We start from the raw sequence: 72,089 nt of genomic DNA on the forward strand, positions 1-72,089 counted from the left end.
AGAGTCCCGTGGACTGCAAGGAGATCAAACCCATCAATCCTAAAGGAAATCAATGCTAAATATCCATTGGAAGGACTGATGCTGAACCTGAAGCTCCAATACTTTGGCCACGTAATGGAAAGAGCCAACTCATTGGAAAAGACCCTGGTGCTGGGAAAGACTAAAGGCAAAAGGAAAAGGGTGGTGGGACAGAGGATGAGATGGTTAGATAGCATCACTGATTGGACATGAATTTGAGCAAACTCCAGGAGGTGGTGAAGGACAGGCAAGCCTGGTGTGCTGCAATCCATGGGGTTGCAAAGAGTCGGACACAACTTAGTGACTGCACAACAACAGATAATGGTAAAAAGACAAGAATAAGTAAATGTGTGCAATTTTACACAGAAGGGCAAGAAGACTTGCTGAGAAATTGGCATTTTAATAAAGGCTTGAAAGAGGCATGGGAGAAAACAACATGTCTTTGTGGAGCAAAAAGCAATCTGTATTCCTGGAGGAAAATTGGATTTTTCAGAATGCACTACCCATTTTTATTCTTTGTTAGATTTAATTAAAACTAGAACACTTTCTAACACCATACACAAAAATAAACTCAAAATGGATTAAAGATCTCAACGTAAGACCAGAAACTATAAAGCTCCTAGAGGAGAACATAGGCAAAACACTCTCTGACATACATCACAGCAGGATCCTCTATGACCCACCTCCCACAATATTGGAAATAAAAGCAAAAATAAACAAATTGTACCTAATTAACCTTAAAAGCTTCTGCACATCAAAGGAAACTATTAGCAAGGTGAAAAGACAGCCTTCAGAATGGGAGAGAATAATAGCAAATGAAGCAACTGACAAACAACTAATCTCGAGAATATACAAGCAACTCCTACAACTCAACTCCAGAAAAATAAATGACCCAATCAAAAAATGGGCCAAAGAACTAAATAGACATTTCTCCAAAGAAGACATACAGATGGCTAACAAACACATGAAAAGATGCTCAACATCACTCATTATCAGAGAAATGCAAATCAAAACCACTATGAGGTACCATTTCACACCAGTCAGAATGGCTGCGATCCAAAAGTCTACAAGTAATAAATGCTGGAGAGGGTGTGGAGAAAAGGGAACCCTCTTCCACTGTTGGTGGGAATGCAAACTAGTACAGCCACTATGGAGAACAGTGTGGAGATTCCTTAAAAAACTGGAAACAGAACTGCCTTATGATCCAGCAATCCCACTGCTGGGCATACACACTGAGGAAACCAGAAGGGAAAGAGACATGTGTACCCCAATGTTCATCGCAGCACTGTTTATAATAGCCAGGACATGGAAGCAACCTAGATGTCCATCAGCAGATGAATGGATAAGAAAGCTGTGGTACATATACACAATGGAGTATTACTCAGCCATTAAAAAGAATACATTTGAATCCGTTCTAATGAGGTGGATGAAACTGGAGCCTATTATACAGAGTGAAGTAAGCCAGAAAGAAAAACACCAATACAGTATACTAACGCATATATATGGAATTTAGAAAGATGGTAACAATAACCCTGTGTACGATACAGCAAAAGAGACACTGATGTATAGAACAGTCTTATGGACTCTGTGGGAGAGGGAGAGGGTGGGAAGATTTGGGAGAATGGCATTGAAACATGTAAAATATCATGTGTGAAACGAGTTGCCAGTCCAGGTTCGATGCACGATACTGGATGCTTGGGGCTGGTGTATTGGGACGACCCAGAGGGATGGAATGGGGAGGGAGGAGGGAGGAGGGTTCAGGATGGGGAACACATGTATACCTGTGGCAGATTCATTTTGATATTTGGCAAAACTAATACAATTATGTAAAGTTTAAAAATAAAATAAAATTTAAAAAAAAAGTGTTAGTAATTTTGCCTTGTGATTTTCCATTCTTCTAAACTTGTATGCGTCAGGTATCCAGGTTGTTTTGGCCTTATGAAATGAGATAGAGGATATCCTTTTCTATATTTTCTAAAATCATACCTTTATTCTACTTTATTTTCTTTTTTGTTGTGTGCAGTCCTTCTCAAGTTGCAGTGAGCAGGGGCTAGTTTTGTCGCAGTGCATGGGCTGTTCATTGCCGTAGCTTCTCTCATTGCGGAGCGCAAGCTCGAGGTGCACAGGCTTTGGTAGTTGCAGCACGTAGGCTCAGGAGTTGTGGCTCATGGGCTCAGTTCTCTGTGACATGTGCAATCTTTCCGGACCAGGGATCGAATTCTATGTTCTCTGCATTGGCAAGGGGGATTCTTATCCAATGGACCACCAGGAAAGTCCTTACCTTTATTCTTAATATTACCTCTTCCTTGATTGCTTAGAAGAACTTGCCTCAATTCTGTTTACTTAAGGTTGTATTTCATTAGTTACGCTATTGCACAATTTAATTTGCACAGTGCTTCCTCATAATCAGTTTCCATTTTTATTCTCATAATTGATATCTAGTTTCATACGTGGTTGGAAAAGATGCTTGGTATAGTTTCTACCTTCTTAAATTTGTTGAGACATCTTTTGTGACCTGGCTGGTGATATATACTGGAGAATGTTCTATGTGCCCTTGAAACGAATGTGCATTATATCACTATGTATAAAATAGACAAAGAATATAGACCCACTATATAGCACAAGGAACTCCACTCAATATTCTATAATAACATGTATGGGAAAAGATCTGATAAAGAATGGATATATATGTATATGTATAAATAAATCAGTTTACAATATGCCTGAAACTAACACATTGTAAAACAACTATATCCCAATATAAAATTAAAAAAAAATTTTTAAGAATGTGTATTCTCTTGTTTTGGGATAGAATATCTTATAGATACATATAGATTACCACTAGTCTAATATGTTATTTAAGGCCATTATTTCCTAATTGATTTTTCTGTGTGGATAATCTGTCCACTGATGTATGTGAAGTGTTAAAGTCATCTACTATTATTGTTTTATTGTGAAATTCTGCCTTTATCTGTTATTGTTTGCTTTATATATTTAGATTCTTAAGTATTAGGTGCATATATGTTAGTGAGTATTAAATCCTCTTTATTGATTTTTTGTATTTATAATGTCCTTATTTGTCTTTTATTATAGACTTACTTTAATCTACTTTGTCTGATATGAATATTGCTATACTAGCTTTCTTTTTAATTCTATTTTTATGGATATCTTTTCCATTCCCTCACGTTCAGTCTGTGTTCTTTAGCTCTGAAGTGAGTCTCTTGTAAGCAACATATAGGTGGATCTTGTTATTTTATCCAATAAGCAACCCTATGTCTTTTATTGGTGTATTTAGTTCATTGGCATTTAAAGCTATTGATAGGTATGTTGCTGTTGTTTAGTAGCTAAGTCATGTCTGAGTCTTTTATAACCCCAAGGACAGTAGCCTGCCAGGCTCCTCCATTCAAGGGATTTCCCAGGCAAGAAAACTGGAGTGGGTTGCCATTCCTTCTCCAGGAGATGTTCCTAAGCTACTTGGGAACCTCTTTGATAGGTATGTACTTATTGCCATTTTGTTACTTGCTTTCTGGTTGTTTTTGTAGTTCTCTGTTCTTTTCATATTCTCTAAGTTTCTTCCCTTTTGGTGTGATGTTTTCATTTATGCTTGTGTTCCTGTCTCTCTATTTTTTTGGCATCAATAATCCAGCCACCAAGCCATCACATAGCTTGGTTCAGTTCTGTCTGGGAGGCTTCTTTTGAAACTTGCTGTTGCTCTAAGCTCACAGTCATGGTTTCAAACACTGTCCATAATTCTTATGTTCATTCTCATTTCTCAATAACAAATCTCCACTTCTGCTTTAGCTTTTAAAATTTTATATCTCATTTGTTTTTCTGTTATTTTATGTGTTTGAAGGAAGTGAGGTTAAAGTAGTAAGGGATGAAGTTACAACAATATCTTGTTTCCTGTTGGTTTTACTATATCCAGAAAATTGTAGGTTAACACATCTCATACAGTAGCAGTGAACAATAGAGGAAATAAATTGATGTGTGCATGTTAAGTTGCTTCACTCGTGTCTGATTCTTTTTGACCCTATGGACTGTAGTTTGCAGGTTCCTCTGGCCATGGGATTCCCCAAGCACGAATACTGGAGTGGGTTGCCATGCCCTCCTCCAGGGGATCTTTATGACCCAGGGATTGAACCCGTGTCTCTTATGTCTCCTGCATTGGCAGGCAGGTTCACAAGCACATGAAAATATTAAATTCTTTAAAGACAAAAGATAGTTTAATTAATATGAATATGGGATACCAACCCCACTTATTAGATAATGGGTAAAATCTAACTAAATGAACTGAGAGTATGCTTGCACACTAGTGTTTTGCCTTGATCCTGTAACCTTTTACAATTCTATGAAAAACTTAGAAATGGACACGAGCAGAAAAGTAGACAGTGTACACTTGGGCTCACAGAGTCAGGAAAGCAGCCATCCTGAATTTTCCCATGTAGAATCTTCTTAAGTATTTGCACTCTCCTGGGATCACAGCAACATTAAATTGCTTGGTTAACAAGGAGCTTTGGAAATTGAATCTCTAGGGTTCAAGACTGCAATCTATCTGCTACCACTTCTATCCACAGTCCTTTCCTTGGATATAAGCAGCACATAGAGTCCTACCATAGATGACCCTTCCTGCCCAGAAGCTGGTGACTCACTCAGACCCTTTTCTTCCTAAGGACAGATCTTTGGTTTGGTATATCACAGATGTCAGACATCATTTCACTGCGATGCCAGCCAGGTAACCTAATGATCCTTAGTGAATGTTTGGAAATGAGGACAGGTATTTGGGTACAACTTTATCCTGAAAAAGCTATAAAAAGAGTACATACCCCAGATTTCCCTGGTGGCACTGACAGTAAAGCGTCTGTCTACAATGCCGGAGACCCGGGTTCGATTCCTGGGTTGGTAAGATCCCCTGGAGAAGGAAATGGAAGCCTACTCCAGTACTATTGCCTGGAAAATCCCATGGACAGAGGAGCCTGGTAGGCTACAGTCCATGGGGTCGCAGAGAGTCGAACACGACTGAGCAACTCCACTTTCCACTTTCCACCCCAGATGATTAGACCAAGTCACTTTTCATAACTTATGTCATCTTCATACTTCTTTTTTATTTTGCATCAATAATTAAGCATCTCTGATTTATGAATACCAATAAATATTTTTAAAAACCAACCAAGGGGTAGGTAACCTTTTCTAGAACTGTTTATGCTCTGCTGGGTATTTTTATTGTTACTCAGTCACTTAGTCATGTCTGACTCTGCAACCCCATGGAATGCATCATGACAGTTTCCTCTGTCCTCCACTATCTCCTGAAGCTTGCTCAAATTCATGTCCACTGAGTCAGTGATGCTACCTAACCATCTCATCCTCTGCCACCCCCTTCTCCTTTAGCCTTCAATCTTTCCAGCATCAAGTTCTTTTCCAATGGGTCAGCTCTTTGCATCACACGGCCAAAGCATTGGAGCTTCAGCATCAGTCCTTCCAATGAATATTCAGGATTGATTTCCTTTAGGATTTTTTTTTAACATAACACATAAGTATGCATGCAGAAGGCTTTCCTTCCCCTCCCCACTCCTTTAGTCTCTTTCCATTCCCAAGATGGTTTATGCTTCTTGTAACACTACTGCTGTTTCCCTAGTGACTACACATTTTATTATCTTGTTACCACATCTTATTCACCAGATTCATCAACATCATGGAACCCAAAAACCAAACAGCTGTTTCTGAATTTCTTCTCATGAGACTGACAGAGAATGAAAAACTGAAGACCATCTTATTCAACCTGTTCCTGTCCATGTACCTGGTCACTGTCCTGGGAAACCTGCTCATCATCCTGGCTGTCATCTCTGACTCCCACCTCCACACCCCCATGTACTTCTTTCTCTCCCATCTGTCCTTTACAGACATTGGTTTAAGCACAACCCTGATCCCAAAGATCCTGGTGAACATGCAAGCACAGAGTCAAAGCATCACTTACACAGGTTGCCTCACTCAGATCTGTTTTGTCCTGACTTTGGTTTGTTGGGAAAGTTTTCTCCTTGGAGCAATGGCCTATGACCGCTATGTGGCTATTTGTCACCCACTGAGGTACACAGTCATCATGAACCCCCACCTCTGCGTTATGCTGACCCTACTCTCCTTGTTCATTAGCGTTGGGAATGCCCTGCTCCACACTCTGATGGTGCTGCCACTATCCTTCTGCAAGGAACTGGAAATCTCCCTCTTCTTCTGTGAAGTTGTTCAGGTCATCAAGCTTGTCTGCTCTGATACTCTCATTAATAATACTCTTCTTTATTTTGCAATTAGCCTACTAGGTGGCATTCCTGTTTTCGAAATCATTTTCTCTTATACTAAAATAATCTCCTCTATTTTGAGACAGTCATCAGCGGGTGGAAAGTATAAAACTTTTTCTACCTGTGGGTCTCACCTCTCAGCTGTGTCCTTATTCTATGGGACAGGTTTTGGAGTGTACATTTGTTCTGCAATTCCTGACTCTCCCAGGAAGACTGCAGTGGCTTCATTGATGTACACCGTGGTCACTCCCACGATGAACCCCTTCATCTACAGCCTGAGGAACAGAGACATGAAGGGAGCTTTGAGGAAACTCTTCAGTAGAGTACCTACTACTCTATGATTGTGTCATTTTCTAGCTCTCTGATGTTTGACATAAACTTTCCATTCTCTAATACAAGGTTTTGGTTAGAGCCAATAGAAGCTGAATCTGAGGCAGAGGTTCATGGTATAGTAATTTTGTGGGGAATGTTCCCAGCACGAGGGAAGTGGGAAAAGGTGGGTATGTCTAGGACAGAATTTAAACAAGTCTGTGGTCATGCAGAAATAGATTCTGCCTGATTCCTTGGATGACACCATGTAAATTGTACCCCAGAGTAAAGCATATTTACAAGACATTGTGGTTGATCTTTCACACCTCAGTTCAGGAATCTTTAAGACCAGTCACTGGTAAATTGGACATATGTTAGGCAACATTAGCATCCATAACACTCGACTTCATTATCCATAAAATTTTGTGATTAGATTATCTCAGTAGTTTGAAATGATTGTGGAATATTTGAAGTTGATCAGTGAGGAAATTTTTCTTTCTAATAAAACAAAGAAATCCTGACTCTTAATATGCTCAAACAATAAAGATAATTATCTTTCATCACAAGGATTTCAGAGTCAGGAAATGTGCAGGAGCAGGAAATTAGAGATTCATTCATTCCTCCATGAAGAGGCTTCATATTAGGCTGATTCCCCTCATGGACTCAGATTGCTGAAATAGATGCAGGCATATCTAGACATGATTACTGGAGACAAACAAAACTGACTGTCCTTCAATGAGTCTGTTGTTAATTGAAGTTCTATTTATAATAGATATTTCCATTGCATCACCCATAAGGTATTACCTTCAATCTTATCACTGAGAAATGGATCATATGCCACCTACTTAATCCAATTCCTGATATTTGAAATTGATTATTCTTGAGCCTTATGCTTGCCATTTGTAGTTTAATTACTGCTGGAAAGTTAATCTCTATAAGAACAATAAACACTAGTGTTATTGTGTTTCATAAGTTTCCTATACCCTTGAGTCCTTGTATTTTTTCCATTGTTTCAGCAATTTGATTTTTAAAAATTTTTACCTTTTATTGTGGACCACTTTTAAAGTCTTTACTGAATTCATTACAATATTGCTTCTGTTTTATGTTTTGGTTTTTTCAGCCACGACGCATTTGGGATCTTATCCCCCCAAGCAAGTATTAAATCCCCATCACCTGCATAAGTCTTCTTTGATTTGTTTTCTTTTATTCTTATATTTATCAGGTTTTCCCTGATAAATATTTGAGTAATATAATAAAATAAATCATTGTTTTGTAGGCAGGGAAAATGTTTTTAATCTTCCTCTGGCATCTTATTTGCTATGAAATTTTTCATTGGCTTATGCCTAAGAATGTATCTGTTTTCACTTTTCTTTTAGTCATCTTTTTCATTTTTAGTTTTTTTATTTTAATTAATTAATTTTTTTTAATTGAAGGATAATTGCTTTATAGAATTTTGTTGTTTTCTGTCAAACATCAATAAGAATCAGTCATAGGTATATATATGTCCCCTCCCTCTCAAACCTCCCTCCCATCTCCCTCCCCATCCCACACCTCTAAATTATTACAGAGCCCCTGTTTGAGTTATTGCTGTGTTTCTTACACATTTTGGTAGAGTCAACACAGAGGAACATCATTGAATAAATTTAACTGTGTCATGGATGTCTTAGTGTATTGGGTTTAGTCTTAGGGCTCTCATGGAAAACTTCATGTGTCTCTATGAGGAAAGTTATTCTATGAAAAACTACTTTCCTTTGACAAAGAGATGTTGAGAGTAAGACAAGAGAGGACAAAAGGGAAGTAGAGAAGATCAGTGAGATCACCTTCCCAGAAGGACGAAAATTTGAGGCCATCAGTCAGAACCACATGTGGGTGAGGCGGTAGAAACAGTGGAACTGTCAAGGGAGAGTCCAGGCAGTGGTGAAGAACTTTAAAAAGGCGAAGAACCTTGTTCATTGTAGATTGTGGTTAGTTGCATCTGATTCTTTGTAACTCTTTGGATTGTAGTGCGCCAGTCTCCTCTGTCCTTGGGATTTTTCATGCAAGAATACTGGAGTGCGTTGCCATTCCTCCTCCAGAGGAATCTTCCCGACCCAGGGATCAAGCCTGTGTTTCCTCAGTCTCCTGCATTGCAGGCAGATATCTTTACCCACTGAGCCACTGGAAAAGCCAGAGGGGTCGTTTTACTTTCAGCACCACATCTGGAAAACAGCTCCCTGCTTGGCCCTCTTGTTAACTCCAGAGCTTCCTTCATTGAGGTTCACAAAACAGCTGCCGATTTGAATAACGTTAGACCCTAGTTCATACTGAGAGTTCCCTGATCTTTAGCAAGAACTGTGGATTTCGAGCCTCAGGGGAATGGGGCATGTGAAGGATGAGAGAATTTTTAATAAACATTTTGTGAGACTATGATGACCTAAGATGCATAACTTTCATATGAGGACATGGGGAAATATATTATCATTACATTTATAATTGGGAATACAGAAGGATCTTTCCTCGGTTTTACTTATTAAAGTAGCATATGCAAAGTGATGCTTAAAGTCTATGTGTAGTTCTGCGAGAATGGTAATATAATAGCCATGCATGTACCTATCCTATCCTGAAGTTAAATAAGTAAAACAATCCCTTAATTATAGAATGCAATTTTTCTCCCACCTACATCACACTCTCCCCTCCCAGTGACAAACAAAATCATGACTTTTTAATTCTTTTTTCTTTCATTTGATCTTCTGTTAGGTTGACTCCTGTGAATTTGCCATTATTTGATCATGTTTGCACCATAAAACTGACAATAGGATGAAATATCACTGTCTTATCACCTCTGTATGTATTCCTTTGCAATTTATAACTTGATGACTCATTAAAATTTAATTGTTATGCGTTAACCTTTTATCTTGATTTTTTCTCATTATTGCACTTGGGAGATTTCAATGTTATCTTGGAGTGTATCAGTAAATAATTACTTTGCAATATTCTGTATATTTACATTGTGTTTGGAGACTTCAAAACAGATATTTTTTATCATATTGATGGTAATTTTGTTTGTAGCTAATTTTATGCTGTTATGAGTAAATCTGAGTATTCTTTTCTATTTCTCATGGTAGCATGAGGGGATCCATATCGTCATCAACACCTTTTCATTTATAGTAACAATGTAAAAATTACTTCATCAACAGACATACCTCTTATTATTACATAACTGAGAGGATTTTGATGCATTTATTTTCTTTCAAATACCTAAATGTGATAGATCTACTGAGTTGTTCATAATTTTCTCATTAATTCATATGAGCTTTTTTTTTTTACATAATCAAGATATTAGTGTTAGTTGTACAAAATCAACCCTGACTATTCACTGGAAGGACTGATTCTAAAGCTGAAGCTCCAATGCTTTGGCCACCTGATGCAAAGAGCCAACTCATTGGAAAAGATCTCTGATGCTGGTAAAGATTGAAAGCAAAAGGAGAAAAGTGAGGCAGAGGATGAGATTGTTAGATAGCATCACCAACTCAATGGACGTGAATTTGGGCAAACTCCAGGAGATAGTGGAAGACAGAGGAGCCTGGCGTGCTGCAGTTCTTGGGGTCACAAAGGGTTGAACACAACTTAGCAGCTGAACAACAAAAACCATACCAACTGCAAAATTATTTCTTAAGTGTATGACCTCTTTTTGGATATCCTGTACAGTTTTATTTTGTATGAACACAAGTGCATCATTTTAGTTGCATAGTTAATAGCTTCTAATACTTTACATAATGGCATCACTTAACAGGTCTTATTTATGAAAACAACAGGGTTTCCCTGGTAGTTCAGCTGGTAAAGAATCTGCCTGCAAAGCAGGAGACCCCTGTTTGATTCATGGGTCAGTAAGATCCCCTGGAGAAGGGATAGGCTACCCATTCCAGTGTTCTTAGGCTTCCCTGGTGGCTCAGCTGGTAAAGAATCCACCTGCAATGCAGGAGACCTGGGTTTGAATGAAAACAATAGTACTTCAGTCTGAAGAATTCCCAGTCTTGGCTTTTACATTTGAAATATGAATTTAGTTTTCCCTTTGATGTTAAGCAGGATCCAAATTCATTTTTATGTACCTGTATAAACTTCCCATTTATGTATAGATTTCTTTATGGATTCTATCTTCTGGTCAATAGGTCTTCTATTTATCCCTGAGCCAATATAAAACATTTTAATTATTCTAGCTCACTAGACTAATAAAAATAAATTTATTGTGGTAACAGAGAAGCTTCGGACTCTGTTGATTACAATCACAAGGTACATTGTGTCATAACTTGAGTGCTTCTCTGATAACTTATGATGCAGTGTAAAAGCATTGGTAACCAAGGGCCAGAATTTCAATGAATTGCCCATTATAATGAGGTCAGAATATTCAATCTACTACTTTGGGAAAATTGATACTGAAATTCTATAAAGGGAATGGAAGATGCCTATCACATGCTCAGTCTATTTTTAAAATTTTAGTAAAACATATAACATGAAATTTCCAATCTTAATGATTTTTAAGTGCACAGTTTTGTGGCATAATTGCATTCGCCATGTTACGCTGTCATCACCAAGATTTGCTTCCACCTGTTTTTCATCACCTCAAACTCTCCCCCGACCTCAGTCCCTGGCAAACTGTAGTCTAATTTCTGTTTCTATAAATGTTTCTACTCTAGCCATTGCATATAAATGGAATGATACAATAAATGTCTTTTTTTCTTTTTCAATTTCTTCTTGTTAAGAAACTATTTTTTTAAACTCTTTATTGGATTTGTTACAATATTGCTTCTCTTTTTTTAATGTTTTGGTTTTTTGGCTGCGAGGCATGTAGTATCTTAGCTTCCCAACCAGGGGTCGAACCCACACCCTTTATGCTGATGGACAAAGTCATAACCACTGAACCATCAGGGAAGTCTGTCTCTTTCAATTTCTTTCTGTGAAGTTTTTCAAACATACAGAAAAGTTGAAAGAATGATATAGTGAACACCCATTTGCCTGCCACCTACATTGAATAGTTAACTTTTTGCGACAATTTGCTTTATTGATCTATGTACACTATTTTTTCTTTTTTGTTGTGTTAAAATACACATAACATAAAACTTACCGCCTGAACCATTTCTGCGTTCACAGTTTAGTAGTGTTAAGCATAAGAACATTTTAGTCTTGCAAATCAGAAACTCTATTCTCTTAAAACAAGAATTCTCCTTTTCTGCCTCTTCACAGACCTAGATAACTATTGTTCTATTTTCTACTTCTATGAATTTCAGTACTTTAGATGGCTCATATAAATGAAATCTGTCTTTTTGTGACTGACTTGTTCCACTTAGCCTAATGTTCTCAATTCTCATCCATATTGTGGTATATGGCAAAATTTCTTTCCTTTCCAAGACTGAATAATATTCCATTGTCTGTAAATAGCACATTTTGTTTATCCATTCATCCATTGGGTCACTCCCACTTCCTGATTATTATAAATTGTGCGACTATGAACGCTCGGCTGGTAAAGAATCTGATTGCAATGCGGGAGACCCTGGTTCGATTCCTGGGTTGGAAAAATCCGCTGGAGAATGGACAGGCTATCCATTCCAGTATTCTTGGGCTTCCCTGATGGTTAAGCTGGTATAGCTGGTAAAGCTGCAAAAGAATCTTCCTGCCATGTGGGAGACCTGAGTTCAATCCCTGGGTTGGGAAGATCCCCTGGAGAAGGAAACAGCTACCCATTCCAGTATCCTGGCCTGGAGAATTCCACGGACTGTACAGTACAGGGGGTCGCAAAGAGTTGGACACAACTAAGCCACTTTCACTTTCATGAACAAGTTCAGTTCAGTTCAGTCACTCAGTCCTGTCTGACTCTTTTTGGGTGTATGTGTGAGTTAAGGTTTATTTGGGACAAAATGAGAAGTATAGCCCCAAAGATAGCATTTCAGATAGCTGAGAAACTGCTCCAAAGAGGTAGAGGGGAAGGTCAGTGTTACATATGATTTTAGTGAAGAGGGTACATGCAGTCAAGCACACATTTTGGCAGAGGCTTGCTGCTAGTCTCATGTCCGACTTTACAACCCCAGGGACTGAAGCACTCCAGGCTTCCCTCTCTACCACCAACTGCCAGAGCTTTCTCAAACTCGTGTGCAAAGTTGTGGAAATGTCTCTTAGAATCTTAATTTAAAATTTTTAAAGAATCATTATTTTTTAAGTCTTTATTGAATTTGTTACAGTATTGCTTCTGTTTTATGTTTTAGCTTTTTTTGGCCATGAGGCATGTTGCATCTCTATGAGAGATGGAGACCATGAGGTCTATGGAGGAGATAAGGGTTTGATCCCTGTGGTAAGATCCCTGGTCGGGGAGCAAAGATTTCCACCCCCACCATGCCTCGCAGCCAAAAAAAAACAAAAACATAAAAATAGAAGCAATATTGTATCAATAGCAAATTTCCACCTGGGCCCTTGACAGCTAAAATTTTAAATCTTTATATCATGTGTATTTTTCTGTTATTTTATGTGTTTGGAGCAAATGATGTTAAGAAGGTAAGGGGTGACATTACCAATGCCATCTTTTCTCTTGTTAGTTTTAATATATCAAGAAAATTGTAGGTTAATATAGGCCATATTGTAGCAGTGATAAATCCATAGATATATGAAAATATTGAATTCCTTAAAGATGAAAAATAGTTTAATCAATATTAATGTGGAGTACCACCTCCACCTATTAGATAATGGATAAATCTAAATAAATGTTCTCAGATTATACTTGCCCACTATTGTTTTACCATGACTTTTTAACTGCTTATGAGTCTATGAAAAATTAAGGAATGGACATGAGCAGGTACAGATGTTGAAAAGTGGGTAGTCTGTACTTAGCCTGAATTCCTACAGTGTAGAGTCCTCTTATTTACTTGTTTATTTGCTTATGATTTCACTGTGTCTTCATTGCTGCACACAGTCTTTCTCTAGTTGTGGCGAGCAGGAGCTCTTCTTCGTTGCACAGGCTTCTCATTGCGGTGGCTTCTCTTGTTGCAGACACAGTCTCTGGGTGCATGGGCTTCAGTAGTTGTGGCTCATGGGCTCTAGAGCACAGGCTCAGTAGTTATGGTACATGGACTTAGTTGCTCAGTGGCATGTGGGACTGTACCAGATCAGAGATCTAACCCGAGTCCCCTGAGTTGGCAGACAGATTATCCATCGTACACCAGGGAAGTCCCAGTATAGAGCGTTGACCTACAGGTTTGCACTGTCCTGGGATCACAACGACAATAAATTGACTGGTTAATGAGGAGCTTTGGAAATTGAATCTCCGGAGTTCCAGACTGCATGAGTTCCATCTGCCTGTGACCATCTCAATCAACAGTTCTTTCTCAGAAAAGAAACAGCACACCTGAGACTCCTCATAACAGATCCCTCCTGTCCAGGAGCTGGTGACTCACTCAGACCTTCTGTTCTTTCTAAGGACAGCTCTTCCAAACCAGACACGTGAAGCATCATTCCACTGTGATGTCAGCCAGGTAACCTAACCTCCCTCTGTCAATGTTTGGAAATTATAGCAAGTATTTTGCAATAGGTACAACCAGGGGAAGCTGTGAAGAGCGTACATATATTAGATGATCACAGCTAGGTCATCCATGGGTCTCCTGCCAAACTGTCTATCATCTTCTTCAATATTTCCTTGTACTTTGCACCAGTACTCAAAAACCTTTCATTTATTATTATTTTACTGACTCTCTGCTATGACAAGGACCACTTCTTCCTGAGTAGAAAGTTGCCCATTCTTAGTCAGGGTGATTTTGAAGAACTGTCTGACATTTCTTTGTGTTTCTTTAATATAGGAGGTGTGCAAAAAAAGTTGATAAATTTCACCTTATCAGCCCATTCCTGGTCCTTGACACACCTAGGAATTATCTCTGTTGTTTGAGTCCGAGGTCACTGGGGATTCAGACAGAATCTTCAACTGCCTCCCTAGTCTGTTTCTTCTTATAAAATTACCAAATGTTTTAAATAATCAGAGCAGCATAGATATCAATAGAATGTTGTTGCTCAGTTACTCAGAGAAGGCAATGGCAACCCCACTCCAGTACTCTTGCCTGGAAAATTCCATGGGCGGAGGAGCCTGGTAGGCTGCAAACCATGGGGTCGCTAAGAGTCGGACATGACTGAGTGACTTCACTTTCACTTTTCACTTTCATGCATTGGAGAAGGAATGGCAACCCACTCCAGTGTTCTTGCCTGGAGAATCCCAGGGACGGGGGAGCCTGGTGGGCTGCCATCTACAGGGTCTTACAGAGTCGGACACGACCTAAGCGACTTAGCAGCAGCAGCTCAGTTGCTACCTTATGTAACTCTTTTGCAACCCCATGGACTATAGCCCACCAGACTCTTCTGTCCATGTGATTTCCAAGGCAAGAATACTGGAGTGGGTTGCCATTTCCTTCTCCAGGGGATCTTCCCAAAGCAGGGATCGAACTTGTGTCTCCTGCATTGCAGGTGGGTTCTTTACCAGTGAGCCACCACGAAAATCCTATAGATAGACTATTACAAGTTACCCGTGTCAGATTCATGTTGATGTATGGCAAAACTAATACAATATTGCAAAGTAATTAGCCTCTAATTAAAATAAATAAATTTAAATTTAAAAAAAAACAGTCACCTCTTAACCATTTCCAGGTTTAATTTTGATTATTGACTGTTATATCAGCTTTAGGTTCTTTTTACAGTATCAGAAAATTATGCATCAGAAGATTTTCCTTTCTCACCACCCTCCATTAGCCCCCTTCCCTTCCCAGGGTGCTTTCTTCCTCTTGTGATAGACCTGCTGCTTGTCTAGGGATGATATATTTTATTTTCTATTTCATCTTTTTCATCAGATTTATCAATAACATGGAGCTCAGAAACAAAACGGGTGTTTCAGGATTTCTTCTCATGGAAGTGACAGAGGATCCAAAGCTGCAGTCCCTTGTCTTCAGCCTGTTCCTGTCCATGTACCTGGTCACTGTGCTGGGAAACCTGCTCATCATCCTGGCCATCAACTATGACCCCCACCTCCACACCTCCATGTACTTCTTCCTCTCCAACCTATCCTTTACTGACATCTGTTTAAGTACAACCACAATCCCAAAGATGCTGATGAACATCCACACACAGAACCAAAGCATCTCTTATGCAGGCTGCCTCACGCAGGTCTGCTTTGTCCTGGTGTTTGCAAGTCTGGATAGTTGTATTCTTTCAGCAATGGCCTACGATCGCTATGTGGCCATTTGTCATCCACTGAGGTACACTGTCGTCATGAACTCTTATCTCTGTTGCTTGTTGATTCTTCTTTCTCTGTTTACTAGCATTGTGGATGCCCTGCTCCACAGTCTGATGCTCTTGCAGCTGTCCTTCTGTACAGATCTTGAAATCCCCCTCTTCTTCTGTGAAGTCGTTCAGGTCATCAAGCTTGCATGCTCTGATACCCTCATCAACAATATCCTGATATATTTTGCATCTAGCATATTAGGTGGTATTCCTGTATGTGGAATCATTTTCTCTTATATTCAGATAGTGTCCTCTGTGTTGAGAATAGCATCAATAAGTGGAAAGTATAAAGCTTTTTCCACCTGTGTGTCTCACCTCTCAATTGTGTCCTTATTTTATGGGACAGCTTTTGGTGTGTACGTTAGCTCTGCTTTTAGTAATGCTTCCAGAAACACTGCAGTGCTTTCAATGATGTACACTGTGGTCCCTCAAATGATGAACCCCTTCGTCTATAGCCTGAGAAACAGGGATGTGAAAGGTGCCTTGAGGAAACTTGTCAGTATCTAGGACATCTTTTCTTCTGGGATATCTCATTTGCTTTGCACTGGGGTTTCTGGAACGAGTCAAAGTGATAGAAAAACTGGGCAAGCCAGAATGTTTGCCTGGTTCTTTCACCACCAAATTCTTTGAAAATAACTATGTAACATAATGAAAAGTTCATTTTAACTTTGGGTTTTGATTGCTATGAGAGCCTTAGCTTGACTATACGGAGTACGGCTGCTTCTAAGAAGTTCACCCTTATAAGCGCTACTTAGGACAATGCCTGGTGCCTAGTAAGTACACAATAAAGTTAACTAGTATCACCGTGTTCCATACTTGCCTATATTCATCAGTTTTGTAAACTTAATGTTCTCACATATTTTTATCACTTGCCTCAGCAACAAGATTAGTTTTCTTTCATGTTATGTTTATCAGCTGCTTTTTCTAGTCTGCATAATGAAATAAAATAAGTTGTGTTCAGGTAGTCAGGGTAATTACTGATAATCTTCTAGCATTTTATTTGCTTTCAGCTTTCTCATTGGCCTATTTATAAGAATGTGTCTGAGTTTTCAGTTCTCTCCTCAATCATCTTATATTGCTGTATTTCTTACACGTCACTGGTGGAGTCTGAAAAAAAAAACAACATTAAAATGAATTGTATCATTGATGTCATAGAGGACTGGTTGCAGTCTTGGGGATCTTAATGCAAAACTTTTTTTTCTATTTTAATTATATTTGTTTACTTTTTACTGCACAGGGTCTTCTTTGCTTTGCACAGGCTTGCTCTAGCTGCAGCCAGCGGGGGCTGCTCTTCATTATGATGCTAGGACTTCTCATTGTGGTGGTTTCTTTTGCTGAGGAGCACAGGCTCTAGGCTTCAAGAGTTGCAGCATATGGGCTCAGTAGTTTTGGCTTTCTGGCCCTAGAGCACAGGCTCATTAGTTGTGGTACATGGGCTCAGTAGTTGTGGTACACAGGCTTAGTAGTTCCATGGCACATGGAACCTTCCTGGACCAGAGATCGAACCCATGTCCTCTGCATTGGCAAGAGGACTCTTTTTTTAATTAATTTATTTTTAACTGAAGGATAATTGCTTTACAGAATTTTGTTGTTTTCTGTCAAACCTCAACATGAGTCAGCCATAGGTATACATATGTCCCACCCTCTTGAACTTCCCTCTCATCTCCCTCCCCATCCCACCCCTCTAGGTTGATACAGAGCCTAGCAGGAGGATTCTTATCCACTGTACCACCAGGGAAGTCCAATGCAAAGCGCTTTAATGTGTCTTTATGAGGAAATTTATTCTATGGTGAACTATATTCTTTTGAAATGGAGATGTTGAGTTAAAGACAAGAAAGGAAAAAAAAGGGGAAATTTGATAAGGACAGTGACATTACTTTTCCTACGAGCATAAAAAAGCAGGGCCATAAGTTAGAAATATCTCTGTGAGGATGCAGGTGAAACAATGGAGATCTCAAAGGAGAGCTGAAGGAGTGACTGCGGAAACCTGTTCTCCTCATTGGTGGTTGAAGGGTTGTTTTATTTTCAGCACCAAAACTGGAGAACAGCTCCCTGGCTGCCACGCAAGCAGAGCTTCCCCCACAGAAGAGATGCAGAAGTAGTTCACCTGGGACTTCCCCGGTGGTCCAACAGTTAAGAATCCACCTGACAATGCAGGAGACATGGGTTCAATCTCAGGAAAATCCCACATGCTTAGAGGTAACTAAGCCGCTGCACCACACTTACTGAGCCCATGCCCTAGAACCCACGCTCCACAACAGAATCGGCTGCAATAAGAAGCCAGTGCACCGCAACTAGAGGGTAGTCCCCGCTCGCTGCAACTCGAAAAAGTCCATGCACAACAACGAAGATCCAGCACAGCCGAAAATAAATGAATGAAAATGTGAAAATGTTAGTTGCTCAGTCATGTCCAACTCTTTGTGACCCCATGGACTATAGCCCACCAGGCTCCTCCATCCTTGGGATTTTTCCAGGCAAGAATACTGAAGTGGGTTGCCATTTCCTTCTCCTGAGCATGTTCCAGACCCAGGGATCGAACCTGGGTCTTCCCATTGCAGGTAGACTGTTTACCATCTTTTAATATAAAAAGAAACAGATCATCTGAGACCTTTGTACTAAGATTTCTCTGACCTCCAGCAAGAACTACTGACTTTGAACCTCTGGGGGAGACTTGTGGAGAACCTGCGTTCATTTTTACACCCATAACTCTGTTTGATATTTTTCAAAAAGTATGACCCATTTTTATTTAAAAATTGAAAGAATTTTTAAAACTTTTACATTGAATGAAAAATTTTAATAGGCACTATGAGATTCTGAAGACCTCTGAAATCTGAGACACTTGACTTCAATAGTAAACAACATGGGAGAATGTGTTTAGAATTATTAAGATAGCAGGCCTTTCCCCAACTTCTTAAATATAGTATATGCTAAGTAGTGCATAAGATTTATCTGTAGTTTTGAAAGAATAGATAAGAACATGATATGAACCTATATGTAAGGGTGAAAAATACAGCAATGTCATTACCACAGAATCCACCGGAAGTGTTTCACAGTCACAACACCCTCTCCTCTTCCATTGAAATTATTCTTTTGGGTTGAATCCTATGAAATTGCCAAGATTTTATCATATTTGTCCTATGAAACTGGCAATAGAATTAAATTTCATTGTATTATCTCCCCAATATATGTTCCTGCCCAATTTATAAATTGACTTATTTTCAAACTTATTGAAAGTTTAATATAATGTATGAGTTTTTTAATCTCAATTGCTTCTCTCATTATGGCACTTTGAGATTTAATCAAGTTGTTGGGCATATCAGTAACGAATTTACTTCTAATCCTTTGTATTTCAACATTATGTATGGTGACTTTTCAAAGTAAGCATCCTGCCCGATGTTGATGAAAATTTTGTTTGTAATTGGTTTTTTTTTTCACTATGAAAAATAAACCTGAGTATTCTTGTATATATTTCTTGGTGGAAATGAGACAAGTTTTATGTTTGCAATGAAATTATTGAGTGTAAGTGGGTATGAATGTTCCTTTGAGTTGTACCAAAGAGTTCTCCTAAGTGACAGAAACAAGTACACACACTTTCTGATGAAAGACTTGGTGATCTGTATCACAACTGATACACTTTCAAGTAAACTGATAACCTAATGTAAAAATCATTTCATTAATTGACATATCTCTTTTTATTATTTGGTTGAGAGTTTTTTCCACATATTAATTTCTCTTTCTTTTAAATATATGTTTGTGATATCTCAAAAGAGTTCTCTTTTTTATTATTTTTTAATTTTTATTTATTTATTTGGCTGCACTTGGTCTTAGTTGTGGCATTTGGGATCTTTAGTTGCAGCATTTGGGATCCAGTTCCCTGACCAGGGATCGAACACAGGCCACCTGCATTGGGAGCTTGGAGTCTTAGCCACTGGACCACCAGAAGTCCTTCTTTTTCTTTTTAATTCACATGAGTTCTTTATATAATTTCAACCCACACTCCCCTAAAATACACCAAAATGTACAATGAAACTATGTGAAAAGATTAGAAAAGATGGTTGTGAAAGCTAAAAAAAAAAAAAAAAAAAGAGTATCAGAGTTTTATGTATTGACCACATACAATTGTCAGGAAATAAATTATTATCTGCTATAGAAATATACACAGTGAAAATTAAGTTTGAGGAGACATTAGTGACTGTTGAAGAGAAAAACTCCTGAGAGTTTCCAATTTTATAATAACATTTAAAGATATACTAATTATATGCACATATATAACTATATTTTCACATATAAACTTGGTATTAGACTTTGTGCTGTAACTAATTAGGTAGAGATTCCTTTGCTCATATTGCAAAAAAGAAAACTGGAATCCAATTAGAGAAAGATGATGTGCTCATATTTAAAGAATTAGAAAAGGAGGTGAGCAGACTCAGATGGAAAAAACTACAAGGTATACAACTGGTCTCATAGGATCAGGAAAGCAGCTACTCTGATTCCTCCTTTCCAGAGTCTTGGCCTTTACAGATTTGCACTGCCCTGGGATCACAGTGACAATCAAACTGTTTGGCTAATGAGGAGCTTTGGAAATTGAACCTCTAGGGATACAGAGACAGTATACTGCCTGTGACCACCTCATTCAACAATGCTTTCCGTGAAAAGTTACAGCACACCTAAGCCTACTCCCATCCGTGATCCCTCTTGCCCAGGAGCTCTGGTCTCACTCAATCCTTCTGCCATTCCCGAGGACACATCTCCTATGCGGCAAGTCAAAGAAGACATCGAGCATCATTCCACTGTGATGCCAGCCAGGTATCCTAACGTCTCTCAGTGAGTGTTTGGACATGAAGTCAGGTATTATGCAACAGGCTCATCCAAGGGAAGCTGTGAAGAGAGTACCTACATCAGACGGTTTAGAACTAAGCCACCCACGGTCCTCCTGTCTGTCAGTCATCTTCTTCAAGTGTTTCTTTGTACTTGGCACCAATGCTAAAGCATCTCTCATTTACTCATATGGTACTCACTCTACTATGACCAGGAGCATATCTTTCTGAGTAGAAATCTGTCTCTTTTAAATCAGGTGAACTGTTATAATTCTCTAACATTCACTTGCAATCTTGTGGTAAGAAAATTGGTAAAGCTCACCTTATCATGCTATTGCTGGTTCGTGACATACCCATGTATTACCTCAATTGCCTGCCTCTGAGGTCTCAGGGGATCCAGATAAAATGTTCTCCCTGTTTCTCGTCATAAAATGGCCAGGTTTTAAATAGCTAAAACAATATACACAGTGTAAATTTTTAATGACACCTGTTAACCCTTTCCAGAATTAACATTTGTTGATGCTGCTATATCAGCTTAAGGTTTTTTTAACTGAAAAAAAGTTTTTAAAGAAACAGAATAATTCACATACACAAGATGCACTTTTTTTTTTTTTTTGCCACACCACACAGCATGGGGGATCTTAGCTCCCTTAACAGGGATGGAACCCATGCCCCCTGCACTGGAAGGGCAGAGTCTCAACCACTGGACTGCCAGAGAAGTCCCAGGCACATCTTTTTAATTGCCCTCTTTCAATCTGCTTCCCTTATTCTTTAGATGGTTTTTGCTTCTGGTGACACTCTTCCTTCTAGTCTAGAAAACACACATTTGATTGTCTTATCATTCCACCTTTTCCATCAGATTTATCAACAGTATGGAACAGAGAAATAAAACACGTGCTTCAGATTTTCTTCTCATGGAAGTGACAGAGGATCCAAAGCTGCGGTCCTTCCTTTTCAGCCTCTTCTTGTCCATGTATCTGGTCACAGTCCTGGGAAATCTGCTCATCATCCTAGCCGTCAGCTCTGACTCCCACCTCCACACTCCCATGTACTTCTTTCTCTCCAATCTGTCTGTTAACGACATCTGTTTAAGCACTACCACAATCCCAAAGATGCTAGTGAACATCCAAACACAGAATCAGAGCATCACTTATACAGGCTGCCTCACGCAGATCTGCTTTGTCCTGGTGTTCGCTAGTTTGGAAAGTTCTCTCCTTGCAGTGATGGCCTATGACCGCTATGTCGCCATTTGTCACCCACTGAGGTATACTGTCATCATGAGCCCCCGCCTCTGTGGGCTGGTGATCATACTCCCCCTGTTTATTATTATTATGGATGCCCTGCTCCACACTCTGATGCTGTTACAGCTGACCTTCTGCACAGACCTGGAAATCCCCCTCTTCTTCTGTGAAGTTGTTCAGGTCATCAAGCTTGCATGTTCTGATACCCTCATTAACAATATCCTGATATATTTGGCAACTAGCATATTTGGGGGTATTCCTGTGTGTGGAATCATTTTCTCTTATATTCAGATAGTGTCCTCTGTCTTGAGAATGCCATCAGCAAGTGGAAAATATAAAGCATTTTCCACCTGTGGGTCTCACCTCTCAGTTGTGTCCTTATTCTATGGGACAGGTTTTGGGGTGTACATTAGTTCTGCTCTTACTAACTCTTCCAGAAACACTGCCGTGCTTTCAATGATGTACACTGTTGTTCCTCAAATGATGAACCCCTTCATTTATAGCCTGAGGAACAGGGACATGAAAGGAGCCCTGAGGAAACTCATCGTTAGGACTCCTTCTTTTCTGTGATTGTCTCTTCTGCTTTGTACTGGCATTTCTAGAATGAACCAGAGTCACAGAATGTCAGGTGAACCAGAAAGCCTGACTCTTGTCCCACCAACTTATTCTAAAATGACTAGGTAACATAGTGGCTAAGGGAATTTTAACTTGAGGTTGAAACCCAACTTCCTGTTTGCTTGGCTCAGTGATGTTTCACAAATGAGTCCCATTTCCTAATCTTGGTTTCCTCCATGCACTCCTTAAGAAGCTAATGGAGGCAAAAGAAATACTGATATCGTTGGAACATCAAAAGAAGAAATGTGGAAAATTTGGATATGTCAGGGAGAGGATCTAATAAATTTGTGGACATAAGAACCTTGATTTTGCCTGATCTTGTGGTTGGGGCCAACAAAGTCCATATAGTGAAAACTATGGTTTTCCAGTAGTCATGTATAGATGTGAGAATTGGACCATAAGGAAGGCTGAATGCCGAAGAATTGATGCTTTCGAACTCTGGTGTTGGAGAAGACTCTTGAGAATCTCTTGAATTGCAAGGAGATCCAACCAATCAATCCTAAAGGAAATAAACCCTGAATATTCATTGGAAGGGCTGATACTGAAGCTGAAGCTCCAATACATTGGCCACCTGATGGGAAGAACTGACTTACTGGAGCTAGGATGTTGAGAAATATTGAAGGAAAAAGGAGAAGGGGTCAGCAGAGGATGAAATGGTTAGATAGCATCACTGACTCAATGGACACAAATGTGAGCAAACTTCAGGAGACAGTAAAGGACAGCAGAGCCTGGCGTGTGTCCTGCCATTCATGGGATCGCAAAGAGTCAGACACGACTTAGTGGCTGAACAACAACAGAACAGCATCCCAGGCTCAAGCCTACTGTGAGACATGTGGAGATTTGTATGCACTGCATATTTCTTTTTACATGTGATATTGCTTTTAAATATCTTTTGTAGTTTTTTTTTATGGGGGCAAGGTATGAACACAAGTGCTTAATTTTAATGCAGTGCATTTGTCAGTACTCTCCATAATGGTTTGTACTCCCTAAGAGTAAAAATGCAAATCACCTTGGAAAATTAACTAGTATTGTTGTGTTCCATAATGTGCTTATATTCTAATTTATAAATTTACTGGTCTCGCATAATTTTACCACTTGCTTCAGCAATTAGGTTAGTTTTGTTTTCTTTGATGTTATATTTATCAGCTTGCTTTTCTGATGGGTCACATAATAAAATAAATATTATTTATGCAGCAAAACTGAACTCATTTCCAATACTCTGGACTTGTACATGTATGCTGTATCTTTTCCAAAATATATGTTCTTTCTGATGCTGGAAGTTTCATTTCTTTGTAACTAGTTTTCTGGTGTTATAGATAAATCATTTTGAATAGTGTCTTATATGTGTCTGGTATTAATGAGAGTGTTTTGTAATTGGGATGGAAATATTGGGCATTAGAGATATCAAGTCTCCTTTGGATAGTTCCAATAAGTTTTTCTTTGAACAAATAGGTATACACTGGAAAGTACTAGTTATCTATTTCATCACCAATGTTTTCAAGAATACTGACAGTCTAATGGGTATAGTGATTATGTGATCACTGACCTGTGATTCAGACATCCTGGAATGTGAAGTCCAGTGGGCCTTAGAAAGCATCACTATGAACAAAGCTAGTGGAGGTGATGGAATTCCAGTTGAGCTCTTTCAAATCCTGAAAGATGATGCTGTGAATGTGCTGCACTCAATATGCCAGCAAATTTGGAAAACTCAGCAGTGGCCACAGGACTGGAAAAGGTCAGTTTTCATTCCAATCCCAAAGAAAGGCAATGCCAAAGAATGCCCAAACTACCGCAGAATTGCACTCATCTCACACACTAGTAAAGTAATGCTCAAAATTCTCCAATCCAGGCTACAGCAGTATGTGAACCGTGAATTTCCAGATGTTCAAGCTGGTTTTAGAAAAGGCAGAGGAACCAGAGATCAAATTGCCAACATCCGCTGGATCATGGAAAAAGCAAGAGAGTTCCAGAAAAATATCTATTTCTGCTTTATTGACTATGTCAAAGCCTTTGACTCTGTGGATCACAGTAAACTGTGGAAAATTCTGAAAGAGATGGGAATACCAGACCACCTGACCTGCCCCTTGAGAAATCTGTATGCAGGTCAGGAAGCAACAGTTAGAACTGGAAATGGAACAACAGACTGGTTCCAAATAGGAAAAAGAGTACATCAAGGCTGTATATTGTCACCCTGCCTATTTAACTTATATGCAGAGTACATCATGAGAAACGCTGGACTGGAAGAAACACAAGCTGGAATCAAGATTGCCAGGAGAAATATCAATAACCTCAGATATGCAGATGACACCACTCTTATGGCAGAAAGTGAAGAGGAACTCAAAAGCCTCTTGATGAAAGTGAAAGAGAAGAGTGAAAATTTGGCATAAAGCTCAACATTCAGAAAACAAAGATCATGGCATCCAGTCCCATCACTTCATGGGAAATAGATGGGGAAACAGTGGAAACAGTGTCAGACTTTATTTTGGGGGGCTCCAAAATCACTGCAGATGGTGACTGCAGCCATGAAATTAAAAGATGCTTACTCCTTGGAAGGAAAGTTATGACCAACCTAGATAGCATATTCAAAAGCAGAGACATTACTTTGCCAACAAAGGTCCATCTAGTCAAGGCTATGGTTTTTCCTGTGGTCATGTATGGATGTGAGAGTTGGACTGTGAAGAAGGCTGAGCGCCAAAGAATTGATGCTTTTGAACTATGGTGTTGGAGAAGACTCTTGAGAGTCCTTTGGACTGCAAGAAGATCCATTCAGTCCATTCTTAAGGAGATCAGTCCTGGGTGTTCTTTGGAAGGAATGATGCTAAAGCTGAAACTCCAGTACTTTGGCCCACTCATGCGAAGAGTTGACTCATTGGAAAAGACTCTGATGCTGGGAGGGATTGGGGGCAGGAGGAGAAGGGGACGACACAGGATGAGATGGTTGGATGGCATCACCAACTCGATGGATGTGAGTTTGAGTGAACTCTGGGAGTTGGTGATGGACAGGGAGGCTTGGCATGCTGCGATTCATGGGGTCGCAAAGAGTCGGACACGACTGAGCAACTGAATTGAACTGAACTGAACTAAATGGGTATAAAAGTGATTTCATTAATTCATGTGTGTCTTATTATTAAATGGTTGATATTATCTTCATATACTTCTTTCCTATCTGTTAAATTTCTGCTTGTGATACTTCTCCTGAGTTCCTTCCCTGTTTCTAATTGATTCATGTGACTTTGTATCACCAGGTTATTATTTTCACCTGAATGCACTGCAATTTTTTTCACATGTGTTTTTGCTTTTGGATTTTTTTTTTTTAGGTTTTTTTGGGGGAACAGGGTATGAACGCAAGTGCTTAATTTTAATGGAGTGCATTTGTCAATACCTTCCATAATGGTTTGTGCTCCCAGATGTTTTTTATAAATCCCAGGGTTACTTCAATCTGAGGGATTCATTGTTTTGGTTTTTATATTTGAAACAAACCCTTCCTGGAATTTAGTTTTGCCCTGATGTGAGGCAGAGACCCAAATTCATTTTTCTATCCCTGAATAAACTGTCCATTTATGTGTGGTCTTAGGCTGGACTCTACGTTATCATCAGCAAGTCATATTTACTCCTGTACCAGTTTTATAGGTCTTAATTACTGTAGCAAACCATTCAGCTAAAGAGCTTTCTCGATGGCTCAGATGTTGAAATCTGCTTCTCCCTTTTTTGAACTTTTTATTTTACACGGGAGTAGAGCCGATTAATGGGCTTCCCAGGTGGCACAGTTGTAAAGAATCTGCCTGCAATGCAGGAGACCCAAGTTCAATCTCTGGGTCAGGAAGATCCCCTGGACGAGGAAATGGCAACCCACTCCAGTATTCTTGCCTTAATCCCATGGACAGAGGAGCCTGGCAGGCTACAGTCCATGGGATCACAAAGAGTTGAACATGACTGAGCACACACAGAGACAGAAAGTGAAGAAAACTATTAATACATATTGAAGCTATTTTGATAAATTAGAAAAGATGGCTGTGATATACTAATTGATCAGAGATGGTATTGTCACAGAGAATATATTGCAATGAATAAAATTTGTGTGAAAACCACATGGTCAAGATTAAGATTCAGGAAACATGAAACCCTGAAATTTTTGTGAGTTTTTTTTTACATTAACAGGTATGTTTTTAAAATGTTACTTGTGTAACACATAGTATATATTTTATAAGTAATTATAATATATGAAACATAATATATAGCTTATTATATTAAAGGATTATATATAGTATAGATTAGTATATTATACTAAGCATTATAGAATTATATCCTTGGTCTTTAAGGATTGGCACAGTCCTGGGATCACAGTGATAATAAAACTGCTTGACTAATGAGGAGCTTTGGAAATTGAACCTCTAGGGAGTACAGAGATTGTGATCTGCCTGTGACCGCCCCATTCAACAGTGCTTTCCTTGAAAAGCAGTAACACACCTGAGCCTCCTTCCATAGATGACCCTTCTTGCCTTGGAGCCTGGTGGCTCACTCAGTTCCTCTGCCCCTCCTGAACACAGATCTGTATGGAACACTCGGCAGAAATGTCAACCATCATTCCACTGTGATGCCACTCAGGTAACCTTATGTCCCTCAGTAAGATTTGGAAATGAGGACAGGTGTCTCGCTATACTTATCCAGAGGAAGCTATGAGGAAAGAATATACATCATATGATTAGAAATAAGCTACTCCAGGGCCCTGCCTGTTTTTCATCTTCATCTCAATTTTCCTTGTACTTTGTACCAGTATTCAAATGCCTCTCATTGGCTAATGTTGTAGTCACTCTCTACTATAACCAAAACCATTTCCTCTTGAGTTGAAATCTGCATCTCCCTTTTTTGAACTTTTTACTTTACACTGGAGTAGAGCCAGTTAATGGGCTTCCCAGGTGGCACAGTGGTAAAGAATCCACCTGCAACGCAGCAGACACAAGAGACATGGCTTCCATCTCTGGGTCGGGAAGATATTCAGGAGAACTAAACGGCGACCCACTCCAGTATTCTTGCCTGGAAAATCCCATGGAGAGAGGAGCCTGGCAGGCTAGAGTCCATGGAGTCACAAGAGAGTTGGACACAACTGAGCATGGCCACACACACACACACACACAATGTTGTCACTGTTTAAGGTGGACGGCAAAGGGACTCAGTCATATATATATACATATATCCATTCTTCCCACAACTCCCTTCCCATCTAGGCTGCCACGTAATACTGAGCAGAGTTCCCTATGGTACACAGTAGGACCTTATGGTTACTTACAAAACAGAAACAGATTCACAGACTTAGAGAACACACTTATGGTTGCTAAGGCAGAAGAATGAGAGGAAGGGACCGTTAGGGAGTTTGGAATCAATGTGTACACACACTCTACTTCAAATCTGCATTTCTTAAAACAGGATAACTATAAAATTTTTCCAACATTCATTTGCAATCTTGTTGGGGTATGGGGAGGGTGGACAAAAGTTTAGTATCTTATCTTCTCATTCAATTCTTGACATTTGTTATTGTTGTTCAGTTGCTAAGTCATGTCCAACTCTTTGCTGCACTATGGACTGCAGCAGGCCAGGCTTCCCTGTCCTTCACTGTCTCCTGAGGTTTGCTCAAATTCATGTCCATTGAGTCAGTGATAGTATCCAACCAACTTATCCTCTGTTGCCCCCTTCTCCTCCCGTCCTCAATCTCCCAGCATCAGAGTCTTTTCCAAGGAGTTGGCTCCTCACAACAGGTGGCTAAAATATTGGACCTTCAGCTTCAGCATCAGCCCTTCCAGTGAATATTCAGGGTTGATTCCCTTTAGGATTGACTGGTTTGATCTCCTTGCTGTCCAAAGGAGATCAAGGTTATTGACATACCTATGTATTATTTCAGTTTCCTGGCTCTGAGGTCTCTGGGAATCTGACAGAATATTCACCTGCCTCCCTAGTCTCTCTTTAGAAAATTACCAAATGTCTCAAATAATCTAAATAGTATAGTTAGTGTATTATAAAAAGTGACTACCCCTTAAGCCCCTATGAGAATTAACAATGGATGATATCTGCTGTATCAGGTTCATTTTTTTTTAAAGTAACGGAATAATATGTGTACAGAAGGCATGTTTCTTATTCTTCTCTGTCTCCATCTCATCCCAAGATAGTGTCTGCCTTTTGTGATTCTCCTGCTAGTGCTGAAAACACACATTTGATATGTTGTCAGTTTCCATCCTTCTCACCAGATTTTTCCACAACATGGGACCCAGAAACAAAACAGGAATTTTAGAATTCCTTCTTATGGAAGTGACAGAAGATGCAGAACTGCAGCCACTCCACTTCATTCTGTTCCTGTTCATATACCTGGTTACCATTCTGGGAAACCTGCTCATCATCATGGCTGTCATCTCTGACTCCCACCTCCACACCCCCATGTACTTCTTTCTCTACAACCTGTCCTTTACTGACATCTGTTTAAGCACAACCATGATCCCAAAGATGCTGGTGAACATCCAAACACAGAATCAGAGCATCACTTACACAGGCTGCCTCACCCAGCTCTGCTTCATCCTAGTCTTTGTTGGTTTGGAAAATAGTCTTCTCGCAGTAATGGCCTATGACCGGTATGTGGCCATTCGTCACCCACTGAGGTACATGGCCATCATGAACTTCCCCCTCTGTGGCCAGCTGATTCTATCCTCCTTGTTTATTAGCATCGTGGATGCCCTGCTCCACAGCCTGATGGTGTTGCAGCTGACCTTTTGCACAGATCTGGAAATCCCCCTCTTCTTCTGTGAAGTTGTTCAGGTCATCAAGCTTGCATGTTCTGATACCCTCATTAACAATATCCTGATATATTTGGCAACTAGCATATTTGGGGGTATTCCTGTGTGTGGAATCATTTTCTCTTATATTCAGATAGTGTCCTCTGTCTTGAGAATGCCATCAGCAAGTGGAAAGTATAAAGCGTTTTCCACCTGTGGGTCTCACCTCTCAGTTGTGTCCTTATTCTATGGGATAGGTTTCGGGGTGTACATTAGTTCTGCTCTTACTAACTCTTCCAGAAACACTGCTGTGCTTTCAATGATGTACACTGTTGTTCCTCAAATGATGAACCCCTTCATTTATAGCCTGAGGAACAGGGACATGAAAGGAGCCCTGAGGAAACTCATCGTTAGGACTCCTTCTTTTCTGTGATTGTCTCTTCTGCTTTGTACTGGCATTTCTAGAATGAACCAACATCACAAGAATGTCAGGTGAACCAGAAAGCCTGACTCTTGTCCCACCAACTTATTCTAAAATGACTAGATAATATAGTGGCTAAGGGAATTTTAACTTGAGGTTGAAACCCAACTTCCTGTTTGCTTGGCTCAGTGATGTTTCACAAATGAGTCCCATTTCCTAATCTTGGTTTCCTCCATGCACTCCTTAAGAAGCTAATGGAGGCAAGAGATATACTGATATCGTTGGAACATCAAAAGAAGAAATGTGGAAAATTTGGATATGTCAGGGAGAGGATCTAATAAATTTGTGGACATAAGAACCTTGATTTTGCCTGATCTTGTGGTTGGGGCCAACAAAGGTCCATATAGTGAAAACTATGGTTTTCCAGTAGTCATGTACAGATGTGAGAATTGGACCATAAGGAAGGCTGAATGCCGAAGAATTGATGCTTTCGAACTCTGATGTTGGAGAAGACTCTTGAGAATCTCTTGAATTGCATGGAGATCCAACCAATCCTTTTTTTTTTTTTTTTTTTTTTTTTGTAGTTCACTTTTATTGTCTTTTTTTTTTAATTTAATTTTATTTTTTAAACTTTACATAATTGTATTAGTTTTGCCAAATATCAAAATGAATCCGCCACAGGTATACATGTGTTCCCCATCCTGAACCCTCCTCCCTCCTCCCTCCAAATTCCATCCCTCTGGGTCGTCCCAGTGCACCAGCCCCAAGCATCCAGTATCGTGCATCGAACCTGGACTGGCAACTCATTTCATACATGATATTTTACATGTTTCAATGCCATTCTCCCAAATCTTCCCACCCTCTCCCTCCCTCTCTCTCAGAGTCCATAAGACTGTTCTATACATCAGTGTCTCTTTTGCTGTCTCGTACACAGGGTTATTGTTACCATCTTTCTAAATTCCATATATATGAGTTAGTATACTGTATTGGTGTTTTTCTTTCTGGCTTACTTCACTCTGTATAATAGGCTCCAGTTTCATCCACCTCATTAGAACTGATTCAAAAGTATTCTTTTTAATGGCTGAGTAATACTCCATTGTGTATATGTACCACTGCTTTCTTATCCATTCATCTGCTGATGGACATCTAGGTTGCTTCCATGTCCTGGCTATTATAAACAGTGCTGCGATGAACATTGGGGTACACGTGTCTCTTTCCCTTCTGGTTTCCTCAGTGTGTATGCCCAGGAGTGGGATTGCTGGATCATAAGGCAGTTCTATTTCCAGTTTTTTAAGGAATCTCCACACTGTTCTCCATAGTGGCTGTACTAGTTTGCATTCCCACCAACAGTGTAAGAGGGTTCCCTTTTCTCCACACCCTCTCCAGCATTTATTTCTTGTAGACTTTTGGATCGCAGCCATTCTGACTGGTGTGAAATGGTACCTCATAGTGGTTTTGATTTGCATTTCTCTGATAATGAGTGATGTTGAGCATCTTTTCATGTGTTTGTTAGCCATCTGTATGTCTTCTTTGGAGAAATGTCTATTTAGTTCTTTGGCCCATTTTTTGATTGGATCATTTATTTTTCTGGAGTTGAGCTGGAGGAGTTGCTTGTATATTCTCGAGATTAGTTGTTTGTCAGTTGCTTCATTTGCTATTATCTTCTCCCATTCTGAAGGCTGTCTTTTCACCTTGCTAATAGTTTCCTTTGATGTGCAGAAGCTTTTAAGGTTAATTAGGTCCCATTTGTTTAGTTTATTTTTGCTTTTATTTCCAATATTCTGGGAGGTGGGTCATAGAGGATCCTGCTGTGATGTATGTCAGAGAGTGTTTTGCCTATGTTCTCCTCTAGGAGTTTTATAGTTTCTGGTCTTACGTTTAGATCTTTAATCCAGTTTGAGTTTATTTTTGTGTATGGTGTTAGAAAGTGTTCTAGTTTCATTCTTTTACAAGTGGTTGACCAGAGTTCCCAGCACCACTTGTTAAAGAGATTGTCTTTAATCCATTGTATATTCTTGCCTCCTTTGTCAAAGATAAGGTGTCCATATGTGCGTGGATTTATCTCTGGGCTTTCTATTTTGTTCCATTGATCTATATTTCTGTCTTTGTGCCAGTACCATACTGTCTTGATAACTGTGGCTTTGTAGTAGAGCCTGAAGTCAGGTAGGTTGATTCCTCCAGTTCCATTCTTCTTTCTCAAGATAGCTTTGGCTATTTGAGGTTTTTTGTATTTCCATACAAATTGTGAAATTATTTGTTCTAGCTCTGTGAAGAATACTGTTGGTAGCTTGATAGGGATTGCATTGAATCTATAGATTGCTTTGGGTAGTATACTCATTTTCACTATATTGATTCTTCCAATCCATGAACATGGTATATTTCTCCATCTGTTAGTGTCCTCTTTGATTTCTTTCACCAGTGTTTTATAGTTTTCTATATATAGGTCTTTAGTTTCTTTAGGTAGATATATTCCTAAGTATTTTATTCTTTCCATTGCAATGGTGAATGGCATTGTTTCCTTAATTTCTCTTTCTGTTTTCTCATTACTAGTGTATAGGAATGCAAGGGATTTCTGTGTGTTGATTTTATATCCTGCAACTTTACTATAGTCATTGATTAGTTCTAGTAATTTTCTGGTGGAGTCTTTAGGGTTTTCTATGTAGAGGATCATGTCATCTGCAAACAGTGAGAGCTTTACTTCTTCTTTTCCAATTTGGATTCCTTTTATTTCTTTTTCTGCTCTGATTGCTGTGGCCAAAACTTCCAAAACTATGTTGAATAGTAATGGTGAAAATGGGCACCCTTGTCTTGTTCCTGACTTTAGAGGAAATGCTTTCAATTTTTCACCATTGAGGATAATGTTTGCTGTGGGTTTGTCATATATAGCTTTTATTATGTTGAGGTATGTTCCTTCTATTCCTGCTTTCTGGAGAGTTTTTCTCATAAATGGATGTTGAATTTTGTCAAAGGCTTTCTCTGCATCTATTGAGATACCTCATATGGTTTTTATTTTTCAATTTGTTAATGTGGTGTATTACATTGATTGATTTGTGGATATTGAAGAATCCTTGCATCCCTGGGATAAAGCCCACTTGGTCATGGTGTGTGATCTTTTTAATGTGTTGTTGGATTCTGATTGCTAGAATTTTGTTAAGGATTTTTGCATCTATGTTCATCAGTGATATTGGCCTGTAGTTTTCTTTTTTTGTGGGATCTTTGTCAGGTTTTGGTATTAGGGTAATAGTGGCCTCATAGAATGAGCTTGGAAGTTTACCATCCTCTGCAATTTTCTGGAAGAGTTTGAGCAGGATAGGTGTTAGCTCTTCTCTAAATTTTTGGTAGAATTCAGCTGTGAAGCCATCTGGACCTGGGCTTTTGTTTGCTGGAAGATTTTTGATTACAGTTTCAATTTCCATGTTTGTGATGGGTCTGTTAAGATTTTCTATTTCTTCCTGGTCCAGTTTTGGAAAGTTGTACTTTACTAAGAATTTGTCCATTTCTTCCACATTGTCCATTTTATTGGCATATAATTGTTGATAGTACTCTCTTATGATCCTTTGTATTTCTGTGTTGTCTGTTGTGATCTCTCCATTTTCATTTCTAATTTTATTGATTTGATTTTTCTCCCTTTGTTTCTTGATGAGTCTGGATAATGGCTTGTCAATTTTATTTATCCTTTCAAAAAACCAGCTTTTGGTTTTGTTGATTTTTGCTATGATCTCTTTTGTTTCTTTTGCATTTATTTCTGCTCTAAGTTTTAAGATTTCTTTCCTTCTACTAACCCTGGGGTTCTTCATTTCTTCCTTTTCTAGTTGCTTTAGGTGTAGAGTTAGGTTATTTATTTGACTTTTTTCTTGTTTCTTGAGGTGTGCCTGTATTGCTATGAACTTTCCCCTTAGGACTGCTTTTACCGTGTCCCACAGGTTTTGGGTTGTTGTGTTTTCATTTTCATTCGTTTCTATGCAAATTTTGATTTCTTTTTTGATTTCTTCTGTGATTTGTTGGTTATTCAGCAGCGTGTTGTTCAGCCTCCATATGTTGGAATTTTTAATATTTTTTCTCTTGTAATTGAGATCTAATCTTACTGCATTGTGGTCAGAAAAGATGCTTGGAATGATTTCTATTTTTTGAATTTACCAAGGCTAGCTTTATGGCCCAGGATGTGATCTATCCTGGAGAAGGTTCCATGTGGGCTTGAGAAAAAGGTGAAATTCATTGTTTTGGGATGAAATGTCCTATAGATATCAATTAGGTCTAACTGGTCTATTGTATCGTTTAAAGTTTGTGTTTCCTTGTTAATTTTCTGTTTAGTTGATCTATCCATAGGTGTGAGTGGGGTATTAAAGTCTCCCACTATTCCTAAAGGAAATAAACCCTGAATATTCATTGGAAGGGCTGATACTGAAGCTGAAGCTCCAATACATTGGCCACCTGATGGGAAGAACTGACTTACTGGAGCTAGGATGTTGAGAAATATTGAAGGAAAAAGGAGAAGGGGTCAGCAGAGGATGAAATGGTTAGATAGCATCACTGACTCAATGGACACAAATGTGAGCAAACTTCAGGAGACAGTAAAGGACAGAGGAGCCTGGCGTGTGTGCTGCCATTCATGGGATTGCAAAGAGTCAGACACGACTTAGTGGCTGAACAACAACAGAACTGCATCCCAGGCTCAAGCCTACTGTGAGACATGTGGAGATTTGTATGCATTGCATATTTCTTTTTACATGTGATATTGCTTTTGAATATCTTTTGTAGTTTTTGTTTTTTTTAATGCGGGCAAGGTATGAATACAAGTGCTTAATTGTAATGCAGTGCATTTGTCAATACTTTCCAAAATGATTTGTACTCCCTAGAGTAAAAATACAAATCACCTTGGAAAATTAACTAGTAGTGTTGTGTTTCATAATATGCTGATATTCTAATTTGTAAATTTACTGGTCTCACATATTTTTACCACTTGCTTCAGCAATTAGGTTAGTTTTGTTTTCTTTCATGTTGTATATTTCAGCTTGCTTTTCTGATGTGTCACATAATAAAATAAATATTATTTATGCAGCAAAAATGAACTCATTTCCAATACTCTGGACTTGTACATGTATGCTGTATCTTTTCAAAATATATGTTCTTCCTGATGCTGGAAGTTTCATTTCTTTGTAGCTAGTTTTCTGGTGTTATAGAAAAATCATTTTGAATAGTGTCTTATATGTGTCTGGTGTTAATGAGAGTGTTTTGTAATTGGGATGGAAATATTGGGTATTAGAGATATCAAGTCTCCTTTGGGTAGTTCCAATAAGCTTTTCTTTGAACAAATAGGCATACACTGGAAAGTACTAGTGATCTATTTCATCACAAATGTTTTCAAAAATACTGACAGTCTAATGGGTATAGAAGTGATTTCATTAATTTATGTGTGTCTTATTATTAAATGGTTGATATTATCTTCATATACTTCTTTCCTATCTGTTACATTTTTGCTTGTGGTACTTCTCCTGAGCGCCTTTCCTTTTTCTAATTGATTCATGTGACTTTGTATCACCAGGTTATTATTTTCACCTGAATGCACTGCAATGTTTTTCACATGTGTTTTTGCTTTTGGATATCATTTTTTAGGTTTTTTTGGGGGGGAGAACAGGGTATGAATGCAAGGGCTTAATTTTAATGGAGTGCATTTGTCAATACCTTCCATAATGGTTTGTGCTCCCAGATGTTTTTTATAAATCCCAGGGTTACTTCAATCTGAGGGAGTCATCGTTTTGGCTTTTATATTTGAAACAAACCCTTCCTGGAATTTAGTTTTGCCTTGATGTGAGGCAGAGATCCAAATTCATTTTTCTATCCCTGAATAAACTGTCCGTTTATGTGTGGTCTTAGGCTGGACTCTACATTATCATCAGCAAGTCATATTTACTCCTGTATCAATTTTATAGGTCTTAATTATTGTAGCAAACCATTCAGCTAAAGAGCTTCCTCGATGGCTCAGATGTTGAAATCTGCTTCTTCCTTTTTTGAACTATTTATTTTACACCAGAGTAGAGGCGGTTAATGGGCTTCCCAGGTAGCACAGTTATAAAGAATCTGCCTGCAATGCAGGAGACCCAAGTTCAATCTGTGGGTCAGGAAGATCCCCTGGACGAGGAAATGGCAACCCACTCCACTATTTTTGCCTTAATCCCATGGACAGAGGAGCCTGGCAGGCTACAGTCCATGGGATCACAAAGAGTTGAACCTGACTGAGCACACACAGAGACAGAAAGTGAAGAAAACTATTAATACATACTGAAGCTATTTTGATAAATTAGAAAAGTTGGCTATGATATACTAATTGATCAGAGATGGTATTGTCACAGAGAATATATTGCAATGAATAAAGTTAGTGTGAAAAATACATGGTCAAGATTAAGATTCAGGAAACATGAAATCCTGAAATTTCTGTGGGGTTTATTTTGGAGAAGGCAGTGGCACCCCCTCCAGTACTCTTGCCTGGAAAATCCCATGGATGGAAGAGCCTGGTGGGCTGTAGTCCATGGGGTCGCTAAGAGTTGGAGACGGCTGAGCGACTTCACTTTCACTTCACTTTTTTACATGACCCAATCAAAAAATGGGCCAAAGAACTAAATAGACATTTCTCCAAAGAAGACATACAGATGGCTAACAAACACATGAAAAGATGCTCAACATCACTCATTATCAGAGAAATGCAAATCAAAACCACTATGAGGTACCATTTCACACCAGTCAGAATGGCTGCGATCCAAAAGTCTACAAGTAATAAATGCTGGAGAGGGTGTGGAGAAAAGGGAACCCTCTTACACTGTTGGTGGGAATGCAAACTAGTACAGCCACTATGGAGAACAGTGTGGAGATTCCTTAAAAAACTGGAAACAGAACCGCCTTATGATCCAGCAATCCCACTCCTGGGCATACACACTGAGGAAACCAGAAGGGAAAGAGACACGTGTACCCCAATGTTCATCGCAGCACTGTTTATAATAGCCAGGACATGGAAGCAACCTAGATGTCCATCAGCAGATGAATGGATAAGAAAGCAGTGGTACATATACACAATGGAGTATTACTCAGCCATTAAAAAGAATACTTTTGAATCAGTTCTAATGAGGTGGATGAAACTGGAGCCTATTATACAGAGTGAAGTAAGCCAGAAAGAAAAACACCAATACAGTATACTAACTCATATATATGGAATTTAGAAAGATGGTAACAATAACCCTGTGTACGAGACAGCAAAAGAGACACTTATGTATAGAATAGTCTTTTGGACTCCGTGGGAGTGGGAGAGGGTGGGATGATCTGGGAGAATGGCATTGAAACATGTTTAATATCATATATGAAACGAGTCACCAGTCCAGGTTTGATGCACGATACTGGATGCTTGGGGCTGGTGCACTGGGACAACCCAGAGGGATGGTCCGGGGATGGAAGAGGGAGGAGGGTTCAGGATGGGGAACACATGTATACCTGTGGCGGATTCATGTTGATATATGGCAAAACCAATACAATATTGTAAAGTTAAAAAATAAAAAAATATATATATATAAACAAATATGTTTTTAAAATGTTACTTGTGTAATACATAGTATATATTTTAAAAGTAATTATAATATACAAAACATAATATTATAGCTTATTATATTATAGGATTATATATAGTATAGATTAGTATAATATACTAAGCATTATAGAATTATATCCTTGGTCTTTAAGGATTGGCACAGTCTTGGGATCACAGTGATAATAAAATTACTTGACTAATGAGGAGCTTTGGAAATTGAACCTCTAGGGAGTACAGAGATTATGATCTGCCTGTGACTGCCCCTTTCATTCAACAGTCCTTTCCCTGAAAAGCAGTAACACACCTGAGCCTCCTTCCATAGATGACCCCTCTTGCCTTGGAGCCTGGTGGCTCACTCAGTTCCTCTGCCCCTCCTGAACACAGATCTGTATGGAACACTCGGCAGAAATGTCAACCATCATTCCACTGTGATGCCACTCAGGTAACCTTATGTCCCTCAGTAAGATTTGGAAATGAGGACAGGTGTCTCGCTATACTTATCCAGAGGAAGCTATGAGGAAAGAATATACATCAGATGATTAGAAATAAGCTACTCCAGGCCTCCTGCCTGTTTTTCATCTTCTTCTCAAGTTTCCTTGTACTTTGCACCAGTACTCAAATGCCTTTCATTGGCTAATGTAGTCACTCTCTACTATAACCAAAACCATTTCCTCTTGAGTTGAAATCTGCATCTCCCTTTTTTGAACTTTGTACTTTACACTGGAGTAGAGCCGGTTAATGGGCTTCCCAGGTGGCACAGTGGTAAAGAATCCACCTGCAACGCAGCAGACGCAAGAGATATGGTTTCCATCTCTGGGTCGGGAAGATATCCGGGAGAACGAAACGGCGACCCACTCCAGTATTCTTGCCTGGAAAATCCCATGGAGAGAGGAGCCTGGCAGTCTAGAGGCTAGAGTCCATGGAGTCACAAGAGAGTTGGACACAACTGAGCATGGCCACACGCACACACACACAATGTTGTCACTGTTTAAGGTGGACGGCAAAGGGACTCAGTCATATATATACATATATCCATTCTTCCCACAACTCCCTTCCCATCTAGGCTGCCACATAACATTGAGCAGAGTTCCCTATGGTACACAGTAGGACCTTATGGTTATTTACAAAACGGAAACAGATTCACAGACTTAGAGAACACACTTATGGTTGCTAAGGCAGAAGAATGAGAGGAAGGGACCGTTAGGGAGTTTGGAATCAATATGTACACACACTGTACTTCAAACCTGCATTTCTTAAAACAGGATAACTATTAAAATTTTTCCAACATTCATTTGCAATCTTGTTGGGGTATGGGGTGGGTGGACAACAAGTTTAGTAAAGTTTATCTTATCTTCTCATTCTAGTCTTGACATTTCTTATTGTTGTTCAGTCGCTAAGTCATGTCCAACTCTGGCTACACTATGGACTGCGGCAGGCCAGGCTTCCCTGTCCTTCACTGTCTCCTGAGGTTTGCTCAAATTCATGTCCATTGAGTCAGTGATAGTATCCAACCAACTTATCCTCTGTTGCCCACTTCTCCTCCCGTCCTCAGTCTTTCCCAGCATCAGAGTCTTTTCCAAGGAGTCGGCTCTCCACATCAGGTGGCTAAAATGTTGGACCTTCAGCTTCAGCATCAGTCCTTCCAGTGAATATTCATGGTTGATTCCCTTTATTGACTGGTTTGATCTCCTTGCTGTCCAAAGGAGATCAAGGTTATTGACATACCTATGTATTATTTCAGTTCCCTGGATCTGAGGTCTCTGGGAATCTAGACAGAATATTCACCTGCCTCCCTAGTCTCTCTTTAGAAAATTACCAAATGTCTCAAATAATCTAAATAGTATAGTTAGTGTATTATAAAAAGTGACTACCCCTTAAGCCCCTATGGGAATCAACAATGGATGATATCCGCTGTATCAGGTTCAGTTTTTTAAAAAAGTAACACATGTATACCTGTGGCGGATTCATTTTGATATTTGGCAAAACTAATACAGTTATGTAAAGTTTAAAAATAAAATAAAATTTTAAAAAAAAGTAACAGAATAATATGTGTACAGAAGGAATGTTTCTAATTCTTCTCTGTCTCCATCTCATCCCAAGATAGTGTCTGCCTTTTGTGATTCTCCTGCTAGTGCTGAAAACACACATTTGATATGTTGTCAGTTTCCATCCTTCTCACCAGATTTTTCCACAACATGGGACCCAGAAACAAAACAGGAATATTAGAATTCCTTCTTATGGAAGTGATAGAAGATGCGGAACTGCAGCCACTCCACTTCATTCTGTTCCTGTTCATATACCTGGTTACCATTCTGGGAAACCTGCTCATCATCATGGCTGTCATCTCTGACTCCCACCTCCACACCCCCATGTACTTCTTTCTCTACAACTTGTCCTTTACTGACATCTGTTTAAGCACAACCACGATCCCAAAGATACTAGTGAACATCCAAACACAGAATCAGAGCATCACTTACACAGGCTGCCTCACCCAGCTCTGCTTCATCCTAGTCTTTGTTGGTTTGGAAAATAGTCTTCTCGCAGTAATGGCCTATGACCGGTATGTGGCCATTCGTCACCCACTGAGGTACATGGCCATCATGAACTTCCCCCTCTGTGGCCAGCTGATTCTATCCTCCTTGTTTATTAGCATCGTGGATGCCCTGCTCCACAGCCTGATGGTGTTGCAGCTGACCTTTTGCACAGATCTGGAAATCCCCCTCTTCTTCTGTGAAGTTGTTCAGGTCATCAAGCTTGCATGTTCTGATACCCTCACTAACAATATCCTGATATATTTGGCAACTAGCATATTTGGGGGTATTCCTGTGTGTGGAATCATTTTCTCTTATATTCAGATAGTGTCCTCTGTCTTGAGAATGCCATCAGCAAGTGGAAAGTATAAAGCGTTTTCCAACTGTGGGTCTCACCTCTCAGTTGTGTCCTTATTCTATGGGACAGGTTTTGGGGTGTACATTAGTTCTGCTCTTATTAACTCTTCCAGAAACACTGCTGTGCTTTCAATGATGTACACTGTTGTTCCTCAAATGATGAACCCCTTCATTTATAGCCTGAGGAACAGGGACATGAAAGGAGCTCTGAGGAAACTCATCATTTGGACTCCTTCTTTTCTGTGATTGTCTCTTCTGCTTTGTACTGGCATTTCTAGAATGAACCAACATCACAAGAATGTCAGGTGAACCAGAAAGCCTGACTCTTGTCCCACCAACTTATTCTAAAATGATTAGATAACATAGTGGCTAAGGGAATTTTAACTTGAGGTTGAAACCCAACTTTCTGTTTTCTTGGCTCAGTGATGTTTCACAAATGAGTCCCATTTCCTAATCTTGTTTTCCTCCATGCATTCCTTAAGAAGCTAATGGAGACAAGAGATATACTGATATCATTGGAACATCAAAAGAAGAAATGTGGAAAATTTGGATATGTCAGGGAGGGGATCTAATAAATTTGTGGACATAGAGCCTTGAATTTGCCTGATCTCTTGGTTGGTTCTGAGAAAGATCTATATAGTCAAAGCTATGCTTTTTCACCAACTCAGTGGACATGAGTTTGAGCAAACTTTAGGAGATATGAAAGACAGGGAAGCCTGGCATGCTGAAGTTCATGGTGTCTCAAAGAGTCAGACAAGATTTAATGACTGAACGATAACAAATGGTCTTTCCAACAGTCACGTACAGATATGAGACTTGACCCATACAGAAGGCTGAATACCGCAGAATTGATGCTTTCAAACTGTGGTGCTGGAGAAGACTCTTGAGAGTTCCTTGGACTGCAAGGAGATCAAAGCAGTCAATCCCAAAGGAAATCAATCCTGAATATTCATTGGAAGGACTGATGCTGAAGTTGAAGCTCCTATGCTTTGGCTACCAGATGGGAAGAGCTGACTCACTGGAGTTGGGATGCTGGGAAAGATTGAAGGCAAAAGGAGAAGGGGGTCAGCAGAGGATGAAATGGTTAGATAGGATCACTGACTCAATGGACACAAATTTGAACAAACTTTGGGAGACAGTAAAGGCCAGAGGAGCCTGGTGTGCTTCAGTTCATGGGGTCACAAAGAGTCGGACACAACTTAGTGACTGAACAACAACAGAACTGCATCCCACGGTCAAGCCTGCTGTGAAACATGTGGAGAGCTGTTCTTGCAAATTCTAACTCACTCATTCCTGATACCCACCACAGATAAACTGTATGTGTGCATGGCAACACCAACATCCACCACAACTCAGTTTTCTGACCTCTGTAGTTGCTATATTGTTGCTGTCTCAGAGGTTAGGGACGATTACAAGACATTCAATTTTGATCAGTGAGGAAGCTTTCATCTTTACTGAGATAAAGTAACCCTGATTCGAATGTGCCAAAACAATGCTGTCTTACAACACAAAGGCTTCAGAACTGGGGAATATAGAGAAAAGTCATTTGCTCCTCCAGGTGGTGTCTTTAACCTGGGAGCAGTTGTTTCCCTTGTGAGCCAAGACGGCTGCAACACATGCAGGCATCATATCACAAAATGTTTACCAGAAACAGAAAACTGGCTCAATCCTATGTGTCTTAATATTTAATAATGCACTGAGTCATCTGCAACATACACCCTTCATTCTCTTCACCATGAATAGGATCAAATGTCCCATCTGAAGCTCATCCTCAAGGTGGAGAAAATGCTTATTTTGAGAGAGCCTAAGCCTGACTATATGCAGTGCAATTCCCCTTTGAATTCCACCCCCACAAGCATTAAAAACACCTCGGACAACTTTTGACATGTAGTAAAGGACTCAATAAAATTAATTGATATCGTCGGGTTCCATGATGTGCTTTTATTCATAATTTGTAAACTTACTATTCTCACATATTTTTACTACTTTCTTTAGCAATTAGGTTAGTTTTCCTTCATGTTGTATTATCAGCTTGTTTTTCTAATCTGTGTCATTTAATAAAATAAATAGTATTTATGCAGCAGAAATGAACTCATTTCCAATACTCTGCACTTGTAAGTCATATGTAGTATCTTTTCAAAACACATGTTTTTTCTGATACTGCTGGAAATTTTGTTTCTTTGTAACTAGTTTTCTGGTGTTATAAATAAATCATTTTGAATAGTGCTTTATATGTGTCTGGTGTAAATGAGAGTGTTGTGTAATTGGGATGGAAATATTGGGTATTAGAGATACCGAGTCTCCTTTGTGTGGTTACAATAAGTCTTCGTTTGAACAAATTTATACATATACTGGAAATCTGTCAGAGATGACAGAGGCAGACACAACTGAGCAACTGAACTGGACTGAACTGGAAAGTTGCTGTTCAGCCTCCCAGTCATGTCCGACTCTTCATGACCCCAAAGACTGCAGTATGACAGGCCTCCCTGTCCCTCATCATCTCCCAGAGTTTGCCCGAGTTCATTATATCAGTGATGCCATCCAGTCATCTCATCTCTACACCACCTTCTCATTCTGCCTTCAGTCTTCCCCAGCATCTGGATCTTTTCCAGTGAGTTGGCTGTTTGCATCAGGTGACCAAAATATTGGAGCTTCAGCTTCAGCAACAGTCCTCTCAATGAATATTCAGGGTTGATTTCCTTTAAGATTGACATTGGAAACTACTGATGATCTATATCATCATCAACACATTTTCAAGAATACTGACAGTCTAATGGGTATGAAAATGATTTAATAATTCATGTATATCTTATTATTAAATGATTGATAGAATTTTTGGATATTTATTTCCTTTCTGTTAAGTTTCTGTTTGTGGTGTTTCTCCTGAGTGGCTTATCTTTTTCTAATTGATTCACATGACTTTGTATCACCAGGTTATTATTTTCAGTTGTATGCACTGAAAATTTCTTTTTGCATGTGTTTATTACTTTTGGGTTTTTGTAAGCTTTTGGGGAGTGATGGGATGAACACAAGTGCTTAGTTTTAATGCAGTGCATTTGTCAATACTTTCCACAATGGTTTGTGCTTCCTAGATATTTTTTAATAAAACCCAAGGTTACTTCAATCTGAGAGATTCACCATTTTAGCTTTTACATTTGAAACAATACTCTTTCTAGAATTTAGTTTTGCCTTGATGGGAGGTAAGGATCCAAATTCATTTTTATGTCCCTGAATAAACTGTCCATTTATGTTCTGGTCTTTTTCTGGGCTCTATATTATCATCAACATGTCTTAAATTTACACCTGTACCAATTTAATAGGTCTTAATTATTGTAGCACACCATTCAGCTAAAGGCTTCCTCCATAGCTCAGCAGTAAAGATTCCACATGCTATGCAGGAGACATAGGAGAGGAAGGTACAGTCTCAGGGTCAGGAAGATCCCCTGGAGGAGGAAATGACAACCCGCTCTAGTATTCTTGCCTTGATAATCCCATGGACAGAGGAGCATGGCCAGCTACAGTCCTTGGGGTCGCAGAGAGTTGGACATGACTGAGAACACATAGAGACAGAAAGTGAAGAAAACTATTAATATATATTGAAGCCATTTTGATAAATTAGAAAAGGTGGTTGTGATATAGTAATTGATCAGAGACAGGATTGTCACAGAGAATATATTGCAATTCAATTGTGTAAAATATACACAGTTAAGATTATGATCAGGAAACATTTAATGACTCTTGGAGAGATAAACTCTGAAATTTTTGTGTTGTTTTTTACACTAACAACTATGCTTTAAAATATGCTATTTGTATAATATATAGCATATATTTTATAATTAATTGTATAAAATATAATAAAATGACTTATTATAAGATTATGTATATAGTATAGTATAGCATTATAGAATTGTATCCTTGGTTTCTAAGGGTTTGCACGGTCCTGGGATCACAGTGATAATAAAACTGCTTGACTAATGAGGAGCTTTGGAAATTGAACCTCTAGGGAGTACAGAGATTGTGATCTGCCTGTGACCGCCCCATTCAACAGTGCTTTCCCTGAAAAGCAGTAACACACCTGAGCCTCCTTCCATAGATGACCCTTCTTGCCTTGGAGCCTGGTGGCTCACTCAGTTCCTCTGCCCCTCCTGAATACAGATGGAACACTCAGCAGAAATGTCAACCACCATTCCACTGTGATGCCACTCAGGTAACCTAATGTCCCTCAGTAAGGTTTGGCAATGAGGACAGGTGTCTCACTATGGTTTATCTGTGATGAAAGAACATGCATCAGATGATTAGAACAAGGCTATCCAGAAGCTTCCTGCCTGACTGTCCATCATCTTTGTCTCATGTTTCCTTATACTTTGCACCAGTATTCAAACACCTCTCATTTACTAGTATTGTATTCATGCTCTCCCATAATCAAGACCGTTTCCTCTTGAGTTGAAGTCTGCAACTCTTATTTTACCTTTTTATTTTATATTGGAGTATAGCTGATTAACACTGTTGTGATAGTTTCAGGTGGACAGCAAATGGACTCAACCATACATATACATGTTTCCATTCTCCACCCCAAACTCCCCTCCCATCCAGGCTGCCATATAACATTGAGCAGAGTTCCCTTTGCTGTACAGTAGGATCTCGTTCTTGTTCAGTCACTCAGTCATGTCCGACTCTGTGCAATCCATGGACTGAGCACGCCAGGCTTTCCTGTCCTTCACCATCTCCTGGAGCTTTCTCAAACCCATGTCCATTGAGTCAGTGATGCCATCCAACCATCTCGTCCTCTGTCATCCCCTCCTCCTCCTGCCTTCAATCTTTCCCAGCAGCAGGGTCTTTTCCAATGAGTCACTTCGCATCAGGTGGCCAAAGTATTGGAGTTTCAGCTTCAGCATCAGTTCTTCCAATGAATATTCAGGACTGATTTCCTTTAGGATGGACTGTTTTGATCTCCTTGCAGTCCCAGGGACTCTCAAGAGTCTTCTCCAACACCACAGTTCAAAAGCATCAATTCTTCGGTGCTCAGCTTTCTTTATAATCCAGCTCTCGTATCCATACATGACTACTGGAAAAACCATAGCTTTGACTGGATGGACCTTTGTTGGCAAAGTAATGTCTCTACTTTTTAATATGCTGTTTAGGTTTGGCATAGCTTTTCTTCCAAGGAGCGTGTCTTTTAATTTCATGGCTGCAATCACCATCTACAGTAATTTTGGAGCCCAAGAAATTAAAGTCTGTCCTGTTTCCATGGTTTCCCCATCTATTTGCCATGAAGTGATGGGACCAGATGCCATGATCTTCGTTTTCTGAATGTTGAGTTTTAAGCCAGCTTTTTCATTCTCCTCTTTACCTTCATCAAGAGGCTCTTTAGTTCCTCTTTGCTTTCTGCCATAAAGGTGGTGTCATCTGCATATCTGAGGTTATTGATATTACTCCTGGTAATCTTGATTCCAGCCTGTGCTTCATCCAGCCTGGCATTTCACATGAAGTACTCTGCACATAAGTTAAATAAGCAAGGTAATGATATACAGCCTTGATATATTCCTTTGCCAATTTGGAACCAGTCTGTTGTTCCATGTCTGATTCTAAGTGCAGCTTCTTGACATGCATACAGGTTTCACAGGAGGCAGATAAAGTGGTCTAGAATTCCCATCTCTTTAAGAATTTTCCACAGTTTGTTGTGTTCCACACGGTCAGAGGCTTTAGCGTAGTCAATGAAGCAAAAGTAGATGCTTTTCTGGAATTCTCTTGCTTTTTCTATGATCCAAAAGATATTGGCAATTTGATCTCTGGTTCCTCTGCCTTTTCTAAATCCAGCTTCAACATCTGGAAGTTCTTGCAGTAGTTTGAACATTCTTTAGCAATGCCCTTCTTTGGGATTGGAATGAAAACTGACCTTTTCCAGTCCTGTGGCCACTGCTGAGTTTTCCAAATTTGCTGGCATATTGAGTGCAGCACTTTAACAGCATCATCTTCTAGGATTTGAAATAGTCCAGCTGGAATTCCATCACCTCCACTAGCTTTGTTCATAGTGATGCTTCCTAAGGCCCACTTGACTTCACACTCCAGGATGTCTGGCTCTAGGTGAGTGATCATGCCATCGAGGTTATCTTGGTAAATTAAGATTTTTTTTTTTTTTTTTGCATAGCTCTTCTCTCTATTCTTGCCACCTCTTCTTTTTTTTTTTTTTTTTTTTTTTTTGCTCTTCACAGTTAATGTAATATTGACCATTAAAGTCATAAAAGAATAAAATCCCAGGATGCTCTTGCCATGGGGAGTTGTCTAATAGGGCCACAAAAAGTAACTTCAGTTCAGTTCAGTTCAGTCACTCACTCAGTCATGTCCATCTCTTTGCAATCCCATGGACTGCAGCATGCCAGGCTTCCCTGTCCATCACCAACTCCCGGAGTTTACTCAAACTCATGTCCATTGAGTTGGGGGTGCCATCCAACCATCTCATCCTCTGTCATCCCCTTCTCCTCTCACGCCACCTCTTCTTAATATCCTCGGATGGGTTGCAGTGGAGAGTTCTGACAAAATGTGGTGCCATAGAGAAGGGAATGGCAAACTACTTCAGCATTCTTGCCTTGAGAACCCCATGAACAGTATGAAAAGGACGTTGTTGGTTATTTACAAAACAGAAATAGACTCACAGACTTAGACAACGATCTTCTGGTTGCCAGTGGGGAAGAATGGAAGGAAGAATCCCATTTTGGGATTGATATGTACACATTGCTATATTTGAAATCTGCGTCTCTTAAATCAGGATGACCATTATAAAATTGTCTGACGTTTGCTTGCGATCTTGTGGTGGTGGGTAGTGGGTGGACAGGAAGTCTGGTGAAGTTCACCTTATTTTCCCATTCCTGATTCCTGACATGTGTGCTTAGCCACTCGCCTATGTATTATTCCAGTTGCTTGGCTCTGGGGTCTCTGGGGATCAAGACACAATGTTCAGTTGCCTCCTTAGTCTGCTTCTCTATATAAAATTACCAAGTAGTGTGGCATAAATAATATAGTTGCTTTCTTGGTGCTTCAATGGTAAAGAATCCTTCTCCCTACTCAGGAGACATGGGTTTGATCCCTGATCCAGGAAGATCCCACATACTGTGGAGCTACTAAGCTCCATGCGCCACAGCTATCGAGTCTGTGCTCCAGAGCCCTGGAGCCGTAGCTGCTGAGCCCACACACCATAGAGCCCATGCTCTGCAACAAGATAAGCCACTATGGTGAGAAGCCTGTGCCCCACAACTGGAGAGTAGACCCCTCCTGCTGCAACTAGAGAAAAGCCCATGCAGCAAGGAAGACCCAGCACAGCCAAAAATAAACAGAAATAAAATTATTTCTAAAATACAGTATGAATAGTGACTACCCATTAAACCCTTATGGGAATTAACAATGGATGAAATTCTGCTATATCAGCCTCAGTTTTTTAAGAAAGTATCGAAATAACATGCATACAGAAGACACGTTTCTTATTCTTCTGTTTATCTCCATCTCATCCCATGATAATGTTTTGCATCCTGCTGGTGCATAAAACCCACATTTGATTGTGTTGTCAGTTTCCATCTTTCTTACCAGATTTGTCCACAACATGGGACCCAGAAACAAAACAGGAGTTTCAGAATTCCTTCTTATGGAAGTGACAAAGGATCTGGAACTGCAGCCACTCTACTTCATTCTGTTCTTGTCCATTTACCTGGTTACCACTCTGGGAAACCTGCTCATCGTCATGGCTGTCATCTCTGACTCCCACCTCCACACCCCCATGTACTTCTTTCTCTACAACCTGTCCTTTACTGACATCTGTTTAAGCACAACCACGATCCCAAAGATGCTGGTGAACATCCAAACACAGAATCAGAGCATCACTTACACAGGCTGCCTCACCCAGCTCTGCTTTGTCCTGGTGTTTGCTAGTTTGGAAAGTTTTCTCCTTGCAATAATGGCCTATGACCGCTATGTGGCCATTCATCACCCACTGAGGTACATGGCCATCATGAACTTTCGCCTTTGTGGTTGGCTGAGTCTATTCTCCTTGTTTATTAGCATCGTGGATGCCCTGCTCCACAGCCTGATGGTGTTGCAGCTGATGTTTTGCACAGACCTGGAAATCCCTCTCTTCTTCTGTGAAGTTGTTCAGGTCATCAAGCTTGCATGCTCTGATACCCTCATCAACAATATCCTGATATATTTGGCAACTAGCATATTTGGTGGTGTTCCTGTGTGTGGAATCATATTCTCCTATACTCAAATTGTCTCCTCAGTTTTGAGAATGCCATCAGTGGGTGGAAAGTATAAAGCTTTTTCCACCTGTGTTTCTCACCTCTCAGTTGTGTCTTTATTCTATGGCACAGGCTTGGGGGTGTACATTAGCTCTGCTCTTATCAATTCTTCCAGGCAGACTGCAGTGGCTTCAGTGATTTATACAGTTGTCCCTCAAATGATGAACCCCTTCATCTACAGTTTGAGGAACAGGGACATGAAGGAAGCTTTGAGAAAACTCATCACTAAGATACCACTGCCTTTTCAGGCCTGTGTTATTTAATTGCCACACATTTGTGTGTTTTCTAGTTGTTATTCTCTTATATAGGGCTTCCCTGGTGGCTCAGACAGTAAAGAAGCTGCCTTCAATGCAGGAGATAGGATTCGATCCCTGGGTCGGGAAGATCCCCTGGAGAAGACCATGGCAACACACTCCAGTATTCTTGGCTGGAGAATCCCATGGTAGAGAAGACTGGTGGGCTATAGTCCATGGGGCCACAAAGAGTCAGATACAACTGAAGCAATTTAGCATGTACACACACATTCTCTTATTTATTTCAAGATTCATACCACTGTAGTCAGGAATTATACTGTATGATTTCAATATTTTCAAATTTATTGATACTTGCTTTGTGGCCTAAGATGTGAACTATCTAGAGAGTGTTCTATGTGCACTGGAGAAGATTGTTCTTTCTGCTTTTGTTGTGTGTAGTGTTTATATAGGGCTTTCCTGGTGTCTCAGACAGAAAAGAATCTGCCTGTGATGGAGGAGACCTGGGTTCAATCCCTGGGTTGGGAACATCCCCTGGAGAAGGGTGTGGCATCCCACTCCAGTATTCTTGCCTGGAGAATCCCCAAGGACAAAGGAGCCCAGCAGGCTACAGTCCATGTGTTTGCAAAGAGTCGGACACAACTGAGCAATAAGCACACAGCACAGTGTTTGTGTGTCTCTTGGGTTTTGTTAGTTTATAGTCATTTGTAAGCCCTCTGTGTCATTTTTTTGTTTATCCAGAGTTACTATCCTTTGCTGAAAATCTGCATTAGAATCTGTAAGTGTTAATGTAGAAATTTGGATTTCTCACTTCACTTCTGTCAAGTTTGCCTCACATGTTTTGAGGCACTATTATTTGGTATATATATATATATATGTCTCTAATTATTCTATAATCTTGATTATTAACCATTTTATCTCTATCTGGCTGTCTACCTATTTCTATCTATCTTTCTTTGTCTACTTTAACAGTTTTGACTTAAAGTCTACATTATTACTATATTAACTCTCTTTTGGTAATGATTTACCTACGTTTTTCCATTCTTCCATTTGCAATCTATTTGTGTTTGTGGATCTACAGTGAGTCTCTTATAAATCACACATATTCACATCAGGTTTCTTTTATCTTTTTCCCAATCTCTGTCCTTCAGATTAGACAATTTAATTCACTTATTTAAAGTATCTACTGACAAGGAGATACTTAATTCTCTACCTAAAATTTATTTTCTGAATAAACCATATTTTTCTCCAAATATAGACCCAGGAGTGGGACTCCTGGATCATACAGTAATATAATGTGTGTGTGCATGTTTGCTGAGTAACTTCAGTCACGTCTGACTCTGAAACCCTATGGACTGTAGCCCACCAAGTTCCTCTGTCCATGGGGTTCTCGAGGCAAGAATACTGGAGCAGGTTTCCATTTTCTCCTCCAGGAGATCTTCCCCACCCAGGGTTTACACCCGCCTCTCCTGTGCCTCCTGCACCGGCAGGTGAATTCTTACTGCTGGCGCCACCTGGGAAGCCCCAGCTGCAGCCCATGGCATCATGACTTAGCAACCAAACAACAAAACAAAGCCTCAAGGATTCCTTTCATTTTCTTTTTACCTGTGCATAAGAAAATAAAATCACCTCAAAATAAAATAAGCGGGTAAATTATCAGAAGACATAATCATCAAATGAGAATTTCCCTGGAGATCAAAAGGTTAAAAATGGATATGGCGACTGCAGAGGCGAAACAGTTCTCTTCTCAAAGTAACAAAACATTTTGCACAGAGACAATATTCCATTTTTATTTTCCTCCATTCCTGCTCTTCCATTCTCGGAGGCAACTACAATCTTAACTTTATTATGTCTCTTGGCATTGTGTTAAGCTGTTTTAATACACATGTATGAGTATGTGTGTGCATCTGTGGTTATATGCATGTGTATGTGTGTGTCCCAATGCAAATGCCCCTTGCTTCTAGAAGAAATAAACTGTGATATTGTGAGACAGGAGAAAAAGTAGGGAAGTGACATTAGTGAATCAGAATGAAATGTACTAAAGTTTGTTTCCTCTTTCTGTTTCTATACATATGCAAGATATAGTGGTCATATCAGAACATGAATTCTTCCCTGAAATTAGAATTTATCATCTCACGATTGTTCTTTATATCTCTCCTCTTCTTGTTCCATCCCTCACTATCCTTCCTAAACTAAACCGTGTTATTTTGTCCAGTCATATTTATGCCATAAACAAATCACTACAAAACTCAGAAGTGGCCACAGGACTGGAAAAGGTCAGTTTTCATTCCAATCCCAAAGAAAGCTGATGCCAAAGAATGCTCAACTACTGCACAATTGCACTCATCTCACATGCAGTAAAGTAATGCTCAAAATTCTCCAAGCCAGGCTTCAGCAATACGTGAACCGTGAACTTCCAGATGTTCAAGCTGGTTTTAGAAAAGGCAGAGGAACCAGAGATCAAATTGCCAACATCCACTGGAACATCAAAAAAGCAAGAGAGTTCTAGAAAACCATCTACTTCTCCTTTATTGACTATGCCAAAGCCTTTGACTGTGTGGATCACAATAAACTGTGGAAAACTCTGAAAGAGATGGGAATACCAGACCACCTGACCTGCTCTTGAGAAACCTATATGCAGGTCAGGAAGCAACAGTTAGAACTGGACATGGAACAACACACTGGTTCCAAATAGGAAAAGGAGTACATGATGGCTGTATATTGTCACCCGCTTATTTAACTTATATGCAGAGTACATCATGAGAAACGCTGGGCTGGAAGAAGCACAAGCTGGAATCAAGATTGCCGGGAGAAATATCAATAAGCTCAGATATGCAGATGACACCACCCTTATGGCAGAAAGTGAAGAGGAACTAAAAAGCCTCTTGATGAAAGTGAAAGTGGAGAGTGAAAAAGTTGGCTTAAAGCTCAACATTCAGCAAATTAAAATCATGGCATCTGGTCCCATCACTTCATGGGAAATGGATGGGGAAATAGTGGAAACAGTGTCAGACTTTATGACGCTAAAGCTGAAACTCCAATCCTTTGGCCACCTCATGCGAAGAGTTGACTCATTGGAAAAGACTCTGATGCTGGGAGGGATTGAGGGCAGGAGGAGAAGGGGATGACAGAGGATGAGATGGCTGGATGGCATCACTGACTCGATGGACGTGAGTTTGAGTGAATTCCGGGAGTTGGTGATGGACAGGGAGGTCTGGCATGCTGCAATTCATGGGGTCACAAAGAGTCGGACATGACTGAGCGACTGAACTGAACTGAGCTGATAGCATGAGAAAATTTAAATGAGTGATTTTTATATTTTCCACACATTTTGAAGGTTAAGCACTATTTACAGTTGTTACAAAATGCTGACTATAATCTGCATGTTGCAAAATACATCCCTGTAGTCTATATTATACCCAATAGTTTAGGCCACCAATCCCCCCCCACCTCTCTATTGCCCCTCCCTCCCAGCTGGTAACCACTAATTTGTTCTCTATATCTGAGAGTCTGCTTCTTTTTAGTTATATTAACTTGTCTGTTGTATTTTTTATATTACATACCAATGATACCATACAGTATCTGTCATTCTCTGCCTGACTTATTTCATTCAGTATGACAATCTCTGGGCTTTCCTAGTGGCTCAGTGGTAAAGAAACCGCCTACCAATGCAGAAGACCTGCATTTGATGCCTGGGTTGGGAAGATCCCCTGGAGGAGGGCATGGCAACCCACTCCAGTATTCTTGCCTGGAGAATCCCATGAACAGGGGAGCCTGATGGTCCATGGGGTCCCAAGATTCAGATATGACTTAGTGACTAAACAGCAACAACAATAATGACAATTCTAGGTAATGACAGTCTCTAGGTCCATCCATGTTGCTGTAAATGGCATTATTTCATTTCTCTTTTATTATTTTTTTTTTAACTTTACAATATTGTATTGGTTTTGCTATACATCAACATGCATTCTCTTTTAAATTTTATTTTAAAATTTATTATTTTTTCTTTTGTTATATTTATTCATTTTCTAATTGAAGGATAATTTTTTACAGAATTGTGTTGGTTTCTGCCAAATATTAACATGAATCAGGCGTAGGCATACAATTAGGGAAATTGCTTTACAATGTTGTATTGCTTTTCTGCTGTACAACAATGCAAATCAGCCATAATTATACAAATGTCCCCTTCCTCCTGAGCTTCTCTCCCTTCCCACCAAACCACCTCTCTAGGTCATCACAGAGCACCAGGCCGGGCTCCGTGTTATATAGCAACTTCTCACTGGCTATCTGTTTTACACATAGTAGTGTATATATGTTGATGATGCTTTCTCCATTTGTCCCACTCTCTTCTTCCCCTACTGTGTCCACAAGTATTTATTCATTTATTTGGCTACATCAGGTCTCCACTGTGGCACGTGGGATCTTCACCATGTCATACTTATTCACACGGCAAGTGCTGCAGTGCAGTTATGCTCAGGGCTGTCTGAGTCAAAGTCTTAGCCCAGAAGATTGATGTTGTTATGGTTACTTGTGCTGACTCCATGTTCATGGTGCAGAATTTCCCATTAATGAAGAAAATATGCCTAGGTCCATTCAGCTCTAAACATTAGTATACTAATAAGCTGTTCACACCTTGGAAACTTTCTCAAAATCATTGATTCTCAAGAAAAATGCAAAAATGTATTGAAGCAACTAGAATTTAGGGAATCAACTCTTGCCTGTTTTGGGCAATCAATAAGCACATTCTCACGGGTCTTAACACAGAAAGTGGAAGTGTCATTGAATTGATCCTGGCACATAAACTAGGGACTCCTGCAGGTGCCAGTACCCAAGCCACCCAGCCTGTAATGGGGCCCAACAGAAAAAGAGGAAGAAGATCTGACTATCATGATTGATTTTCAATATTTATTTTCCTGACATTACGTGCTAATTATACAACTGAGAAAGATGTGTCAAAACATAAAGGTAATAGAGAACAGATCAAGTTACTGAGTATCAGGGGATTAATTATTTCTAAATATGTCATAAAACCAGAGAAAGAAATGGCAACCCATGCCAGTATTCTTGCCTGGAGAATCCCATGGACAGTAGAGCCTGGCGGGCTATAGTCCGTGGGGACACAAAGAGTTGGGCACAACTAAAGCAACTTAGCATATGTCATAAAAACTTGGAAATGAAGGACAGGATTGGTCCCGTTGGGCTACCTAGCTAGAGAATAAAGGAAAAGAAAAATAAGTCTACTCTAAAGTCAGGAACAAGACAAGGGTGCCCACTTTCACCATTACTATTCAACATAGTTTTGGAAGTTTTGGCCACAGCAATCAGAGCAGAAAAAGAAATAAAAGGAATCCAAATTGGAAAAGAAGAAGTAAAGCTCTCACTGTTTGCAGATGACATGATCCTCTACATAGAAAACCCTAAAGACTCCACCAGAAAATTACTAGGACTAATCAATGACTATAGTAAAGTTGCAGGATATAAAATCAACACCCAGAAATCCCTTGCATTCCTATACACTAATAATGAGAAAACAGAAAGAGAAATTAAGGAAACAATGCCATTCACCATTGCAACGGAAAGAATAAAATACTTAGGAATATATCTACCTAAAGAAACTAAAGACCTATATATAGAAAACTATAAAACACTGGTGAAAGAAATCAAAGAGAACACTAATAGATGGAGAAATATACCATGTTCATGGATTGGAAGAATCAATATAGTGAAAATGAGTATACTACCCAAAGCAATTTATAGATTCAATGCAATCCCTATCAAGCTACCAACAGTATTCTTCACAGAGCTAGAACAAATAATTTCACAATTTGTATGGAAATACAAAAAACCTCGAATAGCCAAAGCGATCTTGAGAAAGAAGAATGGAACTGGAGGAATCAACCTACCTGACTTCAGGCTCTACTACAAAGCCACAGTTATCAAGACAGTATGGTACTGGCACAAAGACAGAAATATAGATCAATGGAACAAAATAGAAAGCCCAGAGATAAATCCACGCACATATGGACACCTTATCTTTGACAAAGGAGCAAGAATATACAATGGATTAAAGACAATCTCCTTAACAAGTAGTGCTGGGAAATCTGGTCAACCACTTGTAAAAGAATGAAACTAGAACACTTTCTAACACCATACACAAAAATAAACTCAAAATGGATTAAAGATCTAGACATAAGACCAGAAACTATAAAACTCCTAGAGGAGAACATAGGCAAAACACTCTCTGACATACATCACAGCAGGATCCTCTATGACCCACCTCCCAGAATATTGGAAATAAAAGCAAAAATAAACAAATGGGACCTAATTAACCTTAAAAGCTTCTGCACATCAAAGGAAACTATTAGCAAGGTGAAAAGACAGCCTTCAGAATGGGAGAAGATAATAGCAAATGAAGCAACTGACAAACAACTAATCTCAAAAATATACAAGCAACTCCTACAGCTCAACTCCAGAAAAATAAATGACCCAATCAAAAAATGGGCCAAAGAACTAAATAGACATTTCTCCAAAGAAGACATACAGATGGCTAACAAACACATGAAAAGATGCTCAACATCACTCATTATCAGAGAAATGCAAATCAAAACCACTATGAGGTACCATTTCACACCAGTCAGAATGGCTGCGATCCAAAAGTCTACAAGTAATAAATGCTGGAGAGGGTGTGGAGAAAAGGGAACCCTCTTACACTGTTGGTGGGAATGCAAACTAGTACAGCCACTATGGAGAACAGTGTGGAGATTTCTTAAAAAACTGGAAATAGAACTGCCTTATGACCTAGCAATCCCACTGCTGGGCATACACACTGAGGAAACCAGAAGAGAAAGAGACACGTGTACCCCAATGTTCATCGCAGCACTGTTTATAATAGCCAGGACATGGAAGCAACCTAGATGTCCATCAGCAGATGAATGGATAAGAAAGCTGTGATACATATACACAATCGAGTATTACTCAGCCATTAAAAAGAATACATTTGAATCCGTTCTAATGAGGTGGATGAAACTGGAGCCTATTATACAGAGTCAAGTAAGCCAGAAAGAAAAACACCAATACAGTATACTAACACATATATATGGAATTTAGAAAGATGGTAACAATAACCCTGTGTATGAGACAGCAAAAGAGACACTGATATATAGAACAGTCTTATGGACTCTGTGGGAGAGTGAGAGGATGGGGAGATTTGGGAGAATGGCATTGCAACATGTAAAATATCATGTATGAAACGAGTTGCCAGTCCAGGTTAGATGCACGATACTGGATGCTTGGGGCTAGAGCACTGGGACGACCCAGAGGGATGGTATGGGGAGGGAGGAGGGAGGAGTGTTCAGGGTGGGGAACACATGTATACCTGTGGTGGATTCATTTTGATATTTGGCAAAACTAATACAGTTATGTAAAGTTTAAAAATAAAATAAAATTTAAAAAAAAATAAAAATAAAAATAAATAAAAACTTTTCCTCAACTAGAAAAAAAAAAAGAAAAATAAGTCCAGAATTAATAACCTATTTATGAAGATTAATTACTACTGTTCATTTAAAGTCTGAAATAGTATGGTGTCTTTTCTCATTAGCTTTCAAGTAAAAATGTGACTTATAGCTAGACAGGAAAGAGTGTGCATGTATTTATTTCATACCCTGTTTTGTGTGTGGTAGGGAAGGTAAGAGATTCTAGATATAAGGTCTCATTTTCTCATCTAGTTGTGAGCATCTTAAATAGCAAGTCCTTTATACGAGGGGCTAAGGTCCCTGTTAAGTAATTAGCACAGATTAAAATGTTTAAAATCCCACAACTACAAAAGCATTTGAAGTATCCAAGTGAACTTTGCTCAACTTCCTTTTTCCTTCTTGAGGCTGACCACAATCTTTTCCTCTTTTAATTTTTTTTTTTTTTTTTTTTTTTTTTTTTTCTGCTCTGGGTCTCCTTTGCTGCATGTAGATTTTCTCTAGTTGCAGTGAGCAGGGGATGCTACCTTTGATAGTCTTTTCCAATGAGTCAGCTCTTCACATCAGGTGGTCAAAGTATTGAAGCTTCAGCTTCAGCATCAGTCCTGCCAATGAATATTCAAGGTTGATTTCCTATAGGATAGACTGGTTTGATCTCCTTGCTGTCCAAGGGACTCTCAAGAATCTTCTCTAGCACCACAATTAGAAAATATCAATTCTCTGACACTCAACTTTCATGGTGCAACTCTAGAATTGTTGAATGTTTTCTGTTTCTTAATTTCTCACCTCAGTTTTACAGAGCACGATCTGATTTTCCTCTGTGATCAATCATTACTGTGGTCAATATACACAGACTTCCTACTCCCTTTTTAGACTTTCATTATCACCTTTTCTCAATTTTCACATAATAGATTCAACATACATTTTCTCCACACTGGAGAACTTTGGATTGAATTATGTCCTTTGGCCACCTCATGCAAAGAGTTGACTCATTGGAAAAGACTCTGATGTTGGGAGGGATTGGGGGCAGGAGGAGAAGGGGACGACACAGGATGAGATGGCTGGATGGCATCACCGACTCGATGGACGTGAGTTTGAGTGAACTCCGGGAGATGGTCATGGACAGGGAGGCCTGGCGTGCTACGATTCATGGGGTCGCAAAGAGTCGGACACGACTGAGCTACTGAACTGAACTGAAGTGAACTGACAGTAAAAAAAAAAAAATCTTTAAGAAATAAACAAACAAGGAAGCTACCAGAAACTAAAAGCTTTTGCATAGGAAAGAAACAAACAAAAAAGGACCTTAGTTTGATAAATTCCTTCTTTTTTCCCAAATTCATGTTGACTGATTGTCTCACCCTGAGAAGCTAAGAGGACACTGTTTTCCTCTCCACCTCTTTTTTAAAATACATATTGGGACATCCCTGGTGGTCCAGTGGTTAAGAATCCACCTTCCAATTCATGGGACACAGGCTCAATTCTTGCTGGGAGAACCTAGATCCCACATGTAGTAGGGCAACTGGCTCCATGCTCCACAACCAGAGAAAGCCTATAGGCCGCAATGAAGACCCAGTGCAGCCAAAATAAAATAAATAAGTAAATAAAAAATATATATTCATTTGAGTTGTTTAACATGACAAGTTAAATTATCCTTATTTTTAACTGAAGGGTAATGGCATTACAATATTGGTTTCATTTCTGCCATATATCAATGTTATAATTTCATTAGGTATATATATCAAATTGTCCTGTTAATTTCCACTGGCTATGTAAAACAGATAATCAATGGAAATTAACATGATAATTTGATATATAAACCTAATGAAATTACTACTGCAGCCAGAATAATGATCATATCCATCCCTTCACATAATTACAATATTTTGTAATTAGTGTCCTCTTTCTATCCCAACCATTCTCCTAAAAACATTCCCCTCAGTATCACTATAGAGAGAATGCCTAATTCAGGTTCTAATTTGATAGAACCTGACCAAAAAATCATAATCAAAAAGTTCACACACATTTTAAACATCTCAATATTAGAGAAGAGCAAAGTCAGTTTTCAAGCCTAAATTGAATTGTTTTAGTTATTTTGGAATTTCATCATTGCAGCAGCATAAGACTTTGGTGAAGTAAGTCAGGCATTTGGTCTAAACTATTATCCTGTTTGTTGATTCATACTGGAGCCCAAGTACAAGGTAAGTGACACAACTACAAACAGGAGATGTTCCTCAGATAAGTTTCCGCAAGGCTTGCTTCATGTCTCTGTTCCTCAGGCTGTAGATAAAGGGGTTCAACATTGGAGGGACCACCGTGTACATCAAAGAGGCTATCGCTGTCTCCTTGGAAGAGTGTGTAAGTGCAGAACTAATGTACACTCCAAAAGCCGTCCCATAAAATAAGGAAACCACAGAGAGATGAGATCCACAGGTGGAAAAGGCTTTATATTTCCCACGAGCTGAGGGCATTCTCAGAACAGAGGAGACAATTTGAGTGTAAGAGAAGATAATGCCAAGGAGAGGAACACCACCCAATATACTAGTCACTAAATATACCAGGATGTTATTGATGAGGGTATCAGAACATGCCAGCTTGATGACCTGATCCAGTTCACAGAAGAAATGGGGGATTTCCAGCTCTGTGCAGAAGGACAGTCGTAATACCATCAGAGTGTGGAGCAGGGCATCTGCACTGCTAATGACCAGGGAGAGTAGAATCAACAGGCCACAGAGGCAGGGGTTCATGATGACAACGTACCTCAGCGGGTGGCAGATGGCCACATAGCGGTCATAGGCCATCGCTGCCAGGAGAAAGTTTTCCAGGCCTGCAAATAACAGGACGAAACAAACCTGGGTGAGGCAGCCTGTGTAACTGATGGATTTGCTCCGTCTTTCAATGTTCACAAGCATCTTGGGGACTGTGGTGGTGCTGAAACAGAGGTCAGTGAAGGACAGGTGGGAGAGGAAGAAGTACATGGGGGTGTGGAGGTGGGAGTCAGAGCCAATGGCCAGCATGATGAGCAGGTTGCCAAGCGCAGTGACCAGGTACATGGTCAGGAATAGACCGAAGAGGAGGGGCTGCTGTTCTGGATCTTCTGAGAGACCGAGGAGGAGAAATTCTGCTACATCTGTTTGGTTTTTGGTTTCCATGTTGTGGCTGAGTCTGATGAGGAAAAAAAAAAAAAAAACATGTGAAAACAGAAACAGACTCACAGACCTAGAGAACAAATTTATGATTGCTGGGGGGAAGGGATAGTTAAGGACTTTGGGATGGACAGGTACACACTACTATATTTAAAATGGATAACCAAGGACCTACTCTATGGCACAAGGAACTCTGCTCAACGTTATGTGGCAGCCTGGATGGGAGGGGAGTGTGGGGAAAAATGGATACATGTGTATGTATGGCTGAGTATCTTCACTGTTCACCTGAAACTATCACAACATTGTTTGTTAATTGGCTATACTCCAATTTAAACTAAAATTTTTTTAAAAAAAAGAACAAATACATATGATAGGACACATAATTGATGTACAAGAACCCATTCTTTTAGAACACTGTAACATCTACATTGTAAACTGAACTGAAAATATTTTTCATCTTTTTCTTTACCTTCTGTCCCTCTTTTAGTCTTACTTTCTCAACCTCTTTTCTTTCTGTCCTCTGTACTCCCTCTAATTTATTCTTTCCCACATTGTACCAACTAATAGAAATAAAATAGGGAACAATGTATAGCTTATTCCTTGGGAATCCTCCAAAGCTTCCAACCAGCAAGCAGGGAAAACAAAATCAAGCATAGGGAAAGGGGATGGAGGGATAAATTGGGAGACTGGGACTGACATACACACATTGTTGTTCAGTCGTAAGTCATGTCCAACTCTTTGTGACCCCATGGACCCTCCAGGCCTCTCTGTTCATGAGGTTCTCCAGGCAAGAATACTGGAGTGGGTTGCCATTTCCTTCTCCAGGAATATACACATTAGTATATATAAACTAGTATCTATTTTATAGATAGATAAATGATATCTATTTATACATAAAAATAGATAACTAATAGGGATCTACTGTATAACACAGGAAACTCTACTCAGTACTCTGTAATGACTATTTGGGAAAAGAATCTTAAAAAAAAAAAAAAAAAAAGAGTGGATAGGGACTCTGCTTGATGGTCCAGTGGTGAAGAATCCACCTTCCAATGCATAGGACATGGGTTCACACCCTTGTTGGGGAACTAAGATCCCATATGCCCCTGGATCACTAAGCCCCCAAGACACAACTACTGAGCCCTTGCCCCACAATTACTGAGTCTTTGCACCCTGGAACCCTCACCACATAACTAAAGCCTGCATGCTGTAACTAAGGCCTGGTACAGCCAAAAATAAATAAGTAATTAAATATTTTTTAAAAGAGTGAATATATGTATAACTAATTTACCTTGATGTACACCTCCTGAAACTAACACAGCATTGTAAATCAACTATACCCCAATAAAAATTTTAAAAATAAAATAGTGAAGTGAAAATCACTCAGTCGTGCTCAACTCTTTGGAATCCCTTGGGCTATACAGTCCATGGCATTCTTTAGTCCAGGATACTGGAGTGGGTAGCCTTTCCCTTCTCCAGAAGATCTTCCCAACACAGGGCTCGAACCCAGGTCTCCTGCATGGCAAGCAGATTCTTTACCAACTGAGCCACCTGGGAAGCCCAAAAATAAAATAACACACACACACATACAAACCATACGCATATTAAACATGGACTTTAGAGTAGAGTTTTTCAAACTGTTTCTTGCATCAAAATCCACTGGAGCGTCTGTCCAAACCCATATTGCTGGCCTCACACTCAGAATATGAAATTCAGAAGATTGGGCATGGGACTCAAAATCTGCCTTTCTAACAAATTTCTAAATGTTGTTGTTGCTGGATTAGGTTTTACTTTGAAGACCAATCTTCTGGAGCCCAGATCAATGTGGGACTAGAAAATCAACTCGTTCACGTGCTGGTGCAGACCCAGCACATTTAATGGGGAAAATGATGGCCTGACTCATCTGTGTTCTCTCGGTGCTCTGGGAATTCATGTCCAAAACTCAGTTCAGCCACTCCCTTTTCAATGGTCATCAAATTCTATCCTTTCTTCTCCCTTTCCATTTATGCCTCATTGAATTCTTATCACAAAACTGTGCTATAAGCATTGTAGTTAATAATGGCATTAACAGGCATCACTGAAATAAATGTATTATTAACTGCTCACACTACCACCAGCACAGTGTCCTAGTGTGAGGCATATTTTTCAGCACTTCTCTCATTCTCACGAATTCTTTCTGCAACTGTTTGATAAAGAGCTTATATTAAAAATTTTAAAGCACTCTTACAACTGAATAATAAAAGACAAGTAACTCAAATTTTTTAAATGGACAAGATTCTTAATAGATGTTTCTCAAAAAAAGATACATGAATGCTCAAAAAATCACATAAAAAGGTGCTGAATATCATTAGTCATTAGGAAAATGCAAATGAAAGCTTCAGTGAGATGCCACTACAACACCCAGTAGATAGACTATAATAATAATTATTATTATTATTAATTATTATTATTACAATAAAGCAGACACTACTAAGTGGAGAAACTGGAGTTGCTGAGAATACAAAATAGTACAGCCACAAAAAATTTCTTAAAAATTTAAGAACAAATACTATATGACTTAGCAGTCTCATGCCTAGGCATTTACCCAAGAGAAATGCAAACATGTGTTCACATAGACATTTACATATAGTAAATGTCTATATTTACATATAGACATTTACATATATGAATGCTCATAATATCATTCACCTTAGTGAAAAGTGGAAGGAATCCAAATGCCCATTAACCAAAGAATGGAGGGGGAAAAAAGTATTTCCATACAATGGAATATCATTAACAATGGAATACCATGAAGCAGTTAAAGGGGACAAATTGCTGATACATGTTATGAATGAACGGGAACCTTTCATGCTAAGTGAAAGAAGATAGAGACAAAAAACTACATATTATATGATTCCATGTATATGAAATGTCCCCATAAGACAAGTTCATAGAGACAGAAAACAGAAAAGTATTGGTCAAACTGTAAGGGTGGTAGTGAACATTAACTGTGAAAGGCAATGAGGGAGCTTTTTCAAAGTGATGGAAATGTTCTAAAACTGGATTATGCTGATAATCGCACAACTCTATAAATTTACTGAAATCATGGACTCATAGGCTTACAGTGGGTGATGTACTGTAACTATACTTCAATAAAGGTGGTAAGGGGGCTTCCCAGGCAACACTAGTAGCAAAGAATCCACCTGCCAGTGCAAGAGATGCAAGAGATGTGGGTTCGATCCCTAAGTCAGAAAGATCCCTTAGAATAGGAAATGGCAACCTGCTCCAGTATTCTTGCCTCAAAAGTTCCATGGACAGAGGAACCTGGAGGGCTACAGTCCATAGAGTCACAAAGAGTCTGACAAGACTGAGCAACTAAGCACAAAATTGCTAAACATTTTTAAAAAAATGATACAAATCAATACCAAATCTTGGCAAGGAGGTACTATGGCAAATCTCGTACATTGTCAATATGTCATTCTAACTAATTTTATTCTCTGTTGACCTATGAATCAGGTTCTTCTAACATCCTCCTGTTTATCTATGGCCCCATGGAAAGATAAAGGTAAGGTGAGATGAAGGTATGAGGTATGGATGCAAAATACTTGGCACTCCAGCAAGAGCTGGTGAAATGATTCTCACTCAGGTTTCCAGACTTTAGAGCTGAACTCCTGCCACTTGGTGATGCAAACGTCGGGGAGTACAGATTTATGTATCAGGAAGGGTTGACCAAATTCCATCACTTGCCTTTGAAAACTTCCACCTAACAAATCCTTACCCTGATTTTGAAACTCTTCTAACATCTGACCACAAGGGTGGTATCCAGATGTGACAGCAACAGGAAAGAGTCCACACTCAGAACCTGAGATCAAGATTAGAACATATATGATACTTGAGGACTTTGGGAGTCCAGTGGTTAAGAATCCACCTGCCAATGCAGGGGACTTGGGTACGACCCCTGGTCTGGGAAGATCCCACATGCTGCAGAGCAACTAAGCCCATGCACCACAACCACTGAGCCCATGCTCTAGAATCTGTGCCTTGCAACAAAACAAGCCAACAACAATGAGAAGCCTATGCACAGCAACAGAGAGTAGGCCCCACTTGCTGCAACTAGAGAAAGCCTGTGTATAGCAATGAAGACTCAGTGTAGCCAAAAATAAATAAATATTCTTTAAAAAAAAAAAAGAATATGCTACTTGAAAACATAAGCTATTATGTGAATGAGACTCTCTTTTCTCCTAAGAGTATTTAACATAGAATATGATGAGATTACTTATATATTCCAAAAAAGAAGAATTGCAGGAAATAGAAAGTGCATGGCATTTTTTAAATGAAGGAAAAATTAACTAAAAAGCAACAATCTGTTGGTGTGTTAAAGCACAATCCTGGGGTGAGGAAGATAAAATCTCCCAACACAAGTGTCCAGTCTGCTTGACAGAAGAATTGCTACAACAGTAGGAAGAGGGAGACAATTGTCAATCAGTCTTAAAATAGAAAAAGCAAAGTGAGAATCCTACATTCAGATACCTGGAAACCTTGATAATTGTGGAACTTAACATTATAATCAGTAAAAATGGCTTATTATACTCTGCATGCATGAGTGCTAAGTCACTTCAGTGGTGTCTGACTCTGTGACCCCATGAACTGTAGCGCACCAGGCTCTTCTGTCCTTGGGATTCTCCAGACAAGAATACTGGAGTGGGTGGGTTGCCATGCTCTTCTCCAGGGGATCTTCCTGACTCAGGGATCGAACCTGCATCTCTTAATGTCTCCTGTATTGGCAGGTGGGTTCTTTACCATTAGTGCCACCTGGGAAGCCCCAGTATACCCTGAGAAAACCATTATTTAAAAAAAGACACATGTGCCCCAATGTTTAATGCAGCACTATTTACAATAGCCAGGACATGGAAGCAACCTATGTGTCCATCAATAGATGAATGGATAAAGAAGTTGTAGTACATATACACAATGAAATATTACTCAGCCATAAAAAGGAATGAATTTGAGTCAGTTATTGTGAGGTGGATGAACTTAGACCTTGTTATACAGAATGAAGTCAGAAAGAGAAAAACAAATGTTGTATATTAATGCACATGTATGGAATCTAGAAAAATGGTATACACGAACCTATTTGAAGGACAGGAATAGAAATGCAGATGTAGAGAAAGGACATGTGGACAGAGTGGGGGAAGGTGAAGGCGGGAAGAATTGGGAGAGTAGTGCTTGCATTCATACACTACAGTGTGTAAAATAACTGGCTAGTGGGAGCCTGCTGTGTAGCACAGGGAGCTCAGCTCAGTGCTCTGTAATAACCTAGAAGGATGCTACAGGATGGGTGTGGTGGGAGAGGGTCAAGAAGGAGGGGATTTATGTATGCATATAGCTGCTTAGATAGTAAAGAATTTGCGTGCAATGCAGGAGACCCTGGTTCAATCCCTGGGTCGGGAAGATCCCCTGGAGATCTTAAACTAACAAGTTTAAGAGATGTCCGTTATCTCCATTAATGGACAATTACTTGTAAATCTCTTTTTCCTTTTCTTTTTTGTTTTTCCTTCCATTGTAGCCCAGAAAGTGAGATCTGTCCCTGTGTTCATTTCCTTCTTTTTATGGTAGACTATGGGGCTTCCCTGGTGGTTCAGATGGGGTTGAAGAGTCAGACAGGACAGAGTGACTAACACTTTCACTTTCATGGAAATAATTGGGCGTCCTGGTGGCTCAGACAGTAAAGAATGTGCCTGCAATGTGGGAGAACCGGGTTTGATCCCTGGATCAGGAAGATCCCCTGGAGTAGGAAATGGCAAGCTACTCCATTATTCTTGCCTGGAACATTCCATGGACAGAGGAGCCTGGCCGGTTAAAGCCCACATGGTCACAAAGAGTCAGACATGACTGAGCACACACACAGAAATAATTAAACTCAGCAATATGATTGATTCCATATTGCTTTTTGGGGGGGCACATCTGTCTCTGTTGTATAAAAAGTGACAATATTAGGAAAAGAAATGTGGAAAATTAGTATGGCACTTCAGAACATCTTTCTTCTATGACTGTAAGTGCCCCATCTATGTCTAGGTCAGGAAGACTTGCCCACTTGCTCCCAAAAGCATCCTTTATGTATCAGGATCAACTCAAGAGCATTCCAATTTTCTGCGTTATGATGAGTTCCTAAGACTATAACCATTGGTTCACCTGAAACATGCAAGAGGTATTTGACTGTGTCCTGCATACGTCAATGATTAGGCCAAATATTCTGGTGAACCAATGTTTTAGAAAAAGTTTATGACCGGAATAGCTTCATTGTTGTTGTAACTAAACTCATTCTGAGTTTAATTGTTGTGTTTAGTCACTAAGTTGTGTCCAACTCTGTGATTTTTGGCCTGCCAGGTTCCTCTGTCCATGGGATTTCCCAGGCAAAACACTGGAGTAGGTTGCCATTTCCTTCTACAACGGATTGAACCCATGTCTCCTGAACTGGCAAACAGATTCTTTACCACTGAGCCCCCTGGAAAACCTCGAATAGCTCATTAGGATACTGATATTTGGAACTGATTGGCCCTCGGTAAACTCTGCTTCAACAATGACAAAATATGTGCTCTTAACATGAAATTATAAAAGCTAGCAACTGTAACAGCATCAGTTAAGATTTTGACTCAGTCACTCCCGAGTTTAATTATGTCTCCAGCACTTGCTCTGTAAACGAGGAAATTTTTTCAACTGTGGGAGAAGCCCCAATCCCACTTGGACAATAAGAACCATCATGAAACCTTACGGGAATGCAGGAAGGATGAGCAGACAAAAGTCAGAAGTACAGTGTTTTATATACAAGACACTCTCAATATTACTTATTGTGATTTGTTTCTGCAATGGACATTAGTGGCACCACCGGGCATGGTTTATTATAGAAGAAATGTAATTGGAAGAGTAAGACAAAGAAAGAATATCTTTAGCATGATAACTGTAATTTTCAGGGAAAAATGGATATGCTGAAACTCCTGTTGGGAATCTTGCTTAGATAGAGAAACAGGAATTCTCCAGGCAAGAATCCTGGAGTAGGTTGCCATTTCCTACTCCAGGGAATCTTCTTGACCAAGAGATCAAACCTACATCTCCAAATTGCAGGCAGACCCTTTACCATCTGAGCCACCAGGGAAACCCCGGAGAAACAGGAGGAGTGCACAATTCAAATGACATCAGTGATTAATGCTCTTCTCTCATGGACACATGATAAAACATGTCACAATTAAAGTGAATAAGTTCGACTTCGATGTATCAGCCCAAATAAAAAGTTCAGAGAAAGAATTTGCCCCTAAAGACATCTATATCACAATACAATTTAAATGCTTTAAAATAATAAAATATTAACAGTTCAATTCTTATTATGAAACATTGCAAGCATAAAAAAGTACAGATAACAAAGTCCATCCCCTAAGGACCACTAAATTAAAATATATTGCCATAACTTATGGTAGATATTTTAAAGAATTAATGTTTTTTTTTTCCATATCCTCAATTACTTTTCATTCCCAAAGGGAACCATAATAATGGTACTGAAATGATAATGAACTTGGTGTTCACTATTCTCCTCTGATTTTAATACAATGACTAAGTACCCATAAATTATATTCTTGTTTTGCATTTAATCTTTACACATTGTACATGGAATTTTGCATTTTAAAATAATGGTTAATGTCTTGGTACAGCTTTTTCTGGTTCATTAACTACCTTACCTTGCTCCTATGTCTTATTACATCACTATTTATTTATCCTTTTTCCTATAGTTGGGCACTATCATTATTGCCTTTTACACCCAAACACACACACGGAATGTGTAAAACAATTTTAAATAACACATGGAGAACAACCAAATTCAAGATTGTGGTTGCCTCTGGGGATGAAAGTGAACTTAAAAGATAGATTCTATGTATTCACATTTTTGTTAATTTAATAAAAGAACACTGGGGTTTCCCTGGTGGCTCAGTGGTAAAGAATCTTCCTGCCAATGCAGCAGGCAGGAGACACGGGTTCAATCACTGGTCCAGGAAGATGCCACATGCCATGGAGCAACCAAGCCTGTGTGCCACAACTATCGAGCCTGTGCTCTAGAGCCAGGAACCAGAACTGTTCCCGCCTGTGCACCCTGAAGCCCATTCTCTACAAGAGAAGCCACTGCAATGAGAAGTCCAAGCCCCACAACTAGAGAGTAGCCCCTGCTTCCTGCAACCAGAGAAAAGCTCATGAAGCAACAAAGACCCAGCACAGCCAAAAATAAAATAAATAAATAAAAGAGCTCTGATGACAAAACAAAAGGTTTTACTAATTCTGGAAGCATGGATAGATGCTTATGTATTCTATGGTGCTCTGCACTTTAAGATATTTCATACATTGCTAAAAAGAAACCAGTAGACTGGGATCTGCTTCATTGTCCACCTCTTCTTTCTTAGATTATTCATAATCATGAAATATTTTCAATACTAATTTTTCTTCTATAAAGTGGTATCATGAGCCAGCAATGGGAAGGAAAGCAGAAGCTGGGTGCACCCCTCTGTCCCTTGATAAAGTAATAAAAGGCATGTAAGAGAAGTTTAGAACATTCTTAAGGTTGAGCAAGCAGATTAATCTTGAGGATGGAAAAGGTCCTAGACTTTGGGATCAGAGTAGATCAGCAGAATGAAAGACAGTCACACATAAGTGCAAAGGTCCAAGGAAACAGACCAGGGAGATTGATAGGCCATTAGCAGCACCTCCCAGGTAACCCAGTTCTGCTCATCTTCTTCAGGAACTTACCTCATAGCTGCCCCCAGATCTACTGCTAAACAAATTCCTGTCCCTATTTGCAGAACATGAAATAGAAGACTCCAAAGCGCATGGTGCCAACACTAAGTGATGACATTCAGTTCTTCCCTGGATGTGAAGGAGGAAAAATGGAAGCTCTGGGTCTATTCAAGTAGCACAGAAAGACAGTGAAGCACCGGGCTCCTGGGCAAAAATAACGGTCCTTGTGACTAACATCAGGTGTGTTTCACATGACCTGGGAGGGTTTTTGAGTGGGGTGGTCAAAGGCAGACTTATTTGCAGTCTCTCTGTTTCTTGGGGGTTCAATATCCAAAGCTCCTCATTAGTCAAATTCTTTTACTCTCATGTGATCACAGGGCAGTTCAGATTCTTGAGCAGCAAGGCTCAGAAGTGAAAAACTTTTTGCTGTGAGTAATTCTTTACACTGACCTTCTCCCTGAACATTTCTTGGCTCACATTAATTTCAAGTACCCTACCTCAACAGATTTTTTATTGTTATTGTATTATAGTTCTTTTTTTAAATCTATATTTAAAGGCACCACTTTACTGCTCTCCTAATTGATACTACATTTAAGCTCAAAAATGTAGTTTCCATATACGGGTAGATATATATTACCCATATACGTACATGCGGTACTATGGTGAATGTACCCTACAAATGTAAACACTAATGGCTAATTTTATGTTTGGCCTATTTAACATTGATTCTGTTTGTGTATATACTATTAAGGAAATAGTAAAGGTCAGTTTTCATTCCAATCACAAAGAAAGGAAATACCAAAGACTGCTCAAACTACCGCACAATTGCACTCATCTCACATGCTAGTAAAGTAATGCTCGAAATTCTCCAAGCCAGGCTTCAACAGTACATGAACAGTGAACTTCCAGGTATTCAAGCTGGTTTAAGAAAAAGCAAAGGATCCAGAGATCAAATTGCCAACATTTGTTGGATCATCGAAATAGCAAGAGAGTTCCAGAAAAACATCTATTTCTGCTTTATTGACTATGCCAAAGCCTTTGACTGTGTGGATCACAACAAACTGTGGAAAATTCTGAAAGAGATGGGAATATCAGACCACCTGACCTGCCTCTTGAGAAACCTGTAGGTCCAGTTAGAACTGGACATGGAACAACAGACTGATTCCAAATAGGAAAAGGAGTACGTCAAGGCTGTATATTGTCACCCTGCTTATTTAACTTATATGCAGAGTACATCTTGAGAAACACTGGGCTGGATGAAGCACAAGCTGGAATCAAGATTGCCAGGAGAAATATCAATAACCTCAGATATGCAGATGACACCACCCTTATGGCAGAAAGTGAAAAGGAACTAAAGAGCCTCTTGATGAAAGTGAAAGAAGAGAGTGAAAAAGTTGGCTTAAAACTCAACATTCAGAAAATTAAGATTATAGCATCCGATCCCATCACTTCATGGCAAATAGATAGGGAACCAGTGTAAACAGTGACAGACTTTATTTTGGGGGGCTCCAAAATCACTGCAGATGGTGACTGCAGCCATGAAATTAAAAGATACTTGCTCCTCAAAAGAAATGCTATGACCAATCTAGACAGCATATTAAAAAGCAAGAGACATTACTTTGCCAACAAAAGTCTGTCTAGTCAAAACTATGGTTTTTCCAGTAGTCATGTATGGATGTGAGAGTTAGCCTATAAAGAAAGCTGAATGTTGAAGAATTGATGCTTTTGAACTGTGGTGTTGGAGAAGACTCTTGAGAGTCCCTTGGACTCCAAGAAGATCCAACCAGTCCATCTAAAGGAAATCAGTCCTGACCATTCACTGGAGGGACTAATGCTGAAGCTGAAACTCCAATACTTTGGCCACTTGATTCAAAGAACTAACTCATTGGAAAAGACCCTGATGCTGGAAAAGATTGAAGGTGGGAGGAGACGGGGACAACAGAGGATGAGATGGTCGGATGGCATCACCGACTCAATGGATATGAGTTTGAGTAAGCTCCAGGAGTTGGTGATGGACAGGGAAGCCTAGTGTGCTGCAGTACATGGGGTTTCAAAGAGTCAGACACAACTGAGCAACTGAACTGACTGAATACACTTGGAATAAAATTATTTAATCTGCCAGAATAATTGTCCTAGCATTCAGGTAACTTTCCCTTTTAAATACTTCCAGAAGAATCATACCCATGGGACCAGACAACCAAACCAGCTCCTCTGAGTTTATCCTCTTGGGACTTTCAGAAAAGCCAGAACAGGAGACTCTCCTCTTTGCTCTGTTTCTCTGCATGTACGTGGGCACAGTAGTGGGGAACCTGTTGATCATCCTGGCCATCAGCACAGACTCCCACCTCCACACCCCCATGTACTTCTTCTTGGCCAATCTCTCCTTGGTTGATTTTGGCCTGGCCACTGACACTGTCCCCAAGATGCTGGTGAGCATCCAAATCAAGAGCAAGTCCATCTCTTATTCCTGCTGCCTGACACAAATGTACTTCTTCCATTTCTTTGGCATCATGGATAGTGTCTTAATAGCCGTGATGGCTTATGATAGGTTCGTGGCTATATGTCACCCCTTACACTATACCACTATCATGAGCCCACGCCTCTGTGGCCTGCTGGTTGAAGGCCCGTGGGTGTTTTCTGGCTTCATCTCCCTCACCCACATCCTCCTGATGGCCCGTCTGGTTTTCTGTGGCAATACTGAGTTGCCTCACTACTTCTGTGACCTCACCCCACTCTTCAGACTTTCGTGCACTGACGCCTCTGTGAACAAGATTTTTGTGCTCATTGTGATAGGGATGGTCATAGCCACGCCTTTCATCTGCATTCTGGCCGCCTACGTTCAAATTATTGTGGCTATCATGAAGTTGCCCTCTGCAGAAGGCAGGAGGAAAACCTTTTCCACCTGTAGCTCCCACCTCTCTGTGGTTGCCCTCCTATATATGACTACCATTGGGGTCTGTGTCCTTCATATGTCTGCACAGCCATGAAGGAGAAAGCCTCTGGTGTGATGTACACTGCTGTCACCCCCATGCTGAAGCCCTTTATCTACAGCTTGAGGAACAGAGACCTGAAGAGGACCCTAAGGAATCTCATGAGAAAAAAAAATCATCTCATCTTCATGACCACAAGGTCATCTGGGAGCTTCCTAGAGGCAGGACCTCAATATCTAGGGTCCTGGACAAGTGTATGCAATTACAAGAGTTGGAAGTGCAGCCATTCTGAATTTTGAATTGCAGAAGTTTAAAAGGGAACATCAGGAGGGTCCTATAACTATTTTCTCAAGTGTGTGTGTGTGTGTGTGTGTGTGAGCGCACGTGCACGCACTCAGTGGCATCTGACTCTTTGTGACAACATGGACTGTAGCCCACCAGGCTCCTCCCTCTGTGGGATTTTTCTGTCAAGAATACTGGAGTGGGTTGCCATTTCTTTCTCCAGGGTATCTTCCCCACCCAGGGATCAAACCTGCATCTCCTGCATCTCCTGCATTGCAGGCAGATTCTTAACCACTGAGCCACCAGGGAAGCCCATTTTCTCCAATACTGGAACCAAAAAGGGTGTTTTTTAGGTAAACCTCCTGCTATCACCCAGAAGATCAGCCTAGCCCTACCAGCTTGGGTTTACCCTGGTTTTGAAACCATTGAACACTCAACAAATATTTATTAAGTACATATTCTGGGCTGGATGTAGATGCTGCTCATGGAAATATGAGCAGGAGAGATAAGATCCCAATAGTCTGGAGTTTACAGCTGAGTGTGGGAGAAGATATTGTACACTTAGTTGTAGTAGAATGGAATATAAACATGAGAGGAAGGATAGAATCCAATAGGAACACACAACAGAATCTGAGGGAGATTTAGGGGAAGTCTTCCAGGAGAGGTGATCCAAAAACTCAGGCAAAATGAGGAGAAAGAATGTCTCAGAAAGATAAAACAACTTGTGGAAAGGTAAGAAAGCAAGAGAAAGAGTGAAGCATGCATT

The 72,089-nt window shown here is 39.7% G+C and overlaps 7 protein-coding genes and 1 pseudogene across 7 annotated transcripts; 7 read left to right on the plus strand and 1 right to left on the minus strand.

The window, feature by feature from the left end:
- Window positions 1-5,646: 5,646 nt before the first annotated feature.
- On the plus strand, window positions 5,647-6,646 carry LOC102405073 (olfactory receptor 7G1-like). Its single transcript, XM_025294147.3, has one exon. The coding sequence runs from the start codon at window positions 5,708-5,710 to the stop codon at window positions 6,644-6,646; it is 939 nt and encodes a 312-aa protein (XP_025149932.2). The 5' UTR covers window positions 5,647-5,707.
- Window positions 6,647-15,479: 8,833 nt separating this feature from the next.
- On the plus strand, window positions 15,480-16,403 carry LOC112587131 (olfactory receptor 7G1-like). Its single transcript, XM_025294202.3, has one exon. It carries the CDS (start codon window positions 15,480-15,482, stop codon window positions 16,401-16,403), a length of 924 nt encoding a protein of 307 aa, XP_025149987.3.
- A 4,980-nt stretch (window positions 16,404-21,383) lies between these two features.
- On the plus strand, window positions 21,384-22,524 carry LOC102404753 (olfactory receptor 7G1-like). The gene has a single exon (XM_025294148.3). The coding sequence runs from the start codon at window positions 21,586-21,588 to the stop codon at window positions 22,522-22,524; it is 939 nt and encodes a 312-aa protein (XP_025149933.3). The 5' UTR covers window positions 21,384-21,585.
- A 6,090-nt stretch (window positions 22,525-28,614) lies between these two features.
- Window positions 28,615-29,760, plus strand: LOC112587078 (olfactory receptor 7G1-like). The gene has a single exon (XM_025294149.3). It carries the CDS (start codon window positions 28,780-28,782, stop codon window positions 29,758-29,760), a length of 981 nt encoding a protein of 326 aa, XP_025149934.3. The 5' UTR covers window positions 28,615-28,779.
- Window positions 29,761-39,376: 9,616 nt separating this feature from the next.
- On the plus strand, window positions 39,377-40,455 carry LOC112587079 (olfactory receptor 7G1-like). The gene has a single exon (XM_025294150.3). The coding sequence runs from the start codon at window positions 39,475-39,477 to the stop codon at window positions 40,453-40,455; it is 981 nt and encodes a 326-aa protein (XP_025149935.3). The 5' UTR covers window positions 39,377-39,474.
- Window positions 40,456-47,803: 7,348 nt separating this feature from the next.
- On the plus strand, window positions 47,804-48,757 carry LOC102404421 (olfactory receptor 7G1-like). Its single transcript, XM_006057446.3, has one exon. The coding sequence runs from the start codon at window positions 47,804-47,806 to the stop codon at window positions 48,755-48,757; it is 954 nt and encodes a 317-aa protein (XP_006057508.3).
- A 9,688-nt stretch (window positions 48,758-58,445) lies between these two features.
- On the minus strand, window positions 58,446-59,363 carry LOC102401188 (olfactory receptor 7G3-like). Its single transcript, XM_006057438.2, has one exon. The coding sequence runs from the start codon at window positions 59,361-59,363 to the stop codon at window positions 58,446-58,448; it is 918 nt and encodes a 305-aa protein (XP_006057500.2).
- A 10,931-nt stretch (window positions 59,364-70,294) lies between these two features.
- On the plus strand, window positions 70,295-71,340 carry LOC102404103 (annotated as a pseudogene).
- Window positions 71,341-72,089: the final 749 nt, after the last annotated feature.

Source organism: Bubalus bubalis, chromosome 9, assembly GCF_019923935.1.
Source record: "Bubalus bubalis isolate 160015118507 breed Murrah chromosome 9, NDDB_SH_1, whole genome shotgun sequence".
In the NCBI taxonomy this organism is placed as follows: domain Eukaryota; kingdom Metazoa; phylum Chordata; class Mammalia; order Artiodactyla; family Bovidae; genus Bubalus; species Bubalus bubalis.

What these genes read in the sequence shown, in the direction of transcription:
- LOC112587131 (XM_025294202.3), top strand. Translation starts at nt 15,480, where the DNA reads ATGGAGCTCAGAAACAAAACGGGTGTTTCAGGATTTCTTCTCATGGAA.
- LOC102404753 (XM_025294148.3), top strand. Translation starts at nt 21,586, where the DNA reads ATGGAACAGAGAAATAAAACACGTGCTTCAGATTTTCTTCTCATGGAA.
- LOC102404421 (XM_006057446.3), top strand. Translation starts at nt 47,804, where the DNA reads ATGGGACCCAGAAACAAAACAGGAGTTTCAGAATTCCTTCTTATGGAA.
- LOC102405073 (XM_025294147.3), top strand. Translation starts at nt 5,708, where the DNA reads ATGGAACCCAAAAACCAAACAGCTGTTTCTGAATTTCTTCTCATGAGA.
- LOC102401188 (XM_006057438.2), bottom strand. Translation starts at nt 59,363, where the DNA reads ATGGAAACCAAAAACCAAACAGATGTAGCAGAATTTCTCCTCCTCGGT.
- LOC112587079 (XM_025294150.3), top strand. Translation starts at nt 39,475, where the DNA reads ATGTTGTCAGTTTCCATCCTTCTCACCAGATTTTTCCACAACATGGGA.
- LOC112587078 (XM_025294149.3), top strand. Translation starts at nt 28,780, where the DNA reads ATGTTGTCAGTTTCCATCCTTCTCACCAGATTTTTCCACAACATGGGA.